Source organism: Juglans microcarpa x Juglans regia, chromosome 3S, assembly GCF_004785595.1.
Source record: "Juglans microcarpa x Juglans regia isolate MS1-56 chromosome 3S, Jm3101_v1.0, whole genome shotgun sequence".
Classification (NCBI taxonomy): Eukaryota; Viridiplantae; Streptophyta; class Magnoliopsida; order Fagales; family Juglandaceae; genus Juglans; species Juglans microcarpa x Juglans regia.
Window position 1 is genome coordinate 19,536,263 of NC_054599.1, and position 72,089 is coordinate 19,608,351.

The 72,089-nt window shown below is 34.1% G+C and overlaps 6 protein-coding genes across 10 annotated transcripts in view; 4 read left to right on the plus strand and 2 right to left on the minus strand.

The window, feature by feature from the left end:
• The window catches only part of LOC121258856 (casparian strip membrane protein 1-like), a 1,063-nt gene extending 450 nt beyond the window's left edge, over positions 1-613 (plus strand). The window contains exons 2-3 of the mRNA XM_041160383.1: positions 21-147; positions 323-613. Coding sequence (XP_041016317.1) covers positions 21-147; positions 323-514 — 319 coding nt within the window. The 3' untranslated portion in view covers positions 515-613. The remainder of the gene's footprint in view (positions 1-20; positions 148-322) is intronic.
• A 293-nt stretch (positions 614-906) lies between these two features.
• On the minus strand, positions 907-2,267 carry LOC121258855 (photosynthetic NDH subunit of lumenal location 2, chloroplastic). Its single transcript, XM_041160382.1, has 2 exons — positions 1,608-2,267; positions 907-1,293 (listed from the first exon to the last, which is right to left on the minus strand). Exons 1-2 carry the CDS (start codon positions 2,250-2,252, stop codon positions 1,195-1,197), a joined length of 744 nt encoding a protein of 247 aa, XP_041016316.1. The 5' UTR covers positions 2,253-2,267; the 3' UTR covers positions 907-1,194.
• A 7,454-nt stretch (positions 2,268-9,721) lies between these two features.
• LOC121258036 lies at positions 9,722-10,708 on the plus strand. 2 transcript variants are annotated; one of them, XR_005939316.1, is made up of 2 exons: positions 9,722-9,814; positions 9,916-10,708. XR_005939316.1 is itself a non-coding variant. In XM_041159365.1 (2 exons), the coding sequence occupies exons 1-2, from the start codon at positions 9,761-9,763 to the stop codon at positions 10,534-10,536; spliced, it is 420 nt and encodes a 139-aa protein (XP_041015299.1). In that variant the 5' UTR covers positions 9,729-9,760; the 3' UTR covers positions 10,537-10,708. The 2 variants fall into 2 exon arrangements, 1 of the variants encoding a protein (XP_041015299.1); XM_041159365.1 differs by having other exon boundaries at positions 9,729-9,814; positions 10,171-10,708.
• Positions 10,709-15,093: 4,385 nt separating this feature from the next.
• On the minus strand, positions 15,094-16,320 carry LOC121258420 (NAC domain-containing protein 2-like). Of its 2 annotated transcripts, none has more exons than XM_041159930.1 (3): positions 15,994-16,320; positions 15,606-15,886; positions 15,094-15,474 (listed from the first exon to the last, which is right to left on the minus strand). In XM_041159930.1, exons 1-3 carry the CDS (start codon positions 16,160-16,162, stop codon positions 15,406-15,408), a joined length of 519 nt encoding a protein of 172 aa, XP_041015864.1. In that variant the 5' UTR covers positions 16,163-16,320; the 3' UTR covers positions 15,094-15,405. The 2 variants fall into 2 exon arrangements, with proteins under 2 accessions (XP_041015864.1, XP_041015863.1); XM_041159929.1 differs by having other exon boundaries at positions 15,094-15,497; positions 15,994-16,319.
• Positions 16,321-21,515: 5,195 nt separating this feature from the next.
• LOC121257183 (protein SHORT ROOT IN SALT MEDIUM 1) lies at positions 21,516-38,181 on the plus strand. Of its 3 annotated transcripts, none has more exons than XM_041158101.1 (21): positions 21,516-21,648; positions 21,867-21,981; positions 22,318-22,512; positions 23,370-23,660; positions 23,783-23,880; positions 24,125-24,787; positions 24,872-24,917; positions 25,715-25,807; positions 25,893-25,948; positions 26,317-26,428; positions 31,038-31,249; positions 31,334-31,397; positions 34,371-34,544; positions 35,294-35,324; positions 35,412-36,520; positions 36,640-36,714; positions 36,821-36,895; positions 36,981-37,535; positions 37,649-37,690; positions 37,775-37,837; positions 37,942-38,181. In XM_041158101.1, exons 2-21 carry the CDS (start codon positions 21,910-21,912, stop codon positions 38,029-38,031), a joined length of 4,116 nt encoding a protein of 1,371 aa, XP_041014035.1. In that variant the 5' UTR covers positions 21,516-21,648; positions 21,867-21,909; the 3' UTR covers positions 38,032-38,181. The 3 variants fall into 3 exon arrangements, with proteins under 3 accessions (XP_041014035.1, XP_041014036.1, XP_041014037.1); XM_041158102.1 differs by having other exon boundaries at positions 21,523-21,648; positions 21,907-21,981; XM_041158103.1 differs by having other exon boundaries at positions 21,576-21,675.
• A 23,982-nt stretch (positions 38,182-62,163) lies between these two features.
• LOC121257065 (transcription factor MYB106-like) lies at positions 62,164-64,299 on the plus strand. The gene is made up of 3 exons (XM_041157934.1): positions 62,164-62,390; positions 62,546-62,675; positions 63,234-64,299. Exons 1-3 carry the CDS (start codon positions 62,258-62,260, stop codon positions 64,132-64,134), a joined length of 1,164 nt encoding a protein of 387 aa, XP_041013868.1. The 5' UTR covers positions 62,164-62,257; the 3' UTR covers positions 64,135-64,299.
• The last annotated feature ends 7,790 nt before the right edge of the window (positions 64,300-72,089 follow it).

The following is a 72,089-nucleotide window of genomic DNA, read 5'->3' on the forward strand; positions in this document are numbered from 1 at the left end:
ATATATATGAAATGAAACAGGTTCTTTGTGATCGCGAATTCGATTGTCTGTGCTTATCTTGGACTTTCTCTTCACATGTCTATCTTCCACATCATCAGAAGTAGTGCAGCAATAAATAGTAGGATCATCTTGGTCATCTTTGACACGGTACAGTACTTAACCTAAAGAAGCACGTTTTCAATTAATTAGTTGCTTAATTAGAACTGAAAAAAGGAATTAAAAAAAGGGTAAATTTAAAAAATATATATCTCCAACTATGGCCCATTAATCCAGCTTAAAGACTTTTTCTAATTTTTTTATTAATGTTCTTAAATTTGAGAAGGTAATGATGGCTCTTCTCACTGCTGGAACCTCTGCAGCGGCAGCAATTGTATACTTGGCACACAACGGGAATGCAAGTGCCAATTGGTTTGCGTTTTGCCAACATTTCAACTCCTTCTGTGAGCGCACTTCTGGATCTTTGATTGGATCTTTTGGTGGAATGCTTGTATTTATGCTGCGCGCTAATCATTAGCTCAGCTGTGGCAATATCTCGACGCTAGTTAATTAGCTAACTAATGATGATCAGAATTTTACAATCAGAAATCCATGCATGCACGTATGTGTATTTAGTTTTACTAGGGCTTGTGCTGTGCTATTAATCCCAAAGTACGTACAAGGTCATGTGTTTATATTGTATAATAATGAGATTATGATTTTTTATAATTTTCTGTTTTAAACACTTTTTTTCAATTTGAAGAGATATAGACATAATATGTAGATTCTACAATATATAATATTGTAAAGATCCTTATACATGTATAATTATGTAGTTGTTCGTCGCCCGGCACCATGCGTGTCAAGTTCTTATTGGCAATGTGTTCGAGAGGTGTATATATGTATCTTATATAAATTACAACAATTCCATTCAAGATAACATGACTTTCATCTGTCATATATATTCCTTCATTAACATGATCAGGCATTATACATTTTTTTTAAAAAAATCAACAAAGATTGCTAATTAGCTAGAGCTCAGCACAACTTCTCTAACAAGTTGAAGATCTTAATTTCATGGCCTCGTATTGATTCGAAATCTTTGGTGAGAATGGCGCCCTGCATGCATGCTCCTGGTGTTAAAGCAATATCGATCGATCTAGACAAATTCTCGCAGTACAGCTGATCCAAATATGATGCAAATCCTTTTAATTTGTACTACGCTAACAATGCCACAAGAGCATCTATTGATTTTAATGTCTTCTCATAGTATAGGTACGATTCGTATACTTTTGGAGTTCGAACATAGTAGTCAAGCTGCAAAAAGGAAAAAAACAGCAGTGCATCATGTGGAGATCAAGATATATATTAAGAATATCACATACAACAACAAAGACATGATCATGATCATGATGTATGCCAAAAAAATCTCTCTTGTTCTATGTAAACTAAATTAAGTTCAGATTTTACCAATTTAACGCAATTAAAATAATGTTATTTATATTTATAATTTTATTTACATAACCATAAAATTCTAAAATTTGAAATTCGAAATCTAAATTAGAAAAGAAAACACTGATAAAATGAGAATGTCACTTTATCAACCAATCTAAATGTGACAAATAAATTACCTCCATCATGTTATCCACCAACTCGTTCGCAGTTTTGACATAATCCTGTCTCCGACCTTCGGGCAACGTATTCATTGCATTTTTGAGATCCTGAGAAAGGTAGGCCTGCTTTAGGCGAATGTAGAATATTATGTACCTCCATGCCATAGTCTCCAACATGTACCTAATGCTATGCAAACCCTCTGCAGTCTGCCTAATCCGCGCCACCGCGTCCTCCGGCGACAGTCCCGGCTCAAAGAAGCGTTCTTTTATGAATGACCGCGTGCCCCAGTTCTGTGCCAGTGCCGGCGGGGTGCCATGCTGCAGGCCGAGCACTGCCATGGAAGTGGCGAATAACGTGGTGACGATTTGTCGTCTGTGAGTGGCATTTTCTTCACTCGGAAACGAGGCAGCTCGGACTGCTGAGACTGAGCTCTTTTTACTGTGATTATGGTAATTATGGTGTTTGGAGAATTGAGCATGGGGAGGATTGCTGGTGTTGGTGAAGGTGGACATGGTTTTTCTGGATAAATGTGAAGGCAATTCAAACTGATATGGGCAGTGTGGTTGTGAGGAGGCAGTGGAGTACTGAATTAGTCTCTTGTTGTGGACTTTTGGGCAGGTGTTGTGGCTGACCTTGCTGCCCGTTAATCCAACATGGACCATAGCTTCGTGCCACGTGGAAGTTATCTTGTTCTAGGGTGAGTTTTTGGACTTTTCAGTTTAGGGACAATAATGGTTGGAATTCATTAACTATGTGGGTTTTGTTTTTTATTCGGCATTTTCAGTGCAGAGTCTGGGTTTTGGTCAATTGGGTCTAAAACGAAGGATGGAGTCTTTTCATCCCGAGCCCGACCCATAAACAAACGTCGTATATCCATTTACATATCTTACTCTTGCCGATTTATTTATAAGAAATATTATTTTTATATTACGATTTTATAAAAATAAATTTATAAAATAATATGATTTGATATGATATATGAAATCTGATATATAATAAAACGTTATTTACAATCAAACATACCATGATATATCATGATACGTCATGTTGTAAAAAAGTGGTTAAATCATGTAGGTAAGTGGTGTGGCCTGTAAATTAGCAATGAAATAGCTGTAGTTTGGCATCAATCTTTGTAGGATAAAGGATAGGTGAGGATAATAAAATGTCTCTCTCTGTCATTAACCGTAATTATTGAAATATCCAGAGCAAACAAGTGAACAACCCTGGAATTGCACATGGAATACAGGGAACAAAAAGTCCAATATACGACCAATTAACTAAATTGGATCTGCTGAGAAGGAAAACAAAATATATATATATATATATATCAGAAACAATAAAAGGCTAGTTCCCAAAATCTTTTTCTTCAATAGAAAACGAAAAATAACAAACAAAAGAAGGAAAACATACATTAAGTTGCCGACGAACAATGATGGGAATGCAGGAGGACGCACTAAAACAATTAGCTGCTTTTGCTACATTTTTTTTCTCAGCGATGGTCATCAGTCGGTAAAAAAATTGATTACACCTTTGATTTCTATTCTTCGCGTCGACTTACAGCTTGGTTTAAGAAAAGAATTACATCTACAACCTTCAGCTAGTGGGTACTCCATGTTGCTTGGGTCGTACACATTAGACAAACACCCAAAGAGACATTTATGTGAATGGCTTGCAGCTGTTAAATTTCCAGATTGTTTTGTCTCGAACATTTTTAGATGTGTTTCAGTTAGTGATGGAAAGATATCAGGAATGAAAAGTTATGACTGCCACGTTTTCATGCAAAGATTACTTCCAATTGCAATTGGTGGGTTTTTATGACCTGATATACGGCTTGCATTGACCGAGTTTAGTTCCTTCTTCAAGGCTTTGTGGACACGGACATTGACTTTGGAAGTATTGAAGCAACTACAAGCCGACATTGCAATCATCCTCTACAAGCTTGAAATGATTTTCCCACCTGTCTTCTTTGATATAATGGTATATCTCGCTATTTATTTACCCCGCGAGGCTTTCCTTGCTGGGTCAATTCAATATAGGTGGATGTATTCCTTTGAATGTTATTTGGAAAAATTCAAGCGCTATGTCAGAAACAAGGCTCGCTCGGAAGGCTTAATTGCTGAAACCTATGTTCATGTTGAATGCTTGACCTTTTGTTCCTTGTATATCCATGATATTGAGACCATATATAATCGGGAGGAACGAAACAAGGATATAGATAAGGACACAGAATCTGGTCACTTCTCTGTTTTTTCACAAAAAATACGTTCGTGCGGCTCCCCTACCTCCATTCGATTGGAGTCGGATCTACTTATAAAGGCAAAGTGGTATGTGCTAAATAATTGTGCAGAGATCAGTCAGTACCTAGAGTAAGTCTTTGATTTTTTCCATTACATACAAATTATAAATATTGTTGAACTTAAACATTTATTAACACCAGTTTACTTTTACTTTTTATGGATTTCTAGTGAGCATTATATAAAGATGAAAAAAATTTCCCCAGAAACAGCAGACTGTAGCCATCAAAGGGAATTTCATCCTTGGTTTCGCACATGAGTAAGTTCCCTAGCGAAACCTCTGTGCCCATGTAATTAGTTATCACAAATATGGTAACTATAACAATTCTAAACTTTTCCATACATGTGTTGAACAGATTCAAGAGTTGCGTTCATCAAATCTTGATGATGTCTCTGATGACATATATGCACTAGCTTGTGGACCAGACTCATGGGTTAGGTCATTTTCTGCTTGCATCATGAATGGTACCAGATTTCACATAGTGTCTTGTGGTCAACATCGTCGCACCCAAAATAATAGGGTGGTTGTTAAAGGGGAACACCAATCTAAGTCTGTCGATTTATACGAAGTATTGAATGACATATTGCAATTACGATATATGGGTTGGCGTCATGTATATTTGTTTAGATGTGACTGGTTTGATGTCGGTGATGCAAAGATAGGAATACATGTTGGGGACCACATAACTAGTGTCAACACTTGTCGAAAATTGTATAAGGATGAGCCATTTGCCCTAGCCTGTCAGGCAGCCCAAGTGTTTTACTTTCAAGACAATAGTAAACGTGGTAATTGGTTCGTCGTACAAATGGTGACTAGTAGAAACATGTACGATGTTCCAATTATACCAACAAAACATGATGATGAGGATGACGAGGAGAATCTGAATTTTGCTGCTTTTCAAGAGAACGAACCATCATATGTGGTTCTAGAACCTGAAAACGATGATAATGGCATTAGGACTCCATTGCATAGGATTGATGTAGAACCAATTGATGTTGCTGCTAATACACTTTTCCAAGATGCGATATCCCTTCCTGATGATAAAGACTTCATTGATGACAAGTTAAATGAAAATGACGATTACCAAAGTGGTAGTAGTGAAGATCTTGTGACGGATAGTTGGACTTCATCTGCCAATGGTACACATTAATGGTATAAGTTTACCCACCCTTTGTTTACTATTTATTATATTCATTTAACATTTTACTTATGAGTTATATATGATGTAATTACATTTCTTACTTAACTATATTTTCACCTGCATATTCACAGGGTAACTGAGGTTACCTGTGATGTTGGAATAGCTCAAACATGCAAAAGTGGTATCTCCTATAGCATTGCCATTTCTACAAGTTTTATTTATTTTTTCAAACTAGTTCTATTATTTATTTACCACATTATATAGTGGGGTGCATGCAGTCATTTTATCAAAACTTAACATGCGTGTGTATTTCAGTTTAGTTACTTACTTAGGACTTATATAGATAGTTAAGTAAAGACATGATTTGTGCATTTCCGAATAAATTCCTTCAAATAAGTAGCTAGAACATCACCTACGGCTTCCAGTCCATGGCTATTGTAAATTCAAATGTTGTAATATTAAGGACCCTCTATGAAAGCAATAGGATTGGTCTCATTACCAAAACTGATTCCATGTTTTATATTGCATTTGTTAATTGGCATTTAACATGGTCAGGCCATTCTATGTTTTAGTGAATCTATTTTTAACTAAACCGAATAGTAAACTTCATATCTTCTTGGTGTATGTATTGCAATGGAGATGATGGATATTTTGTTGAGCTAAGACCAAGATCCTTGAGCTCAAACATGCCTTATAAATCAAAAGAAGCCTATAGATGAGCAGAATGATGTGGAAAACACTATGGATGAGCAGCATGCCTTGTTTTTGGGTTTGTGGTATTGGATTTGTAGAAAACTGTCTTGAAAGATCAGACTAGTAGTAGTTGGAAAGATATGATGTTTTATAACTTGTTTTCAATCCAAACACTTGATTGGTTGAAGATGAGAGAATGTATTCTTTTAGAAGTTATTTCATTTTATTTGTAGCTTCTTAATTTGGGTTGAAGTATAAGTTAAGATGTTGAAGATGAGATTATGTATGATGATTTAGAAGTTTATATTGGCAGCTCTCATTTTATTTGAAATGGTTTAGTGGGGTTGAAGTGTACTGCTTGATAGGTTGAATATCAGATAATGTATTATGAATTGAAGTTATTCACAGCTTTCATTTTATTTGGGGGCCCAACAAATTTGGATTTGGCTAGTAAGTTAAGATATTGAAGATGAGATTATGTATGATGATGTTAAAGTTTATATTGGCAGCTTTAATTTGATTTGTTATGGTTTAATGGGATTTCATCACTTGCTTGAGATCAGGTTGAAGATGAGATATTGTATTATGAATTGAACATTTATAATAGCATGTATAATGAGCAGATGTGCCATGGGGTAATTTTCGGCTTTCTGATCCTGCTATATGTATATAACATGTATATATATAACTTAAACATTTATATACATATAGATATTATATATATATAATATATATACCTTGTACTCTCGTGGGTTTAAATGTTGTCTGTCTCTTTTTAGAGTGCTTTCTTAGCTGCAGCTAAATACTTTACGTTGTCTGTCTCTTCTGGCTTCTTTTAAGTTGCTGTCTTTTTTTTTTTGCCTTTTTCTTATGATGAAACCCATAATTATAAGTTGCAACTTCTTTCCCAGTACCATTAATTTTCTAACCTACTAGTATCTACAATAAATTGATTTTCTAACCTACTAGTATCCAGATTAGATGTTTGCACAAATTCGGCCTAGCCTGTGTTTTTTGCGTGCACATGATCTCCATAGTAAATGCATGCATTTAGGAAATTAACTTGCTTAGAGAGGAAAACACAAAAAAACAAAAAAATCGCCGAGAAAATATAATAATTTAAAAAAAAAAGGCATGCATTTAGGAGGGGTATATATATTCGATGTAATGACTGAATTTCATGATATTAACCTGAGTTATTTCACATTTTTCTTACCAATTTTCTTCCAATATTCTAAATAATTACTCAGGAATATTGAATTCAAATACAATACAATTGAATTTAATAATCAAGCAATTAAATAGGCTTTCATTTAGATATCAGAAGAACTGCTGTAGTAAACAGGAATTCCTTTACTATATAGTCATTTAATATGATTATACAACCTTTGTTTGATGAGTATATTAATTTAATACATGAATATATGCATGTTACACGTGTTCTAAAAAAAAATCCATACAAAGCACCTTTGACAAATGATACACGGTACCAGTATATGATTGCTTTTGTTATTATTAGTAATAACAAAAGTAGTATTCACACACATATATATAGAATATATATATTTATAAAAGGGTGAATGTGCCTACATATCTTACAAAAGTTAGCTAATTGTAAGGGCCACTACAAAAAGGCATGCATACACGTGTATTCCCCACCACTGCCAAGTGTTCTGCAACAAGGTTCTAACAAGGGCTTTCTAGACTTGTTACACCAGTAAGTACAAATGTCCATGCTGGTGTCAAGTATTGGAGTCAGTATAGTGATCCACCAGATCCCACAGTAACGTACATCACGACCATACTTTCCCAGATAGAACCAGCTGCACCTGCGTGGGAGAAGGTTCAAGCTAGGCAGAAATTTCATGACTGCTTTGATGCAATGAAAGTCATTAGGAGAAAGAGGCCCTCTTACTTGTAATGCTGAATATTTCTGTTGCACACTGCCTCTTGCTGAACCAATTCATGACTGCTGAATATTTCTGCTGCACACCTCTAGCTGAACCAGTTGACTGCTGAATAATATTTCTGCTTCACACCTCTTGCTCCTCCGTCAGAATTTAGCTCTAAGGGTGTATATTCTCAAGGTTAACCATCCTGTCAAAAACATCAACTTGGTAGGGCTTTTTATAGTTGAATGGTTTTCCACAACTTCAGATAATACATTTCCAACAACGTTTATACTAGTAGGATGTTGTTAAAGCTATGGTAAACTGTTGCTTATTGTTGTTAAACTATAAACATTTCCAACAACGTTTAACTATGGTAAACGTTTATTGTTAAAGTCCAGGCTGTTGTTAAACTATGGTAAAAATTTATTGTCGTTTATAATAGCAACATTTCCAGTAACGTTTATTGTTGTTAAACTATGGTATACTGTTGTTTAACCTCTCAACTTCATCATTAAGAGTTTATATGAGCTTATTGGAGGAACCAAATTATGTGCATGCAGTTATAATGATTCAATCAATGAGAGGGGGAAGGCAAGGAATAGCTACTGGACCAGGGAGATCACGGGTTTTTCCTCCAACAGGATGACACCCACAGCTTGAACCAATAGCCTGGACTTTGAGGGATGAAGTTGCCGTGGACTCTGATGACTCCACTCAACCTCCAGATGAAGTACCTTCATCTTTTCCACCCTGTACTCCTACAGAGGTGAATGCAACAGTTGAGGGTAAGTTTCCATCTTTGCCACATCCTATTTCCTATTCATGATAAACACCTTATGATAGGATTTATACATGGTGGTCTCATTATATGTGTTGTTGGGTTAGTACAAAACACTAGTACACGTGGTAGGGGTGTAGTGAAGGGGACAGAGTTTGAGAGGATAAAAAAGTATAGGAACATACCACTTGAGATAAAAGATGGCAAGATAGACCCATCATGCAACAATAGAATAGTATACACAACAAGTGTGACGTGGATCGTGAAACACTATGCTGAAATGAGGCATGTTAGCTGGAGTGTTATGGATGAAAAGGAGAAAGAGGAACTTATTGAACGTGTTCGAATATGGTGATCTCCAACTTATTGAACTTATTGATATACATTTTTCAGTACTAGTTGAATAAGTAGTTAACAAGCTAAATATATATTAGCTTATCAAACACAATATGCAGTTTTCATGTGTGAACAATTTCATGGGAATTGAAATATAAACAATGCACTGAATTTTAAAACACAAACTATGAATGTTACAAGCTAATCTAAATATATATTAGCCTGTAAAACACAATCTGCCTATGTTGTTAGTACTCTGTGTACAATGTTAGCTTCTTGATGATTCTTGCAGCTTGCGTGAGTAAATTCACATAATATTAGAAAGACAGTAAATCTAAAATTCATGGGGATTGAATTTTTAACAATGCATTGAATTTTAATAGACAATCTGAATGTTACAAGCTAATCTAAAAATATATATTAGCTTCTAAAACATATTCAATGTGTTGCATCATCAGTAAAACTAATTCAATGTGTTGCATCATCAGTTTGAGTACATGCATTGGGTTTCTAAAACAACCAGTATTGAATTAGTTTTCTGTATATATAATGGCCCATGGGTTTTTTAACACAATGGCATTGATCATAGGCTGACTTTATCTTGGATTAGACCAAGAAAAATCATCGTCGGACAGTCACAAGTTAGCTATCTCATGCATATAACGCGTTTCATTACAAGCTACACAAAAAATACTTGAGTTATGCATCACATGAGGAGGCAGTAGCTAATGGAAGTGCGTTGGTAGAGAAGCCAGTATGGGAGTGGTTATGCAATCGGTGGGCGAGTGATGACTTCAAGGTAAGCATGTGTGGTTGTTTTTCTTCTAGAATTCACATGTCAAAAGGTAATATCAGTGGCTATTTAAATAAGAAAATGAAATTGTTTATCTATAATATTTCCCACATCCTTAGCAATAAAATAAGTTCCATTAATTGTTGTTGATGGCAATTGACGTAGGGTTGAAAAAAGCCATTAAATTTTCTGTTTTGTTGCAAAAAATGTCCAGCCAAAACAAAGAAAATAGGTGTAAGCAAATGGTCAACCACACAAGCGGAAGGACTTCGTTTGTTGTACTAATGGAAAGAAAGGTATTGAGATTATATGATATCCAGTTTTTACTTTTTATGAAAATTAAATTTTATTTGCCAAACTATGCTAATGTGGTTGGTATGCCTATATGTTCATGTAGAAGGACAATAATCTAATTGATTTCTACAAAGATGTGCATTGGTCGAATAAAAAAGATAGATTTATCACACAAACTACAGAAGACAATTATGTGAGTAAATCCTTGTTTATTCATAAGTAGCTGGTTGATTCATTATATTTTTAACTGTTTAGTGTATGAAAAGTTCATTGTCTAGTGTTAGCACATAAGTATGGAACTTAGTGGACAATCTTTATGGTTGTATTATGTTCATGGTTTAAGTTGTTTTGGCCACAGAATCAGATGGTTCAATTGATGAATGCCAAAGACCCAGACGCTCTCACAGATGACGCAATAGCAACCATATTTAGGGTGGTATTGGGACATAGGTCAAGGTATAATAGATGGCTAGGCCACTATGTTATGCCCGAATCTACTAAAGTGGTTGGAGTATCAAATGAGAAGTATGAACGGCTTGCTGAGGAGAATGACGCAAATAGGAAAAATGTAGAGTATTACCAAAATCGAGTTGAAGAGATTGAAGGTGGTTTCAGGATGATGAAGGAGCATATGCGGGATTATGAGCAACGTGTAAACATGAGAATGTCAGACGTGGAGATGGAATTAGAGTCTCAGAGAGAGACTCAAACTGCAGTTCCTTAGCTGACATTTCTGCATGCCAACAGTTACCAATTTTGTATTTTGACCTACACTTTTGCTGCACTTTTGATGAAGGGGTGTTGGGGATGCTGATAATATAGTAATACTTTTGAAAATTGATTAATTATATTCTGATCTTGGTGCAGAGGGTCAAGGATGGGAGGTAAATTGGTTTCTTGCTCTATATTGACTGGATGTTACTAAATTATTTGATGATGTTTGGAGAGGTCATCTATGACAGATTCAGTGACCTTTCTAGATGATTACCATGTAAAGTGACAACTGTTACGTGGGTGTGTTGTCATGTTGATAGAATGCTAAAATGGTATCATGTAAATCAATTTGCATTGTTAAAACTGCCATAGATTACTCAATTTGCAGTTTTAACAATACAAACAGATTTAACTAATTGTCATGAATCAAATGGACTTTGCTGGATATTAACAGGATATTGCCTGTAATTTAAAACATCTTGAAATAGAAAATCTGTCTGCAATGTTTTCCAGTTTAATCGTTACTTAAGTTGGTTTTTGGGAGGTTTAATTAGAACAAACCATGATTTACGTACTGCATGCTAAAAGCAATGACTCATATATTGACAGTAAATGGTACTTAATACTATGGGTGGTAGCTAAATTGGGCAGCAAATAAATTTCAGTTATACCATACTGACTTGTGAAGAGGTTTTTAGGCATACACAAAATGCTTATAGTATGAGGAATTGTGTTATTGCAAAGCATAAAGGGTGACTAGTGCAATAGCAGGATATGGTGAAATATAGATGGAATAATTATATATGAAAGGCATATATATGCATGAACTTACTGTTGTTATATATACATGACAGGGTTCTTGTAAAGGCAAGGCAGAAATTACAATGATATTTCTGCATGGCAAGATGGTACTGCTACCAAGAAGTACATGGCCCTATGAAGAGTAAGGTAAACAAAATAAATATCCATCAAATTCCATCGAAAAAGGCTTATGAAAAACGACATTCAATCATTGGGATCGAGTATACTGACATGCATGCAGTATATGAATTGCTTATCAGAACAATTGATATTAAAACCACACTCATCTCCACCAGGCAATGAAGGAAAAATGACACTTTTCCTAGTGATGGAGCAGTAATTTTGTAAAGTGTTTTAGGCTGCCCAACACACAATAAACAACAAAATTTGTTTCTGTTTGGCAATTGAAAGTATATGGAATGAAGATGTGATTTTAATAACTTAAAATCTTAACCATGGCTGCATTTTTTTTAGATGAGTTAACTGCCATGTTGTTGTGTATTGGAACAGGTGATCAATAATTTACATCCAAGGGCAGTGGTGATTTGGATGTGTGTCCCAAGACCCCAAAGAACTTTAAGTTTAAATTTTCCTCTATATGTGGGGTATGTACTTGTACATGTAGAGATATATAGTAGGACTGCTGGTATGTTGAAATAGCTAGTATGGATCAGAATTATGAGATCACTGCTAAACTAAGTTATGGACAAAGTTGAATGAAAGAGTAATCTCTAGTTGAGATATTTGACATACTGCTTTCAGCAAGAATGTAAACGATTAAAGTCTTCAATTGCAAGCATGTGGTAGAACCTATAATTGCATGGTTGATTAATTTAGGCCTGTATATATATATATATATATATATATATATATATATATATATATATATAGATAGATATTTATATATATAGATATATAGGCAATCTCCTCTCTGTGTCTGATATACACACACTGAAATATATATATATATATAGGCCTACATGTTGGGATATATATCATGTTCAAAACCAGATTCAAGCCTATAAATATATATATATATATATATATGTGGGTGCAAAACCAGATGAGCACCATTTTTGAAGTGGACTATATACATGTGCTTGTGTGTGAAAATTAACCATAAATATATTGTGCAAACCCAATGTGAGAAAACAGGCATGATTAGTTAGAGTGTCAAACCAGAGTGAATGTACATGCATGTAAGTTCACGCTGGTTTGACATGTTTCCATAGATTAGCCATAGCCCTAGCTCTGCTTATGATCAATGACCAAGCATGACTACAGTAATAGTTCCACAGATTAGCAAAAAATGTATTAGAATTAAATTAGGTCAATTTGCCCTTGAGAGTTCAATAATAATATATGATTGTCCTGCCTCAAGAATTGTAAAAATGTAGAACCAAATTTGCTAAAAATATGCGAGGGAATAAATTTTTGGAGGAAAAATTTTCGCCATAAAATTCTTACCAAGCGCCGATTATAACTTGGGGTGCAAATCGATCTTTCAATTCTGCTGCGGCGACATGGGTGGACGCCGTAAATTAATTTCTTTGGTGTCGACTCGAGAGTAATCCATGGCGAGTATTCAGCTGCGGGTTAGTGTGTTGGGCGAATCTGAGATCGCGGTGGTTTGGGAGAATGCTGTAAAAAACCTTAACCAGTCTCACCAAAATCATGTAAGTGCGGCGATAATTTTATTGCCGCTAGTTTCTTCGGCGCATCTAAAACCGTCAAACTTAAAAACCTCATCTCAACCACCAGAATGCTCGCAGGAAGAAAGTGGAGTTATCGGTGATTTCGTTGATTTCAAAAGTTTACTTTTGCGGCAGTTACCGATATTGCCTTTCTCGGCAAGAAGATCGACGGGAAGATGCGAAATTTTTCGACGGATCGGTTGTGGCGAAAAACATAGTAGATGTCACGCTCGCTTACTGACGTTTGGCCTGCGATGTAAAAATTGTGGCTTAAAGAGTTTTGCCATGGTTTTGCCTACTTTTGAGGCGTATAATGGTCGCCGCAAAAAAATGTAAATTGTTGTAGTGATGACATTGGCCGACAGCAGGGAGAATCAGAACACTGCTGAGGGATGAGACAAGGAAAAATTAAAAGAAAAAAAAAACTTAACTGACATAACATAATATCACGTCAATTTGTAAGATCTCTTTATAGCTTGAGTAATTTTCATATTATAAATCCCATTTAAGATATCAAGTTCACCAAAGAATTTGACTAAATGAGTGATCTATGATTAAACAAATTAAAGAAAGATGGTATTTTTCTAGTGTTAATTTAACTAACTGATCAAAATGGTTAAGAGCCAGTGGGAATGCTTCCAATTGAGTGGGTGGGGGCAGGCTATTTCGTGGGGATATATCTGGCTGTCCATACCAAGTCAGATGACGGTAATGGGAATGACACTTTAGGTGAGAATTGTCAATCCGCGGTAGGTTTTGGATGGGTAGGATACGTAGGAATACGATTAAAAAATCAAGAAATGATAGTTACAATTTTGAATATGGAAATGTCGAATAGTTATTTAAAAAAAAAAAAATAAATACATGACCTAAATAAAAAAAATTAATTTTTTAATAATAAATCTCACTCTTTTTTAACGTAACTGCACAATATTTAAATACTATACGATTATATATAACATTACTTTTAAAAAAACCTCATTCAATATTATATAATGATTAGCCCCCAAACTTATTCATACATGGATTCCATCTTGCTGATGCAATAGCATTGATAAGTATAATGAATTTAATGTATTTTATTAGGGTCTGAAATGAGGTTTTGGCCCCATGCATGCATGCAAGCATGCACGCGCGCGCGCGCCCAACTCGAAACCACATCATGCATCCATGACTGACCAATTAAGTTGCTTTCCACACCGTTTTTTTGACCATCCTTGTCAAGGTTTTGCATTCCTCTTTTTGGATAACATCTACTACCCAACATAGAAAAATAATTGAGGAAGTGGGATTGAAGAGATATCCATTAACTTGTCAAAAGTATTCGGTGCCAATCCATCATGTCTGAATTTAACTATAATGAAAAGGACAATATTATTTGACCATACGCACAAGGAAACTTTTAGCTGATAATTCCATGCATCGTTTCAATGAGTTATTTTGTCTTCTTCAATGTTTTCCAAATTAGCATATGCACATTTCCACGAAAATTTAAAACGCGATTTGAATAATTTTAAAAAACTAACCCTATTTTGCACGGTCCAAACTTATTAGAGTGTGCCGTATATAATTTTTGAAAGAGTGTGAATCCCACACGATAATTTAGAGTCGATTTGAATAGTAAGATGATATTATTTTAGATAAATTAAATTACTTATTATTATATTTTATGTAAAAATTTATAAAATTTATAATAATGAGATAAGATATCCAAACGAGTCATTAATGTTGTTTTTGTCATTTAACCGTCTAATTAAGTTTAGAAAATTGAAAAATATCTCAATTGTCCGTTTTGAACTAGTTTTCATGTTAATATTAGTTCTAAATCAACCAAAACTATGACTTGCCAAACAATCTCTAACAATTGATATTAATGACTTGTAATAATAATTAAAAAATGATTAAAAAATCTTGCAAGGTTCATCCTATTTATCGATAAAGTAGATATTATATCTTATCCAAATTGGGAAACACTGAATTCCATTTGTAGTTATAGGAAAAGATTATGTGAACGACAATTTTTTTTGAGTATTTGATACCCGTTATTGTATGAAACGGTAATTTGGTAACCGTATTTTTTATTTCATTAGCGGCCAAAGCCGCGAATATCATACACCGGATTCAATACCATTGGCTGGCTAAAGATGTTCCCTGAATCCATATATTGGTATGGTGTTTCACCGAGCTGGGGTTTCTCAGCATTATTGTCAGTTCCGGCATTGCCAATGGCGTTTTGGAAATCAAAGGTCGTGTTGTATGAATTGTCACACAAAAGTTGGGAAATTGAGCCCAAGTATTCCATATCCAATAGGTGATTAATGGAACAGGTCCTCGGAAACCTTGACATGTTTTGCTCACTAGCATCATTGCCCATTAATGTGACATCAGTTTGAGCAACATGGGTGTCCACTGTCTGCTCCAAAGCCTTCGTCATATGTCTCTTCTTGTAGATCCTGCATAAGACCCAATCATCCAACTGAAATAAACAAACACAGAAGATGGTTAAATTAACCCAGGTACACGACCAAACGTCTTGAAAAGTTGGAAACCTATGTAACAGCAGCAAAAAGGCTAATTTGCTTACTCTCATGGATCCCATATGCTTGTTGGGTTGTTTACGGGAATCGTTCAAGCGATATTCATGCATAATCCAGTCTGTCTTCACACCCTTTGGCGGCCTACCCTTGTAAAACACCAGAGCTTTCTTCACCCCGACGTACTGAGACCCACTGTAGATAGCCTTGTCCGTGCCGGTGGCTTTCCAGTACCCAGACACGGTTGCTCGATTTGGCCGCACCCCATTTGGGTACTTCCGATCACGCGGGCTAAAGAAGTACCATTCATTTTCTCCGAACTCTGTTTTCTCTGCATTGCACGAAGTTAACCAATCAGTTTAAAAAGGTAAAAAATCGGAGAGTCAGTCGAGCATTTAAACAAGATCTGGGAACCGAGTTACAATCCACAGTACTAACCGGGCAATTGCCATGGATCAAACTTGTAAATATCGACCTCCGGGATGATCGATACAGGGCATGGCCTTGATTTTGCTTGGTTACGAAGGTAAAACACGATCAGTTCCTCATCAGTTGGGTGGAACCTAAAACCAGGAGGAAGGCCAGAGCCATTATGTTTGCCCTCCATTGATCTTACTTTTCTCTAAACAAATGAATACAAGAAACAGGATAAAATAAATTTCAAAACTTGGAACTGTCGTTTCCTATGATTTTCTCGGCATACAAGGATAGGGAAGCCGAGGAAAAGAAAGGGGTTTTGAAACAAATTCCCAAGTGTTTGAAATGTTTAAAGATGGAGGGCTACCCCTTTTATCGGCAAAGTTTTTTGTCGTTTCTGTGCCGACCCAAGAGTTGGATTGGTTGTTAGATTGACTTCCAATCCATACCTCGTATAGAAGTTATTCTCCATACTCGCACGATTAAGCAAAAAGCAGACATCATCGGATTTTTGTCCTTTGTTGCCCACACTTCTAATTGGAAGCCTATCCGGATAGGGTTTGTTCAATTGGAATATTTATCTTTTTTATGCCATGCCAATGCATAGATTAGTCTCGTGTAATAGGTTTTTTTTTTTTTTTTTAAGAAAAATCTCTATTATTAATAAAAGAGATTTAATAAAAATAAATTTATAAATTGACATGATAAATATGATACATATAATTGAAAAAATTATTTTATTATAAAAATTATTCTAACTACAAAGTGATTATATAAAAATAATCTTACAAATTAATGTGACTTGATATAGTTTATCAGATTGTAAAATTATTTTTATTGTAAAATAGATCTAAAAAATTACATAAAATTACGTCAGTTTGTTAGATTATTTTTATATAAAATCTTTGTGCTCTAGCACTTTTCAAAAAATAATATTTTTTTATATACCATCTATCTTGAGAATAATCTTTTTAGACCTCACGCAAAGTGGTGTGAAATCTTTTGAAGCTTTTGAAATTGCATCACTCTTTTCATAAATTAATATTTAGATAGTGAGTTGAGAATTTTTAATTTTAGATGAAAGTTTAAAATATTATTTTTTAATATTATTATTATTTTTAAATTTGAAGAAGTTAAATTGAAATTTAAAAAAATTGAATTATTTATTATATTTTATATAAAAATTTAAAAAAATTATAATGATGAGAAAAAAATTATATATTTCATCCCATTTGCCAAACCTACCAATCGCTCCAAATTCTATAAATGCTAGAAAATGTCAACTCCATTTTTCAGATGCCAAGGAAAAAAAAAAAAATCCATCTCCCAAGGTTGGAAATCACGAGTAAAATATAAATTAAAAAAAAAAACAACTTAATAAGCTATCCAATTAAAAAATTGTAATGTTCTTGTTCTATTCAATTAAAAAATGGATATAGCTATTGATCAATAACTTCTACGTTAAGACTTGCTTAAAATATATCGCGCGTGCTCAATAAAAATATCATATGTGCAATCGTCTAAAGTTGCATCACAAAAATAAAAATTGAATGTTATTTTTAATATAAATTCTGTTATATTAGTGAAGTATGTAAAGAGTACATAAAAATAATTACATATAAAATTTTTGTATTAAAAAAATGAGTTCTTTTATATTAAAAAAAATGATATATCCAATCACATTAATAGAATACGTAAAAAATACGTAAAAATAATTACATATATAATTTTTGTTTTACAAAAATTAAAAAAGAAAACAACATATACTTGTACAAAGTATTTATACTTTCACTATGCCCCACCAATCTCAAAAACAGCAAGAACACGTCTGTGTTCAAATATATTTGAATGAATACTTCTACTCTCGCACACACAAAAATAAAATACAACTAAAAAAAAATCAAAAGTATCATAAGACTTTTGATACACAAACGTGCCCATAAAATTTACAAAGACTATTGCTCAAAGCAATAATTTACTCAAATTTGAGCAATAGTCTTTGTAAATTTTAAATTCATAATTCATACATTGTATATGTTTTTATATATGTTTTACTAACGTTTAAGTACCTAATTCAATGAATCGGGCCTCAAAATTATGATCTAATATAAAGTATTCAACGATAATATTATTAAGTAAACAGTACACGTGAAAATTAAAATAAAAAAATAATATTTATAATTTTAGAATATGTAAGTCTCGTATATTTAATTTGAAAAAAATAAATAAATTTAATATCTATATAAAAAAGATTATTTTTTAATAATAAATTCAATTTTTTTAATAAAAATATATGAGGTCAAAAACTTACTCAAATAAAAAATGAGATAAGTAAGTAAATGAGAAGAATATGGTGAATATTGTACGTTATCGTGTTCATGTCCGGCTGTACAAATTTGAAGTCATATGGGAAAGAGTCCTCGTGGATAAGACAATAGACAAAAGGTGAAATCAATTGATTGGGTGAAAGGAGAGTGCGCAATTTTCAAATACTCGAGGTCGAGTGGGAGTTCCTTCTTTCTCGCTTTCTCCGCCTTTATAAGGGGCTAGGACGGGAAGTAGTATCAGTCCAAAGATGTCGGCATCAAGGAGATGACGCGTGTCCTTCCAAATAAAAAGTTGGACCAGGATAAGGTTGAGGGAAGCTTTGACGAAGGTTCTTTGTGGTTCTTATCTTGCCACGTCATAGCCATGCTCTTATTGGAGCAAATCAAGCCCGACAACGGTTTTTTGGAAAGTATTGATTTTAGTAGCACGTGTTACGGCCTCGTCCTTGGGATTAAGATCAGATTTACCACGTGGCGTGTTCGAACTGTTTGGGTTTTGTCTTTTTTTTTTTCTTTTCTTTTTGTTCAACTGGAATTTATTTGGCGAAGCCAAGGAAGTTATACGGTCGTTTATGAGTAATGTTAAGTTGTATTACGCAAGTGTATAATTATTTTGTAAAATAATAGAATTTATATTTAAAAAAATAATTTTTTTATATAAATTTTATATTTATTTATTTTTTTCACTTACACACAACTATGATTTATCTAAAATTTATGATTAAGGATTGACATTTTTATTTCCTCTATTCACAACATTAATGATAAAAATTATTTTTCATTTATTCTCGATTTCAACACAAATTTATTGAGTTTGATGGGTGTTTTGGATCTTTTGAGAAGGCATGTTATCAGCAAAAGAAGGGGTAGATAGAAATAGAATTAGAGAAGCCTAAGAAACTATAATTCATTATTAAAGATGTAAAATAAATTGGCAAATAACACTAGAACAAGTTGTTTTGTAGTCTGACGAAAGTATCTTGTTTAAGTAAATTTCGCTTATTAGAATGATGTTGCACGAAATCTAACTATGTGTGGTGAAATCATGTTTCATATGTATCTAATTAGTCCTTGATTTTGACAACGTTTTTTGTTTTTTTTAACGTTGCATAATTTCTTACTATGATTTAGTATTTTTGTAACCATATCATGTAACACTCCAACCCTAGAATGACAAAGTGGTTGGAAAAATTTATATTGTGCAATTACTATTTAGGGGTGGGCAAAAATTCCGTTGGCTTTGACTCTGGTCAACGTTCACTTTGATTTCGACTCTGGTGAAGTTGAAAAAATGGAAATTCGAAGTTACTCTGAAAATTTTGGTTGGAGTCGAAGTCGGGGTCGATACAGACTTCGACATCCAAATTTCAACTTCGATATTTATACTTAATATATTTAATATTGTGATATATGTAATAGGCAATTGAGTGGCCTAATAATACATGCATGCGTTTTGCCTTCTTGCTGACCCACAGTTGAGACCCCTTGCGTATGAGATTTTGCAAATTTTTTTAAGAAACTCTTAAACGACGGCATTTACACTTCATTATTCATCTATACCTCTCGGTTAAAACCCTATGCCGTTTTCTCTCTTCCTCTATTTTTATCTCGTCCTCAGCCAATAGTAGCTATTGAGCCTCGCATATTCTCTTTCTTTGAGTCTCTCATGCTTGTCTTCATAAAGTTTTGTGAGAAAAATTTGAAACAATGGCTAGTGGTGGAATTGCATCAAGACCGGGAGGCATCATGAAGTTTCTTAACCCTAAACTTTAGCCCCGCCCTACCGATATCCACTTTGCCCCCTTGTGGGGTGTCTTCGGCGCCACCTCTGCTCTTTGGCTAGTCCAACCGTTCAACTGGTTGAAGAAGAAATTTCTGGAGAAACCTTAGGGCGAAGGACAGTGATTTTGGTGCAGAATCTTACTGGAACTTTGTACAATAATTCTTCTGAGTTAGGCGAGCAAACGGGGTGGATTCCATATGAATAATGTTTTTGTCCATGTTGCTTGTTTGTACCTTTCACATCTAAATACCATGTTGAAAAAAAATCAAAGTAAGAAACTAAGATGAAAAGAAGATTAAAACTGTAATAGCATATATGAAAATTCTTGGATGTTGTTGAAAGTTGTTTGAGTGCTGGGAAAGTGGTAAAAAAATGGGAAAAGAAAAACCTAAATTCGAGCAGCCCTTTGACCTTCGACTCCATCAACTCTGATCGGAGTTGGAGTCCTCTCCTAATCGGAGTTGGAGTCCATCCCTATTGTCATCGTCTATCTTTATCAACTAGCTCTCCAATTTCCATATCTACTTTCAGAATTTACTAGTCTGCCTTCTTGAATATTTTTAGGGTTTCGCTCTTTCAATTCTAAAGAATACACTCTCGCGTCATAGGCCTCCATTTCGGAATCAGGATCTCCCTTTTCCTTTGACCAACGGGTTCTCGAACCAACCTATCCTTAAAAATATAATCTACGCTTGTGGTCTTGAAAATTATATCTTTTGAAAATTCAACACTCTAATGGTATTTAGATTACTCCCACCTGCTTGGCATGTTACTAGGTCTTGGGTTTGAACTTGAAAATGGATTCGCTAAGCTGCATAAGAATTTATTGAATTTTTTAGTGGGACTGAAGTGAAGTTTAAAGTCTTATTTGAGAAACTTATTTCTTATGATTTCCTTTACAAATATCACTTAAACATAAACACTTTTCAATTTTAAATATTTAATTTTTTCATCTAATCATTATAATTTTTCATAACTTTCAACAAAACACAAAAATAATACAACTTTTTCAAATTTAAAAACAAAAATAATATTAAAAATGATATTCTATTTTAATTTTATAATATTTTTATTTAAAATTTTCTCTATATTTTTTTCAAAATCTAATAAAATATCTGATTCAAATCATTTTATCACTATTTACAAATTATTTTATTATTCATAAAATTTTTATCTCATTTCATTATCCGAAAATCATCCAACCTATCGTTCAAATCTAATTCGAAGAAGCACTACGACTTTCACCGTCTACGCCCCTTGTTTAGTTCTACCTCCCATTATTCTCTCTTACCTCTTTTTTTTTTTTTTTGGAAATAAAACCCTAGTATGACCATAACACCATGTATTAGCCTGGCCCAAAGGTGGGCCGTTAAGAAGTCGAAGACCCAATTATAAAGCTCCTCAGAAGCCCACTCATCGGTCAAGCCCATAATATCGCGGGTTACATACATATGATATGATGTCGAGGTTTTCCCGTCTTTCGAGTCATCTTGGAGTCGGAGTCATCGTTCTGTAGGGTTTTCGACTGCGAGCACACGAAGGTTTCTTTCGTAACTCCAATTTACGGTTTGTCTTCTCTTCGTGTTGCGTACGGTATATCCTCCGAGTTGCCTCTCAAATTTTGGAATGTTAACGCAAAAGTACATGTTCCTAATATTCCCAAAAACTGTTCCACAACCTCAGATTTTTTTTTTTTAATTTTAATTTATTTAGATTAGATTCATTGAAATCGGATAGTATGTTATCTAACTTCGTTATGGTGATATATATATTTTTCAATGCAGATTATTTTATTCTTACTGTATGTGCCTCTGTTTGTGAAAGAACATGTACTCCGGTAGAGGTAGCAATGCGTACGGGCAGCAATCATACGCCGGCCAATCCGCATACGGCGCAAATGTAAGCTTTTTATTTATTTCTTATCTGGGTGAAGATTTAAACCTTAATTTTGTTTGGAACTTTTTTGCGCTCTGTCACTGGGTTTGATTTAAACTGTATAGAATGCGTAGTCTCTCATATTATATAGATTACAGCGTTTCTCTTATGGGTTTGCTATTTAACTGCCTCGAAAACAAATGTTGGCACATATATATATATATCTTCTTATGCTTAAACTTCTAGGAGTTTTCGTGTCAAATGTGCGTCCGTCATGTGCCTAGTCTCTGTTGAAGTGCGGAGTTGAACCTTGTTGACATATTGGGGGTCTCATTTTTCTTCATCCATTGTATTCTGTAGTTGGGACCTGCTTATTCCACCAGTTCTCTAGGAGGCCCTGATGGGAGCTCTCAGGCTGCTCGGCATTCATCAATGTTAGGCGGTTCTCTGGAAGCTGATGTTGGTGGGTATAGAACTCATCCTCCAGCTGCAGCTCACTATGGGGGACAGTATAGCTCTGTGTATGGATTGGCTGTTTTGAGTAGTGCTCAACAGGTCGGGTTTAATTGTGAATTATCTCATCTCCGCTCAAGTAGACCTCATCCTAACCATTTGACTTACTGTTGCTCTGTGCCGGTCTAACCATCGTATTTTCTTGGAGTGTCTAATTTGGTTTTTGTTTTTCTTGTTAAGTAAAAAGATTATCTTAATAGGAATAGGCATAGCCCAAGTACACATGAAGTATACAAAGGAAATACCTACTACACTCTAGAAAACAGAAAAACTAGCGTTAACACCTAGTTAAGAGGGAGGAATTGAAACAAGAAAATCATGATAATCTAGCCCATTGAAGTCAATAGCTTTAGCCCATAGGAATAAAGTATTAACAAATAAACAATCTAATCTCTACCAGTGAGCGCTCCCTATCTTCAAAATTTCGATCATTTGTTCCTTCCATATGCACCATCGAATACAAATAGGAATCATTGTCCCTTCCCTAATTTGTTTTATTTACCTGTCTTATGACCTTGATTCCCAATTTAATCTTGCTAGCATGAATGGTCAGTGTAATAAAACAATAATATCTGTCTTATGACCTTGATCCCCCATATGCTTGAATTTGTCTCTTTTGATCTGGTATGGGGGACCTGTTTGCCACGTTTGTCTATCTCCGGTCAAGTATTCTACCAAGCCATTGACTGTACATGGGTGGTACTCTTAGGAAGATATGTTTTCATTGTCTGAACCTAACCATGAGTTAGATCTTTGATTTCATGTGTCCATTCAGCTTTCCACAATCGTTTGTGAGCTGTTTGGCAGTTCTCTGATCCAAGTCTTGGCTCTTATTTGCTGTTAAAACTTTGAGTGAATCATGTGATGTATAAATACATGCAGAGTCTCTCTTTGTATAGGTTCCTGCATTGAATGCAAAAGGTGCTGGACCATCAGCTTTGGAGGGTCGTGGTAGCTATGCATCGGCAATAACCGGTTCACCTAAATTTGTGTCAAGTGACTATGTGCAATCCTCGGGCCATGGTTATGGTCACAAGGGTGATCAGTTGTATGCAGACAAGATTCCAGATTATCCTGTACCAGATAGACATCAATATGGTGAACGACATAGTGCTTATATAGGAAAGGACTTACAAAGTGAACAAACTGGACGATATGCTGATTCTATTGGCTTTAGTAATCAAAATCAGGTATTGCATTTTTGTCATTCTGAGCAATTTTGTTATTTTCTATTTGATGAAGTTTGCTTTGATATTTTTGTGGTTTCTTTATTTATGATGGCAATCTTTGTCTTTGTTATCAAATTCAACAGAATGACATGTACGATCGCATTGATAAGGCATTGCTTCGACAAGAGCAATTGTTAAAATCTCAATCACTGCAATCTGCTTCTCTGGATGGGAGTGCCAGGTACTTCTAGCTTCTGTTCGTTAGATGCTGACTGTATGATGTTTTTGAAGGAATGCTTGTTTTTTCATAGCAACTACTATCACTTATGAAGTATTTCCTTTTCCCAATGATGAAGGCGAAGGTCATCTTTGACTTTTGAGTTTTCTTAATGAAGTGGGTTTAATACCATTGGTATCGTCTATACACTGTTATATAGATGGTAATATATTCCTTACAACTCTGAGTAGCAACAAATTTCTGGCAGACAAGCAGATTATCTTGCAGCAAGGGTTACTACCAGCCGTCATCCCACCCAAGATGCTATCTCTTATGGAGGAAGAATGGATGCTGATCCTCGCACTTTATCGATGCTTAGTGCTTCTTCTTATAGTGGACAACGAGCTCCATCAATAGTAGGCGAAGCTTCACTTAGAAATATGGATGATCTCGTGTATGCACAAAGTTCTTCGAATCCTGGGTATGGAGTGAGCCTACCTCCCGGTAGGGACTATGCCATTGGAAAGGGGCTTCATGGCGCATCTGCCGAATTGGATTATCCAAGCAGCACATTGTCACGGAGTCGTCAAATAAGGATTGAAGATCACAAGGATGACAAGGCTCGTTATCTTCGAGAGTTTGAGCTAAGGGAGGAGGAGCGGCGTAGGGAGCGTTTGCGTGTGCGAGAGAGAGACAGACAAAGGGAGAGGGAACTTGAGCGGGAACGTGAACGAGGACAAGAAAGAGTTCGTGAAAGACAACGTATCTTGGAACGACGGGAAGAGGAGGGAGAGCGAGGGCGCAAACGTGGACTTGAAACCAGGCGTGATCGCATTCCCCCAAGAAAATCTAGGGACCGACATGATTCATCTGTGGCAAAGGAGGCAAAATCTTTGCGACAAGATTCCCGACATCACGATACTTTCAATAGGTGGATCTTGATGTTTGATATTGCATCTTCTGCTTGTGCATCTTGCAGCCCTTGTAACTAACTTGGTGTTCTCTTATGCTGAAGGCATCATTCACCGGTTAAAGAAAAAAGGAGAGAATATATTTGCAAGGTAAAGAAACCAAAAAAGAGCTTAAGAAATTCAATGATAATCAGAATATTCTCTTCAAGGATCTGCTGTTTTTCCCCTGGGTATGGAGTTGAGAGCTTCTTAGGATTCAGTTTTTGCTTCTGATCATTTCTCTTAGTTGTGGCTTTGTGCTTTTCATATCGATTTCTCGTCTTTGGCTCTGGTTGCAGCTTTTACTTCTGGGTTTTTCTGTCTTGATCACTCCTAGTATTGACATAAACAGTTCTGGGTTGCAGCTTTTACTTCTGGGGTTTTCTGTCTTGATCACTCCTAGTATTGACATAAACATGAGGCCCTTCTATTTCTTTGAATTGTCCTCCCTTTGGTATTTTGGCTCTGGTTGGGCATATTCATTACTGAGATTTCTGTTTTCTCTTTCTCATCAGTATCTGTACCCACCGTCATCATTACAATATATCTTCTCTCTCAAATCTTCTCGTCTTCTGTTTGGTACATCATATTGGTTTCATTATCCTTTCGGAGAAACCATTGGTAACCTTTGGATTTTCTAGGATTCACGACATTTACCTTTTTTGGATCTACTAGACTTGTGAATAGGGTTCATTTTGTTTTCAACGGATGGTGGTTATTTATCAATCACGGTTGCAAGTTTGGAAGTATGCTGTTTTTATGCAGGGATGTGAATTGAGTTTTAGGGCTCGAGACAAAACTTTGTGAAATTTTGGATTCTTTATTTGTTGCTTGCTGCAATGTCTATCTTCAAACCTGACATGTGGATGGATTTCATTACTTTGGCAATCTGTGTTATCTACTTGCAGGTTTACTCATCCAGTTTGGTTGATGTGGAGAGGGATTTTTTATCAATCGATAAGAGATATCCTAGACTCTTTGTGTCTGCAGAATTTTCCAAGGTCAGTCTTACATAATTTATTTTCAAGGAGATATCAAGTTTACATGGTTAAATACCTGCTTTAATGTGGCATTTTAATTGTTTAGGCTGTTGTGAACTGGCCAAAGGAGAACCTTAAACTTCCCATCCACACACCTGTCAGGTGCTACTCTTTGATGCTGTTATTTTAATGGTTTTTCAAAGTTTGTCTTATCAGGATATGCATTTATGTCTTCAACTTTTTTGGTGAAATAACAAATTTTATGAAATAATTTTTGTGGAAAAAAACACATGATTCATTCTTCTTAGACTCTGGTCCAGTTGCTGGAGGGAAAAAATGTAGAAGAAAGGAAACTAAATCCAGATCTCAGAACTGTAGTACTCCAACTAGTTTTGTGATTTCTGACATCCTATGTTTTGCTGCTTCTACTTAAAACCAAATGGCTTGTCATCATTTTTCATTATTTTTTCAAAGAGTGGAGAGAAAAGGAGAAGCAATTTTTTTTTTTAATAAATTGTTGAATGGAGCAGTTTTGAGCATGATGTTTTGGAAGAAGAGAGGGCAAAAGGACTGAAGGTGTCATCTGCTGAGCTTTTGGTTGAAGAACCTGCTAAATCTGGAAGTACAGTGTGGAATGCGAAGGTAATTCATTTTTATATTTAAAATTGTAAAATTATGTAATCATGCATCGTGGTGGAGCAATGTTCTCATGTGCTGCTAAGATTCTTCCTAGATTTTGAAATCATTTGTAAATATGAATTTTAATAGAAGCGTAGACCTGAGAAATGCCATCTAAGTTATTTCTTTTTGTAACTAAAGATACTATATTTTATTAAAGAGCGGTCGGGGCGCAGTCCAAGTATACTGGAGGTATGCATTGGAGAAACACCTAGTTTTAGGAAGAGAAGATTAGCAATAATTAATGAACTCTACAAATAAGTTATCATTGTGGGCAATTGTCCACTCATATAAAGACCTAAGCATATAAGTAGTTAACTCTGGCACCGATCTCTTGTTTGATATATATCGGCACCTTTAACTTTTTAGGCATTGCAGATTTGTCTCTACCTGCTGGAGTTTGAAAAAAGTATGTATCTAAATCATAAGACAACCAGATAGTTTGGCGTTTTATGATTAGGTTTAAATTATGTGTTGCTACACAGTATAATTCTCTGCAGAAGGAGAACATCTACTTGCTGGAGATTGAAAAAGAGTCTCTAAATTAGAAGAAAAATATGTGATTGTGTTTTATGATTAAGAGTTTAAAGCATTGCTGCACATTATGTTTATCTGGAGAACGTCAAGCTGACATTTCTTAATTAGGCTTTCGCAAGTTCTCCCCCTTTTTGCAAAGATTTTGCGTGAATCTTAAGAGCATTCACATTGGAGTCTGTAAAATATATAGGATTGTAAAATTTAACTGAGATGGGCTAAAAAGTATGGGCATTGGTTTATCTATCCATTGGTTAAATTTAACTTTAGCTAAAAATCTATATAAATTTGATGGATTCTGTTGCTTGGCTAACCATTAAAATATTTTACTTTTTCTCTCCATTTTTTGCAAACTTCAGTTGGTTGCTTGGTTAAAACATTGCAATATTGTTGCTTGGATATTGTTGTTTTTGTATGAACTAAATTATCTTGGAACACTGATGGTTATATTGTAATGATATGGAATTTATTTTGTATGTTGATTAAGCATTTTTTTTAAAAGTAAGAAGAAATTTGATTCGAAACTAATGTATAGGTGAAGCCCATGTACACAAGAAGTATACAAAAGACAACACCTAAATGCACCTAATCATTGACTTCATTTTATTTTAGAACAACATTAGATAAAAATGATTGTTAGATAAATGTTAGATAGAATAATAAATGATTGTTGAATTTTGAAAATATGAATGTTGAATAAAATAAAATAAAATAAAATAAAATAATAATTATAAAAAAAATATTTTAATAGTTTAGCCAAACTTATAACTAATCCAATGCTAACATGCCGCCTTTAGCTAAATTTAAGTGGAAATATACCCAATCCAATGCCCATGCTCTAAGGATGTTTGCCCAACTTTTGAATGGAAGATTTAGAAACGAGGGTACTAGAATTCTATGGTCTTAAGTAATACATGTAGAGCTCTCATGTGTAGATAAGAAAAAGGACAAAATCTTATTTGCTCTTTAAATGACAGTTTTTTTTTTTTTTTATCAATAAATAAGAATTTTATTTAAATAGGCATAGCCAAGTACAAGGGACATATACAAGAGCAACACCTATGCATGAGTGCCTAAAGATAGAAGGAAATCATGTACGTTCATGCCATTAAAGTCTATTACAATCGACCAATAGAATGAAGTATTAAGTAAAAATGTTCTAAGCTTGTACATTGTCCATTCACAATCTTTAAAACTCCAACCATTCCTCACAAGCTCATGGCTACGTCACAATGCAATAATAGGTGATCCAGGAACTGACCAATTTTCTTACACGTATAACACCAAATCCAACACAATAATTCGGCGTTTCCTTAGATTATCTAAGGTGAGAATCTTCCTTGATGAAGTTGTCCATACAAAAAAAAGAAGGTTTTAAGGGTGCCTAAGGCCGTGTTTGGTTGGCAAGCATACCTCAACCCATCCCAAACCAATCATTGATGGGACCTTACCTTTTCAACTTCCCATAAAAAAGTTAAATCCATCTCAACCTACTTCATACATTCAAACACAAATTTCAACATATTTACATTCAAACACATCTCAATGGAACCCACAAAACACTACTATTCACAGATCAATTCAGATCATCTTAGATCACCTCAACATCCAAACGTAGCTTAGTCTTCCATATGTTCTTCCATGGGATGGACTTGTAGAGTGTGTCATAAGGGACTTATAGTACAACTGTACAGTAAATCTCCCCTTCTTGGACAATGACCATAAGATCCTATCATCTCCTCCATTCACTCTACAATTATACACAAGATTGAAGAAATCTGTAAATGTGTCAATTTTTCAATTTTGGGCAGCTCTTAAGGAAAATGATATTCCATTGAGGAGAGCCACTAGATAGATCCATAACCTTTGCTATTGAAGCCTCCTGTCTTCGTGCAATGCCGTATATTGCTAGGTATGCTCCTTCAGGATTTGATCTCCACACCATAAATCATTTCAGAATTTAATTCTGGAACCATCCCCAACTCCAAAGCATGTGTATCGATTGAAGTTTGTTCAACCTCTTCTTATGTGTTTCCAAAGCCTCACCCCATGTGATCCGCTCATCTCATTCGAGCACCAGCCTCCCCATAATCCACCATGCTTTAGATCTATGATTACCCTCCACAAAGCTCTCATCTCTTCTTGGTATCTCCACAACCACTTACTTAATAAGGCCTTATTGAAAAACAACAAAGTTCTAAATTCCCAACCCACCTTTGCGTATTGGAGTACAAGTCATATTCCAATTCACCCAATGAAACTTGAATTCTTCATCCATTTGCCCCCATAGGAAGTCTTGTTACAATTTCTCTAACCGGTGAGCCAACTTGCATGGTAGTGGAAATAATGATACAAAGTAAGTGGGCAGGTTGGATAGAATACTTTTTTATCAACGTAACTCTACCACTTCTAGACAAATATATCCTCTTCCAACTAGCCAGTCTACACCATTTTTTCCAACTCCCCATCCCAGATAGACTTCGACTTAAAGGAAACACCCAAGGGAAGACCGAGATTCTTCATTGGCAAAGTGGAGACTTTGCACCCTAAAATACTGGCCAAGCTCAAAACACTTGAAACATTTCCAATTGGAACTAAGGCGAGATTCATTTTCAAGCCTGATGCCGCTTCAAGGCAAAGTAAGAGAGCCGCAAAGCTTGAATGTTATTATGGCTAGCATCACAAAAGACGAGTATCATCCGCAAATAAGAGGTGAGTCATGTCAAGAGTGCTGGTTCTTTCTTCCCCTACTACAAATCCAAATAGAAATCCACATTCCACGAGACTTGTGATCATTTTACTAAAAGTTTCTATTATGAAAACAAAAAGTAATGGAAGAACTTCATGCTTTGACCCAATCCTCTTTTAAATGTTAATTTACTGGATGAACTTCATGCATTGACCCGAGGGTATTGATTTTTCAGTTCATTTAGCGCGTTTTTGGCTGAAATTCTTTCAAACTTACTGGACAATTGGAGTGTATTAACTAATAAAAAAACAATTGGAGTGTATTGATGTGACACATGTTAAGTTTTACATGTTCAAATTCCATAAGTGTGGGAGACTTCATAGAAAGAGCGATGAGGCTATGGGGGTGCCCTCATCATAGCACAAGTTGAAAGGGGGTCATAACGACCATGGAGCTTTTGTGAGATGTTGGTTCTTTGAAGTTTAGTTTGTCCTTCTCTTTTGCTTTGTTTTCCTTGTTAATTACTTTAGGACTTGGGCTAAAGTCCTAATAAAATTACTATAAAATTGTCACTCATGCATTTAGGCATTTTTACTATTTTTTGTATTACTAACCTATTAAAAAAAATATTTTTTGTACTAACTTGTCTAGCTTGTAAAGACAACCTTGCCTCTAATGTATAGTATCTCAAATCTAGTGCACATGATAGAGGAGAGACTGCTCTGCATTCTAAGTGTATCTCATCACATTCTTAATTTTGATGAAGTTGTCTACTTAACCCAAAAAGGAAACAAATTCCAGTTAAGCTATGTACAACTGTGTAACCCTACCCCATCATGATATGATCTGGCTTAAGCCATGTATGCATACCAGTTGCCAGTCTGCGAAGGTTTATATTATTGTCTTTGTGCTATTTTGTTGCAATAGTCATAGCCAGGGAGGGATGGAGTGTCACCTCTCTTTATATATTGGAGAGTTTTTAATTTATTTAAGGCCTCGTTTGGTTACACAAAACATCTCATCTAATCATTACAACTTTTCCAAACTCCCATACAAAATACAATAAACAATTCAACTTTTTCAAATCTCAAAACAAAAATAATATTAAAAAATTATATCCTAACAATATTTTATTCAACTTTTAACTTTTATCTCATCTCATCTATCTCATCTCATATGTGTAACCAAACGAGGCCTGATTCATGTGAAGGTATTGATACTCTTGAAAATGTATTTATTATGATAGAACCATTATTTAGGCGCTTATATAGTTTTATTATTTTAGAAGTTCTGTGGGATTGTAAAATTTTGTTATGCTAGAGTAAAATTTCATTGTTCTTCATGGTTCAGATGATTTTGATGAGTGGACTTAGCAAGAATGCTATGGAGGAGCTGTCATCTGAAAAAAGTTCTGATGATCGCATACCCCACATTTGCAATATCATCAGGTTTGGTGTGCTTAGAAGGGACCAGTCTTGGATGGCAATTGGTGGTCCATGGGATTCTGTTGACGGTAGTGACCCATCAGTTGATGACACCTCTTTAATTCGAACAGTCCTTAGGTTTGTGCTCTCTTATTTATTGCATAGGCATATCAAGAAATGTTGCCTTTTTTCGGCTGAACTGAAGCTCTTTTCATTTTGCAGATATGCAAAAAATATTACTCAACTTGATTTGCAGAACTGCTGCAATTGGAATCGGTTTCTTGAGGTAGAGTTTGCTTTTGATGATTCTTACATTTGTTTGATCTCCAGTTGGATTTGCTGGTAGTGGTGAACCTAGTACTCGTGCCTTTATACTATATTTTGTTATGCTTTTGGAGTAATTTGGGGCTGACATTGGAAGGAACTCTTTGCATGACTTCTGCTTTACATATGAGCCATTTTCCTTTTTCAAAATCTTAGCCAAATGAATCAGGAGATGGTTTGGTTGTCATAATTACATGCTAAGCCTATTTCTATTTATGTTCCAGCAGCATGAAGCCTATTTGTGACTGCAGTGTATCTAAAACTCAAACATGATATTTGGAAATATTCTTATTTCCTTGTGTTCTGGTTATGTTGTTAGACCTGTATGTCGTACCTAATAACATATTGTTATTGCTTTCATTTTCACCTATTGTGATTGAATGTAATGTTTGGTGTTAGCCCCTTTGTTTCATTAAATAGGTTTTATTAGATGCTATCCTTTTAATCATTGGAAGCTAGCTTCTTCCCACTCCTTTCATTTTTAATGCATGGTTGGTTTTCACATTTCTTTTCATTTTTGTTGTGCTCTTTAAGTATTTTACTTTGTCCCCCTCATTTTAAATTTTTGCATCAGAATCTTATTACTTACAAGAAAACTGCCCTCTGACTTTCTTTTATCGATTGTTAATCATGCTTAGGTGTTAACTTTTGTATACCCCCTGTGTACTTGGGCTATGCCTATTCTCATTAATATAATCTGTTACTTGTATAAAAAAAATCATGCTTAGGTGTCTCTCTTGTATAGGATCCGTGGACATGGGCTATGGCTATTGCAGTCAACAAAATTTCTTGCTATTGCTATTGCTATTGCTATTGCAGTCAATAAAAAAATATGGCTTCTTTTGCCTATGAAACACTTGGGCCTTCCACTTGGGGCCTCTTTCAAGGCTAAGGCTATATGGGATGGGGTTGTTGAAAAAATTGAGAGGAGATTGGCTGGATGGAAAAAGTCGTATTTGTCAAAAGGTGGAAGAACCTCACTTATTAAGAGTACACTTTCTAACCTTCACACACTTTTTTCTCTCTTTTTCCTTTGCCAGCAAGTTTGGCTAATCGAATTGAGTAGATTTTCCAAGCCTTCTTGTGGGTGGAATTGGAGAGGATACTAAGTTCCACTGGCCTCATTTGGATAGTGAGATGAGATGAGATGATTTGTGAATAGTAGTGAATAGGAGTGAAATTGTTTGAGTTGAGATGTTTTATGGGGTTTTGGAAAATGAGAGAGAAAAAGATGAATAAAAATATTATAAAGTTAAAATATTATTAGAATATAATTTTTTTTAAATTTTATTTTTGTTTTGGGATTTGAAAAAATTGAATTATTTTTTGTGTTTTGTTTGGAAGTTTGGAAAAATTATAATGATTAGGTAATGATTAGATGCAAAAGTTAAAAATTTGAAATTGAAAAGTGTTTGTATTTGTGGTGTTTAGATATTGAGATAAGATGGAATGAGATGAGATAGGAGGGTTTTGCTATCCAAACCCAGCCTTAGTCAAGTGGAATAAGGTATGTACACTGATCTCTAGTGGAGGGTTGGGAATTCGTAATTTGAGAATATTTAATAAGGCACTCCTTGGGAAGTGGTTATGAAGGTATCATAAAGAAGGGGAATCATACTGGAAGATTGTTATTGAGTTGAAGTATGGGAGTTTGCGAGGGGGTTGGTGTTCAAACAAAGTGAGAAGTGGCCCATGGGAATGGTGTTGGTTTGTGGTAGAACTGGATGGGAGGATTTTACTTGGTTTATTAAATTTGAGGTTGGTGGTGAGAGGATCAGCTTTTGGCATGACTTGTGTTGTGGTGATTTAGCTTTTAAGACCACTTTTTCCTCTCTTTTTAGGCTGGCCCTTAATCAGGAGGCTTTGGTGTCCAAGTTGCTATATTGTTCCAGTGGGTTCCCTTTGTGGAATGTGTATTTCAGTAGAGCTGTTCATGATTGGGAAATTGGAACTATTTCTGATTTTTATAGCTTATTGTATTCCTTGCAAATTTTTAATTATGAGGTGGACAGAATGCAGTGGATGAAGACTGGGAATCGGAAATATTCTGTGCGGTCATTGTACAAGGCTTTGTCAAGCCAAAATCATATTTTGTTCCCTTGGAAGCCTATTTGGAAAAGTAAGGTGCCACATAAGATTGCCTTCTTTGGGTGGACGACAGCTCTTGGGAAAGTTTTGACATTGGATAATTTGAGAAAGAACGGTCTTGTCGTAATGGAATGGTGTTATATGTGTAAGAAGAATGGAGAATCGATGGACCATCTTTTACTTCATCGTGAGGTGGCAAGCATGTTGTGGGCGGAGATCTTCTAGAGCGGGCATTGCTTGGGTAATGCCCAAGAGGGTGGTTGATTTATTTGCATGTTGGTAAAGATGCAGGGCCAATTCACACATTGAGGATGTTTGGAGGATGATTCCTTTATGTATCATGTTGTGCTTATGGACTGAAAGGAATGGTCGAAGTTTTGAAAAGAGTATTCTCTGGATGAGCTAAGAAGTTTTTTCTTCTATACATTATTTCTTTGGGCATCCTCGTGTGTACTACTTGATGCCTATCGAAAAAAAAACTAGAAAAACTGCCCCGTTATTATATTTTTCTAGATCACATATCAGGACTTACAAGTTCAGAATCTTACCTTGGTGAGGTTCGATGCCATAAAAACATTAATTTTACTGTACAAGTTCAGAATCTTTTTGTTGCTGGCCCAGAAACGGTAGAGAATAAAAGATTATTATTATTGTTATTAGTTTTTTTTTTTTATGAAGAGGTGAGACAAATGGCAATATATTCTGTTCTTGGTGTCTTTTGATTTCCTCGGTGGTATTTAGATATTCTATATCTTTGACTAATAAAAATAGATATTCTATATCTTCTGTTACTTGCACATGCTTCTTAGATCAAGAGTTAATGCTTTATTTATCTTGGCAAATGCAGATACACTATGACAGAGTTGGAAAGGATGGACTGTTTAGCCACAAGGAAGTTACTGTACTGTTTGTTCCAGATTTGTCTGAATGTCTCCCTTCATTGGAAGCATGGAGAGACCAATGGTTTGCTCACAAGAAGGATGTTGCAGAGAGAGAGCGGCAAGTTGCTTTGAAAAAAGAGGTCCGTGGTTATATTGTTTGGAAGTACGGTTTTGTTGGTTGTTATGCTGAAGTTATTCATTAAGAAAATATAGTTCATACACACACAGGAACGGAAACTTAAAATATGTGGCTGCAGATATGTAAATTATTATAGACGTGCACAGATATCTGTTCTGTGATTTGAGTGCAGGTCAAGATACAGCTTTGGAAAGCATTGGTATTCATGCACTGTGTATGATGCATGAAAATTGTTTCAATTCTAGTGACAGATTTTGGGGTGCAAAAAAGTTTCAAGTCTGTAGCATTAGATGGATCTGTAAATAAACATTGAGAACTTGATATTTTTCATGATACGGAACTCTCAACTTTCTTATCCCATTAAGAGATTGTTGCGTTTTGATTAAAAAACGTGTATGTTGAATTATGTCTGGAGTTAAACATTCTTGGACTCTCTCTTGTATATTACCCATGTATTTGGGCTATGCCTTTCCTTATTGATAAAATTATTAATTACTTCCAAAAAAAAAATTATTGGACTCACCTCATCAAAGTCATGTTACCAATCACCTTGGGGTCGTCTTTTTTTCACCTTTCTTATAGAGCAGCATTAGTGTTCAACTTCTGGAAATCGTTTCTTTTCTTGGGAAAGTCTTATTCTGTAGAGCATATTTGCTTCTGTTGCACACTTGCACATCTCCGTCTCCTGTGGGAAATCTTTGAATTTGTTGACTTTGACTTTTTCACTAAGATAATGCTATATTTTTCCAGTGGTCTAGGGAGAAGAAAGATGGGCTCAAAGGTAACTTTTAGCTGTTGTGCATGGTCTGTATTTATATTTCGTTCGATTGCCATCATGGTCATTTTTTCCCTTTTGGATTATAATTAGATAAGCAAAAGGACTCCACAAAAGATGTAAAACAGGTAGACAAATCGGGCAAAGAGAAAGAGTCTGCACCCTCGGGACAATCAGAAGATGTTAACAAAAAGGAGAAAGATGTCAATGATGTGAAAGCAATAACAGCTGAAGAAAAGGCTGATGGAAATGACAAGAGACTTGAGAAAAAAGGTGGGGCTGAAACAGGTGAGGAAAACAAGACTGTGGTAAAGAATGAACGGGGCAAATCTGTTGGTGCTCAGAAAAGTGGCAGTGTGAAATCTGGGAAGAAGAAGATTATAAAGAAGATTGTCAAACAGAAGGTTGTTGATAAGACAGCTGGTAACAGTGCCAGCAATCAAAATGACAAGCTGGATGAGAAGGAAAATGGAAAGAACACAAACTCTGAGATTCCTGATCTACAGGATGCAAACTCTGGGGCTAAAACTTTTGTTAAAAAGAAGGTGATGAGAAAGATTCCAGTGGGAAAAACAGCACAGAATGAAGATATGCAAGATAAACAAAATGATAATTTAGATCCGAGCCGTGCTGCAGTTGTGGAAGGTACCAGTGTAAAAAAAACTGTGAAGAGAAAAATAATTAAGAGGGTGGCTAAAAGAAAGGTTTCTGTTTTGCAATCCAGTGACGCAGTTGCTGACAATAAGAAAGATGCTGGCGGAGATGAGATAAAGGTAGTTTGTGTAGTAGATGAAACAGAAATTATGGAGGGGCAAGCTGCTAATACAGAAAACCAGGTCAGTGAGATCAAAAGATCTGGAAAGAAAACGGTTAAGCAGAATAATGATGTGGTTGATTCAAGCAAAACAGAAATAAATGCCAACAAAGATGGAAAAAGAGCAGGTGAGAAAAGTGAACAGGGGGCTAAACTGGAGACTGAGGCTGACGAGCCGAAAGCTTCACAGAATGCTAACCATAGTGGCAAGGGGGGAAAATCAAAAGATGGAGAAGAATCCAAAGATGGGCAAGAGAAAAAAGACAATGATGGAAAAGATTTGTCTAGAAGCAAATCAAATAAAGAATTGAAAGACAAGAGGAAGCCTGAAGAACCTCCTCGACACCCTGGATTGATTTTACAGACAAAACGGAGCAAGGATTCCAAAGTAAGTTGATGATAGCCTATACAGTATTCTGTTATACATTTAATGAGATATATTATAATATTCAACCTAATCAAATAGATATATGTACCCTTTGCCTAATTATGGATCTTCTATTACAGCTTCGTTCAGTTTCACTTTCACTGGATTCACTCTTGGATTACACTGACAAGGACATTGATGAAGCATCATTTGAGGTTTGTCTAAATATTTGTTGTTCTCACAGCCAAGTTTGATGCAGCTCCTTGGAGCAAAGATTATAGGTGGTTACTCCCTACTAACTGTGTTTTGGCTTTCTTGCAGTTGTCTTTATTTGCTGAATCGTTGTATGAAATGCTTCAGTATCAGATGGGTTGTCAGCTTCTAACATTTCTCGAGGTTGGTTTAGACTGTCAATCAACTTGATGCTACTTGATTCCTTTACTAGGTTATCTCCAGTTATGTGTACTCTCAATTTGTGCAGAAACTACGTGTAAAATTCCTAAGAAAAAGAAATCAACGTAAGAGGCAACAGAATGAAGTTCATGAGATGGAAAGGGACAAAAAATCACCCGCAAAGCGATTGAAGACTAATGAGCACCCTGTGAAAGACCTATTTATTAAGCCTGAAATATCTAGTCCAGCTGATATAGATGATGACAAAACTAAGGCCGAGGAGGATGAGTCTGTTGATCTTGTTTATGAGCTGAAGATGGAAGATGAAACAGATGGTGATGAAGATCCAGAGGAAGATCCTGAAGAATATGAAGAAACAGAAGAGTCAAGTATGCAACGTGACTCATATAATGCAAATAAAAAAGAAGAGGGAAAGACTGATGTGAATGCTGAGCCTGAAAAGGTGTCAGGAATAGAAAAAGATGAAGCAGAGGAATCTTTTAAGGTGAAACCGAAAGCTGCAGAGACTAATCCCAAGTCTGACGAGGAAATGTGTAAAAAGAGAGAGGCAACAGTGGATACGGGAGAGAGAGGAGAAACTTCTGCCGTCAAGGAGGTTTCTGTTGACAAAGAACTATTGCAGGTCTGTTTTTGGGAACTTCTTGCTTCCTTTCATTTTTTTCTCTGAAATTATTTAGCATGTCAGTTAAACTCTGTCCATCATTTTGTTAACGTTATTTTTCAAATCTGAAGCAGGCTTTTAGATTTTTCGACCGGAATCGAGTTGGCTACATTAGGGTAAAAATTCATCTTGTTCCCTTGTTCTCTCTTTTGTAAACGATGTCGTGATTTTGTTTGTAAGGAGATTCTGCCGTGTTTCAGGTTGAAGATATGAGATTGATCATCCACAACTTGGGGAAGTTCCTTTCGCACAGGGATGTCAAGGTGAGAGAGTCCGTATTCAATGGTCGTTTATCCTGCTTTTATATTTTGTTGTGTACCCTTTTTTTTTCTTCGCTTCATATTTGCCAATGTTTCTCCCATATCAGGAGCTTGTGCAAAGTGCATTGTTAGAGAGCAACACTGCTAGGGATGACCGCATTCTCTACAATAAGCTAGTTCGGATGTCTGGCATTTGAGATTTTGGAAAGGTCTTTGAATTCTCTTCATATTTCTTGAAAACGAACTTGCCTTCTTATGGCTTTTGAAAGGGAATATAATCATTTACTATACTAGATTTCGTAGAGTTGATTATGTGAAGTGCAAGGCAGTTGTGGGTTTCTATTACAGCCTGTGATGTTCTTTATTTATCACCCATCCCATGCATTTATTTCTTTCTATTCAATCACCATTTGAAAACTTGCAAATCAGGCATTTGTATCCATGTTCCTAGCCATGGGCGTTGGGTCTGGTTTCATTGCCTTGTTATATTATGCACGGATAGGGTGCTATACCATAGCTCAGCTCGACTCGACTCGACTTTATTAGTCGAGATCTCTCTGTGGGAGGAGCTGGTGGAGATGCATGCAGTTTCCGGGCAGAGTGAGCAGTCTTGGGGTTTGAATCACCCCCAAGCTGTTGACACCTGTAAGTTTTTATAAATATAATCTCTCTCTCTCTCTCTCTCTCTCTCTCTATATATATATATATATATATAACCTATGCCTTTTTTCAATGGCGGCTCAGCAGCCAGGTGTAAACGGGCACTTTTGAATAATTCATCGGGTTACATTGGTCTAAACGGGCACGATCTTGCTTCCTTTGGGGCTGGACCTTCCACTTAGGGTTTTAATAAGTTTGGTTTGGTATGTTTTTAGAGTTTAGAACGAACCAAAATATGTGCCTGCCTATACAACCTTTGCAGTAGTGTACATTTTGGTAAAATTCACTAAATATCCAATTAATCACTTCGTCTGATACGAGTTGGAGGAAAGTTATATGGACACGCCTATGTTGAAATACAAAGTAAATTTTAGTGAATAGAGAGAGATTGGTAAGTGTTTGAGAAGATTTCAACTTATTCCCGCCAGTATTTGAGCTGGCCCTCCTGTTAAGTGCAGTGGTGGATCTAGAAACTTGATTCGGGAGGGGGCGGGGGAGCTATTTATTATTAAAATGTTAAAAAATATTTTTATATATTTTTTCTTTTGAGTTTGGGCACAGTGCATGCGAGGAGGTACAAAGTCCCATGGTATTAAAAACTCCCTTTTATGAGGCGATCGAGGTCGCCAATTTGGATATCCAAATAGTTGGGCCTCAGCAGCCCATTTACAAACAACACAAGTGTATAGCTGCATGGTCTGCAAATAGCATCGCTAGAATATTGGATATCTCACATGCAGGGCTGTTCACCAACCCAAGCCCGACCCGAAAAACCCAATTTCTGACCCAGCTCGAATTTTTCCCATGCCGAGCACCTGTTAACCCATTGCCCGTTAACCGATTTCCCCAATTTTTGTTTTTGTTTTTGCGGAGATTTCTCCCAATAACCTAGTTTCAAATCCAGTTCCAAATCACAATCAAACCCACGCGATAATCATCTTAAAATCGAAATCGGATGGAACAACCTAGGAGAAAAACATAGAAGAAAATGTTGGATGGAAAAACACAGGAGAAAAAATTGAATGGAAAAACCTAGAAGAAAAACACAGTAGAAAAACATAGAGCAAAAAGTCGGATGGAAAACCCAGAAGAAAAACACAGAAGAAAAAATTGGATGGAAAAACCCATAAGAAAAACATAGAAGAAAAACCTAGAAATGAAATCAGAAAAAAAAACACTGAAGAAAAAAAAACACTGAACATTGCTTTCAGATGTCCTTCGATTCTCCATAGAAAATAGTTTCACACGAAACTCCCAAAATACCTTTCAAATCATTGAGCCCGATGTTGTTTGCATAGCTCCAACAAATATATTTGTTTAAATATTTCAAAATATTCAAGAATCATCGTGAAAGTCAAATCTTAGGTTTTCATTTCTAAAGCTAGCAACGAGGAAAACTTTGAATCGAATTGATTTGTGCGCACCTTTAGGCTTTATGAATACGATGCCGCGGTATGTAGATGAATAAGAAGACGAAAATGAGATGGTTTGAGAAAGAGAGAGAGAGATCGAAAATGAGCTGAAAATCAGAAATCCAAATAAGTTAAAATCGGGTAACGGGTAATACCCGTTTCCGATTTTAATCGTAAACGGGTCGGGTTTTCAGACCGGGCTAATTTGGAAAAACGGGTTGGGTTAGGTTTACGGGGTTTTTGTTTGGCCCTACAGTCACATGCATTCATGTGGCCATGCCAGTCATATGATGACCCATTAATTTTTAAAAGAAATTATTAGCTAGAAACTCCAATGATCTGTCAGAAGCCATGATCCTTCTCTCCATATAATCCCTTTTTCACTTCTGATCGATCATGATGATCTATTTGTCATTTTTTTTTTTGCTTCTATTTATTTATTTGTATTTAAAACATCAGAAATCTTATTTACTCTCATATTACTCTTGCTTTATATATATATATATATATATATATATATATATATATATTCACGTCCATTAAAGCTTGTCTCAATGTTGGTGGGAAATTCATTTGAGAGCTAAGTGCTCATGATTTTCCTACACATTTTTGAAATATAAAAACAACTAACTACTAGGTCTTGCTAGGGATCATGCATGTTACAGAAATCTTAATTGCAATAAGCTGGAACACATTTATTATTTCAAACAGATTAAAGTAGTATATATTAATTGCAATATATCATCATGCAGATCATGATATATATGCTCCAATTTGAACTTATAATAACGTACATATTAATTATATATCATGATGATCATATATTTGCTAGGGATATTCATGATGCATGCATGTTACTGATCTGATTGTGGTGCTAGCTAGCTTATGCAAGTATGTAATGCGTGCTAATTAAACGTGGCTAGCTGTGGTGCAGGTATTTGGCTTCATGGAAATTAGGTTGGCCAACTGTTTGATATATTGTTGCAGGGCATTAGGCTCCCTTTAATTGCAGCATAATGATGCCAAAATTGATGCATATAACTACTACTTCTACTACTAGTAGTTGGCTTTAAATAATTGCAATATTATTGTTAATTAACTTCTACTACTACAAACTGAAAACTGTTTATTTGTTTCTAGTTATTTCTTACGAAAATGACTATTTCCTATAAAAATGAATATATTCTTGTCACAAATAATAATTTTCGTCGTAAATAACTCGGCATAAATACTCACTTTTCTCGCATGTGGTGTTCCCAGCTCCTAGCTAGCTTTTGATCAGTTCGAACTAGTAACTTAAATTTGCTCCACCCAATTTGTTTGCAGCAGTAGTGTAATTCCATTAAATGGTTCGTAACTAGCTGCGTATAACTGTCATAGCCTAATTTATACCATCCTAAATGTGCGAAGCTGGATGCTGAAAACCATAAAACTTATGGAACCTACATTACAGGATATATTTATGATTTTCCATGTTACGTACAGATCGTTGATGCATGTTAATTCCAATTGATGACATGATAAAAGCTACCTGATATTTTTTAAGAAGCTGATGACTTCTGATATCCACCAATCATAATTTGATATATATATATATATATATATATATACACGTCACATTAAAAAATTTTGTAAGGATGATGGTTAATCAAACGATGGTGAATATCGTTTTTCTTAATTAATTATTGGGGTGAACTATGGAGTAATAGTATAGAATTAAGGTTTGAACTGTGGACTTCCACTCTAATATCATCATATTAAATGGCTTGACTCACAATTTACCCAAAAAATTTAAGTTAGTGAAAAGAAGTAAATTTAATTAGGGAGAGCACTTAACTATGTGATGCAAGAAGTAATTTCTTCTAGTGTATAGACATGCAAGAATGAATTAGATCGATCTATAAAGATTAAAGGCTCTCGTTCTGCTCAGTCGACAAATGTAAAGTCATGAGGTCACTACCTTAAAAAATTTTTTTTTTTAAACGTTTAAGATTTTTTTTTTGCCCTTATCGTTACCCGCCTCGTGCTACACCTTCGGTGGGTGTACTGCTCTTTAAAATTACCATTGATCCCCGACCCCGGTAATGCATGTTCTCGGTCGACGGAGATCAGCTCGACAAGCATCGATCAGAGCTTACACATGACCAATAAAGATTCGTGTTAGAGCTGTCTTATAGCTAAGGTCAGTGAATGATAAATAGGATCATTAATTCATTGAATTGTCCACAAAATTATAACTCCAGTACTTGGTAGCTAGCCAGAGAGAGGTCAAATTAAGTACCTCTCGGCCAACCAAAACCAAGCATGCATGCAAAGATATAATATGGATCATGTGAGAAATAAGTGATGTTGATTGATTGAATTGGATTGGATAGTAAGTAGTTGAGATGAAATAAATTGAGATTGATTGTGAATAGAGATGATTTGTGAACAATAAAAAAATAGTTTGATTAGTTAAAATGTTTTATGAAGTTTTAGAAAAGGAGAGAGAATAATTAAATAAGAATATTATAAAATTAAAATATTATTAAAATATAATTATTTTAATATTATTTTTATTTTAAAATTTAAAAAAATTGAATTATTTTTTGTATTTTATTTAAAAATTTTGATAAAATTATAATAATTAAATAATGATTAAATAAAAAATTTAAAAACTTTAAATTAAAAAATATTTATATTTATAATATTAAAATAAAATAAAATAAAATGAGATAAAATAAAATATCACTCAATCCAAATCATGCCTCAAGAGAATTTGAAGGCATCTATCATTTAAATCATAATGTCCACGTGATGGAATCCAACATGAGATGCTATATAATATATATATAAACTGACGACATTTTACTGTGGGCAGTAAATTAAAAGGACATGATGGCCAGAAAGTAGAAACAATTGCTGTATTTACGAGTAAAGGAAGAGAACCAAAATAATTTCCTCAGCGATCGAGCTGGACGGTGTGTATGTGAAAGAAGCAACGCCGTACGTACACGCCCAAAATTAGGCTCGTTTAAATATAAAAATTATTTCATTTTATTTTATTTAATTATTATAATTTTATAAAATTTTAAATAAAATTTAATTTTTTAAATATTTTATTTAATTAATTTAAAATTAACTAATTTTATATTATCCTATTTTACCTTATCCAACTATTCAAACGATTAAAACTTTTTCAGTGCTCCGTACGTTCTGACTCATCTTATTTATTAATGAGATAATTGACTTGTGACGTACGACATGACCCGTAAGTCGTAGGAGGATATAATACATTGACTTGTCATTATAAAGCTTTTCTCTTTCTTTGTTTGTTTTAAATAGCATTGAGTAAACTGAATATATATATAGGAAAAAGCAGTTTGCCCATCAAATGTCACCGCTCAATTTGACCGGAATTTTATTTTTTATTTTTTTATTTAATAATTAAGAAAATAATTTTAAATATATTAATATATATATTTTTAATTTTAAAAAATATTAAAAAAATATGAAAAAAAATTACAAAATATAATATTAATCAAGTATAGCGGACTACTCTAGGTTATTAGAGTAGTCCGACTCATATATATAAGAATAAATCTTCACAACCTCCTCACACTCCATATTTTTTTTAATTTTTATTATTTTTTTCTTTTATTAAATATTTATTATATAAATAATGAATAGAAAATTTGAAATAATTTTAAAAAAAAAATTAAAAAAAATATTAAAAAAATTAAAAAAATTAAAAATTAAAAAAAAATATGGAGTGTTAAGTGTGATGGAGGTTGTATAGCAAAACTCTATATATAATAGGGTAGTATTAGATATATTTTTACTTATATTTTTATTTATAATTTTACTTATAAGATTTATTTTATTATTATAATTTTTTTAATTTATAATTTAGAGTTTATAATTTTCAACATATTATTAACTGACATGTATAAATTGTAAAAAAAATTATTACTCTTCAGTGAAATTCATTTTTTACAAAAAGTTTATATAAAATATATCTATTTAAGACTTGTACCTAATATTATACATATATTATATATATATATATATATGTACCTAATATTATACATATATTATATATATATATATATGTACCTAATATTATACATATATATATATATATATTTATATAATCAGGCTACTGGGATGGTTCCAACCCATAATTGCAATTGTAGATTATTATTTTTTTTTTCAAATATTTTTTTAATTACATCTTTAAACATTTTAAGTATATATATATATATATATATATATATATATATATATATAAATTCAATAGTATTCACTTCCGTGACTATAGGTTCAAGAAGTATTTTTCATATATATATATATATATAGAGGAGATAAATAGATTAAAATCTTAGATCCAAATCCCCGCTAGCCGGGTGTGACATGAATCACATCTATTAATTATTAAATAATGATACACATATAATATATTTTTACAACATATTTCAAAATAATATTGTAAAATAAGGAGATTTTTATAAAATTATATTATTTTTATAAGTAAAAATACTCTTAATTTAAAACATAATTATGTAAAATATTGTAAAAGGTATGGTAAATAATTTTCCATAATTATTAATGAAAATTATTTATCCTACTTATTCACTTTTCTTCATTTTTTTAAAAAAATTCCAAGCAAATTGGAGATCGAAACCATGCTCGCAGGAATCATTTCTTCCATGCCTCTTACGAACTCTACGTATGGTCACCATCGATATACACACCTTCATAGTACTCATCGATGGGGTGAACTGTTATTATTCGCTTCGAAGCTTGAGCACATTTGCTTGCTAGAGGCGATATTTTTGTTCCCCGTAGTGCTCGCCAGGAAGGCAAACACTTTTGCTTTCTCATGGATGAGAAGTTTCCCTTTCTTCTTTGCTCCGTCGGACTAAAGACCTTCGTGCTTCTTTATGATGCTAACCAAGGAGGCGAGTATTATTGCTTTTCACACTCTTCCTGCAGTGCTCGCCTAGGAACAAGAACTGTTACTAATCATGGTGCTCACCTCAAGTGCGAGCAGTTGTTACTTGCCCTAGAGTGCTATTTTTCTTTGCTCATCCTAGTGCGAGCAAAGACTCTTCGGTGCAAACACTCTTTGATCCCCCGAGGTGCGAGTACTCTTTGCTCAGCCTCGGGTTCAATGACTCTTTACACGCCCTGGGGTATGAGCACATTTTGTTAGCCTTGGGGCTTGAGCACTCTTTATTTGCCTTGGGTGCGAGCGCTCTTTCTTCGCTCTTGGGTATGAGCACATTTTGTTTGTCTTGGGTTCGAGTACTCTTTGCTCATCCCGGGGCACCAACACATCTTGCTTGCCTTTGAGTTTGAGCACTCGTTGCTCACCCTATGGTACAAGCAAACTTTGTTTGCCTTAGGGTTCAGACACTCTTTTCTCTCCTTGGAGTACGAGCACATCTTGCTTCGTCCTCGAAGGTGAGCACTTACCTTTTGTGATGTTTTGAAAACATCATTTTTTTTTTTTTAAATTTCAAATAATTTGTATAGAGAAAACCGCACATGTGCCTTGTAGGTGACCTCCTACAGTTATATTAAAAAGAGTAGGTTACATAGTTTTTGTTATTATTATTTTATCAATTAACTTCGACTTACTATGTACTCAACACCAAGTCAAAGTCCTGATTTTCTTTTGTCATGGTAAAAGCCAAGGCGTATTACTTGGTTGGGATAAATACTTAGAGTCAGGCTATTGTGCCACCTAGAATAGCCCATTCAACTTGACCGATAGGTAAAATGTGTATTTTTATTTTTTTCTCATTTTTTAATATATTTAAATGTTTTTAAAAAATAAAAAAAATATATCAATACACTTAAAATCACTTCTTTAATTAAGTAAAAAATAATAATAATTTAACCAGCGGTCAACTAGGACGGTCAAACCAAGTGGGCAAAGAAGCTTTTCCCAAATACTTATAGTTAATAATTCTAAATGACTCTAATATTTACTAGGTTTAGATTCTTTTAAGTATAAATTACTTATATATATTCGCGTGCGCACACACAATATACATATATATATATATATATATCGTTAGTTTTTTTTTTTTTTTTGTAGTTGCAAATGATATCAAAAGTGTATAAAATTTGAACCTTATCACTCTCTTATACATACTCAACTCGGCACGGATTATGTGAATAGTGAATGGTATATAAAATAGTGAATGGTCTTATCAATACACAAATGTATAACTCCTCAGGAATTTCAGTTGCGCTCATATTAATCATTGTCGGAATTGGGTTAAAGCTTTCCCCAGCCCCTTCTCATCAATGGACTCCTGACGTATACGAATGAGTGCGGTTTGTTCGATAAATTCCTGCTTCACCTTAATTGTTATTTGAACAAGTAAAAGTTATGTCTTGATCCGAGTGGGTATAGAATTTCTCTTCTACATGTCCATGGAGTTTTGTAGAAGAGAAGGGGGGAACACACACAGAGGGGGCGTAACTGTATATAAATTATCACTCAATACTCACGTAACCCCCACTCTAATTTTTCACTTCACTTGATACACTTAGTCTAGACTCTAACGGCTAACTTTTCACTTCACCTGACACCATTGAGTCTACAATGCTCAAACACGGAAACACCATCACTCTAGCTCTAGACTTAGTGATCTGACATGCTATAAGTACTAACTGAACACAATTTTAATTTGAACAATTTTGACAATGACGATTACACAGGCTACACAGCCTTTGGCGTGAGATTATTCTGAAGATTAAAATTTACACGGTTACTCAATCCATTAATCCATCACTGATTCCTCTCTCTTTCTCTACTACACAACGTTTCTTTAAGTTTTCTTTTCATTCTCGACAACACTAACGCTAGAGCCAAAGCACAGCTGAGCAGACCAAAGTTTCTGGTTGATTTTCTCCTGAAGCAATCTCCACCAACAACACTAGATTTACAATTCTGGATATGTTAATCTAAACATATATAGTGTACTGATGTACATTATTATTATTTACTTGCAAGAACAACTCTATTTTATTTCCTTTAATCTTCGTTGTTAATGTTCTAAATCCATGGATCTAGAAATTTATGAATCATGAAAATAAGCCTGACTACCCGAGCGAGCATTTTCTGCCATGAAACTTATAAAAACTAAATTGCGTACTCGAGTGAAGGATAAGTTTCTTGCAGATCATTTGCTAATTTATATTGAGAAAGAAATTGTTTAGAATTTCACTTCAGAGATGATAATAGATGAATTTTATTCCATGAAAGATCGTCGTTGAGCGTAATTTGAAGGGGAAATCCTAATTTGATATTTCATTTTCTATTCTTTTTGTATTGGTCTCTAGCAAACTACGAAAATCCTAAGGAAAATTATCTTATAAGATGATTTATAAACATTTATTTTTTGTATACAATTTTATTACGAATGATTATTATTTTTTATATAGTCACGTGTAAAAAATACATATTACTTATACTCACACATACCACACACTTTGTCATCACACCCTCAAACACCAACTCCTAATTCCGCCCTTTATGTATACATATATATATATATATATATATAGCTTTAGGGGTGGGTTCCGACTTTGAATATGATAGAGTTGGAATGCCCAACTCTGACCTCTGATATGACCAAAAGTTGGAGGACAAGTTGAGTTGATCTAACTCCGACTCTGAATCAGAGTGGATTCCAACTCCAATCGAAGTTGCTGGAGTCAGAGTTGGAGCTTCAGAGCACAACTCGGAGCTAGGTTTTTTATTTTTATTTTTTTATCACTTTTCCAACATCCAAACAATACAAAACATACGGAAAAAAAAAACAAATAAACAACATAAAAAAATTACTGGATTTTTTCGTATCAAAGAAGAGATCAAGGGATGGATCAAAAAGACTTTCTGAGCATCCAAACAACATCAAGGGACCGATCGAAAAGGAAGCTTTGTGGTAGAGATGAAATATAGACTGGGTGGAGATGAGATCAAAAAGAAAGTTTCATGGAAGAGAGAAAATGAAGTTGTTGTAGAAATGAAAAAAAAAATCATTTCTCTTGATCAAGGCTTTCCCTTGATCTCGTCTCTTGGGAGGCTTTGTTGCAATGAAGCTGCTGTCGAGAGTGTCTTTAAAGACAGAAACGGTGAGACTCCGACGATTGGTAGAAGAAGAAGAAAGAAGAGAAAGAGATTAAGTTCTAAGTAGGATGAAATGAGGGGCTAGGGTTAGTGAAAAGAAAGGATGAATACATATGAAGAGAAAAAGGGCATCATTTTAAAGACTCATAAAAAAGAAGAAGGGAATTCGGTCTTGTGGATTGTGGTTGTGGGGGCTTGAATGCATATCTAGGGTTTAAAAGTGTATATCCCAACTCTTAGGCTACTCAGTTGTCTATCACATATATTACAATATAAAAATATATTAACTATATTAATTAGAGTCGAATTTGGTACTCCGAACTCTTGTTCGACTTTAACTATTTTTCACCCTCCAACTCAAACTTCAATTTTGAATTTCGAATATTTCGACTCCGTCAAAGTTGGAGTCAGAGCATGTGTTGGCCGGAATGAGAGTTGCCAGAAGTTTTGTCCACCCCTATATAATATAGAAGTGAGAAGTTCTTAGGGTTTATAATGGTTCGAACGAGCTCCAACCAAGGGTCTTGATCATTAACGACTTTTTTTACATATTAATTATAACATAGATTTGACTTGCCTTTTCGTTAGCACAACATTAAAAAAAAAAAATGCATGCATTTCTTATTTTCTCTTCAGACTTTTATTTTTAAAGGAAACAAAATTCATTTCATTTAATGAACCGAAATTATAGTTGTGACTTATCAATACAGAAAAAACCCGGACTATAAGCCAACCTACGCGTATGCTCTGGGACACCCCGGCACACAAATTCCTTTGTAACGAATATTGTCTTAACTTCTAAAACTCTATCCTAACAGAGAAAGTACTCTGTAAAAATATAACTCCATGACCCTTCTTCTAAAGAAGAGAAGCATTCACCCCCTCCATCCTCCTAGGAAGGAGTATGAGACTCTGCTGCTATGGACACAAAGTCTACTAGCCTATTTCTTTTTTATTAATTACAAAAAATAAAAACTACAAAAAGAAACATATTAAAAAAATATAGAAACACAAAAAACACATCAAAACTCTCTGTCACCGCCGCCCGCCACGAGCACCAGCGTGAGTCAAGACTGCATGCCCACCGTAAGCATCAGCTTCACGAGCCCAGACAGCACGAGCACCCAGCTCTCGCACGGACACCAGCCTCCATTGAGCAGGCGGCTCCTACGCACGAGCACCGGCCACACAACCAAAGACCATAGCATCGCCCACTCCTCTCGACCAGCTTTTGCCCTAGATTGCGTCCAATCCAGGCGGCTCAACACCTCACTCTAGTCAAAGAGAAAAGAAGAAGAGGAACAAAAGCTATGTACGGGAAAAATAATGGAAAAACACTAAGAAAAAGCCGCAAAAACGGAGGTACAACACTCAAAGAGTCGGCAATGGCGCGTGAAAGACACACGCCACTCTGGAAGGAAGGTTGATAGTCTATCTTGGAAGTCTTGGAGTCAGAAGTCCCAGAAAAGCTGAGTGTTGCATCAGCAGAAGGCTCCTCAATGTATCGTGAAGACCACGCGCCTACGAGCTCCGAGGCTTTAACCCACGCGTGTGGGCTACGCTCCACTCCGTTTGGTGCCACGTTCGATGGTCTTGAAGATCGGTGGCTGGACAGCATCCAGGTGAGGTGCATGTTGGCTAATGGATATTGAAAGGTCTCGAACGATGATTTTCCCTTATTTGGCCTGAAAAACACAAAAATAAAACCAAAATATTACATAGGAAAAGAAATCGGACAGAAGAGAAAGGAGGGGGGAAGGAAGGAGGGAGGAGGGAAGGAGCCAAAGCTCCCACTCCCTCTAGCCGGATCTGGCATTTGAGGTAGTTTAGAGAAAGGGAGAGGGTTTTGGGGTTTAATGAGAAATTCTTTAGACTGTTTCTTAATAACCCTGGAAAGTAAAGTCCTGAATATACTTTATGTGAATGCATGCATGCATGCATATAATAGAAGGACCGTACTGTGTTGCACGTGGGTTAACGCTGAACTATACCGCTAGTTCATCCTGATTTGTTTTTTAATATTAAAAAAACACAAAATTTTTAATGGCACCTTTATTAAACATTTAAAAATAAAAAAATAAGATAAAATACATTAGCGATCAAATCCAGAATGCATTCCAAGGACAAACTTGCATTTTCCATAATAAAAAGGGGTAAACCAAACTATAATTAATTAGCTGTGCAACTTTATTTATTTGGGTTAACCGCACCGTAATTGTCAATACATGATAACATACTTATCAGCTGTAAAAAACTATAATTTATACCACTAAGGGCGATGGCTCAACATACGGTCCTTAAATTATTCTTAAGTGGCTTGGCAAACACTAATTCCTATGTTTAAATTTGAATATAGATTTGCCTTCGATTATTAATATTAGCCACCTAAGAATTTATTAAATTCCTTAATGAAGCTGAGCTCTAAACTATGACTCAAACTTAGTTTGCACTACCTGTAACCAATGAGAGATTGAATATTCTAATCGAAGTTGTTCTAGAGATCAAGAACGTACATACGGATGCATGACACTCGATCATGATGATAGAGGACAAGTTGATGCAGGAAATTCGAGTATGATAATGTAGATTTGATAGATTTTACGTTGATAGCACTAGACTATCTCGAAAAGCCAGATTAGTATAAATATGGCAGGAAACGGAAAGACTTTCTCGGATAAGGATAATATTGCATACGTATCAGCATTTTGGCTATTACTTTAGTTACGAGTATCAAAATTGCGCATAAGACTAGGGGTATTATTGGTCCAGTCCGGTCTGGAAGGGTAACGAACCAAAAATCTCGGTCCATGAACATTTTTTTCTCTTTTTTCTTTTCTTTGACAAAAAAATTAATGCAAAAAATTAATTAAATTAGTGATATTAAAATTAAGTGATCTTTTTAATACTTTATATATAGTTAATGAATATTAAATAATTTCATTGTATATATGGTCAATTGTGATCCCTTCGATGAAAATTACATAATTAACTTATACAACTAATATATAAAATAATATATTATATATATAAAAAAATATTTAAATATACATACATACACATTCGGTTGGTGATCTTGATCCGATCTAATCCAACAAACCACACCCCGAGACCTGACCGAACCATTCGGTTTGGTCAGTTTTTTGGGTATGGACCAATAGTCTTACAACCCTACATAAGACTGCAATTCAGATAGCTCTTTTTGGCGCCCACGTCGTGATCACCACGCTACGCCGGTCCATGTTTCAACCTCGAAATTAACCATTTTCCATTTAAATCGTTAATTTAAGTTACTTTTGATCTTTTATGGAAGAGAAGTGTTACAGACACAAAATGATTACACAAAAGTAAACCTAAAATTGACTTACATTCATGTGATCTATTGATTTATTTTATAATAAAAGTAACTTTACAATTAGATGTACTGCATCAAGTCATATTAGTTTGTGCGTTTATTTTTGTATAATCCTTTTATAACTAAAGTATTTCTAAAAAATATCTTAGTTTCACTTTTAGAGACCAGATTTTGATTCCAATTTGACCAAATTTTTGGTAAGTGTTTTATCTTTTATGAAAATATTTTATTATGTATTTTATTTAAGGATGTCCATTGCTGTTTGAGCCCTTCTTGTAGGCTTTAGAACTTGATTTCAAAATTTAAACAATAAATTTTATGCTTAGAGTTTTCTCTTTGTTTTGCATCTTTTATCATATTGAATTCCTAATTATATTCATTGACTAGCCATCAAAATAATTATAATTATGTCCGACGTTTGAAATATTTAGGGTTAATTGTAAAATCAATATTTCAATTTTTAGATTTCTACAAATTGATACTTAGGTTTTCAACTTTTACAAGGTCCATACCCAAACTTTAAGATACTCACAATTAGGCGTACATGCAACAATCTCCAAAATTAAGGAGAAATTTGCATGTAGCATTAGCATGCCACATGTCGGTCTTTAATTCATACTGTTTCATTAAACAGATATCTGATATATCAGTATCGATGCACGAACTCGCTTGAAAGAAGATTTTTTCTAATTCAAGTATTAAAGATGAGTCTTGCTAGGTACAAGCGGTTTGATATACTAAACCGTGTACCAATGCTGAAAATAAAAGAAGGAAAATTTTGAGAGAAGAAGAAGGTCTTCTGTCTCACGAAAATCATTTCCGTCTCAATTCATACCGTTTCATTAAATAGATACCTTACATGTCAGCATCGATGCGCGGTTTGATGTGCGAACTCGCTTATAAGAAGACTTTTCCATTAAAAATTTGGAGAACTCGACCACTTTTTAATTTGAGATTGATTTGTCCGTATAAACTCGAATGACTGTATATTTCTTATTTTTCACAATGTTAACTATAACTTTACAATGAGAATATCTCAAATATTTAAAACATAAAAGAAAATCATGTTCCTAATACAATATACGATGCCTGGTTCTTGAATCTTTATATATATAAATAATATAAACACATATTTATGATAACCCAAAATCTATTAGTCAAAATTTGTAGCTAAACTTGTAAATAATATTATTAAACTATTGAGGTCTAAGGTGAAATTTAAGTGAGTTATTAGTAATTATAATAATAAATTATTATATGAAATATTTTCAAAATTTTCAATAAATGAGATTTTATTTAAAATATTTAAATAATTTTTTTTGAATTTATAATTAATACAACAACTTAAAATTAGATCTTAATGCAAATCTGGTGCCTCAATTAAGTAAGATCTTAAAAAATTTATTTACAAATATAAATAATTCATTGTATTAAATATTAAATTTAGTATTATGAGGCCTTGCACACATTGAAAAATATTAGATGGTGGATTGATTAGATGGTGGATTGATCAGTTTTATGAGGCTTATATAAAATGAGTTTAGATGTGTTTAAATGTTAAGATGAATTAATATATATTTATAAAAAGTTAAAAAAGATTGATAATCTTGCATTTAAAGAGGTATTGAGTTAAAAATAATTGTAGATCTTAAGTATAAAGAGGTTTTAAATTAAGATAAATTTAAAAATTTAAGAGTTAAATATTTAGATATTAGATTTATTTTAAAATTAAATTCAACTAAATTCATTTCAATTCAATTCAACTTCCAAACACACCTTAAACAATGACCTTATCAATAAGACGCATCACTCACAACGTATTCGAAATCAAAGAGGTGACGTCATAGAAATGGTTATTAAATATTCAAAATTTTAAAACTAAAATAATTGTATTCAAAATCAATTTAATTAATATTTCACCAACTTATCCACTGGTACTTAAAAACTTTCTTCCCCAACTAGCGCCGCGTGGAAATTAGTACTTACGGAAGAAGTTCGTTCAGGCAGTACGCTGCTGCAATTTATGATCAACTCTACTTATTTATTTATTTATTTATTTTGAAGGCAATAATTACTAATTTGTTTGATAAGTATATAGGAATAACCATTCACCAACAATACAAACTTCGAGGTGACTTTTAACTCTGATTGATATAATCGGGTGGAGCATTTATTGCCTGCTAAGAATTTTGAAGAAATCTTTAGTTTTTCCCAAAATATTCTTATATGTTTTATCTGAACCATATGCATTTTTTTGGAAACATTTCTCCTGTTTTTTTACTTCAAAGAGTAGAAATAAGAAAATGCACGCGGTTAGCGTAAAGTTTCTTGATCAAATGGTATCATAAAAGTTGTTCATTAAAGAGTAATATTACCTATAATAGATAATAGTAAAATATGTAAGTACTGTATAATTATTTTAAAAAAAATTAAGATATATTATTAAAAAATTAATTTTTTTTTTCATATAGATCCTATATTTATTTATTTTTTTTAAAGTCACGACTGTAATTATTATTTATCTTTATTTAAATTATATATCATCTAAATTAAACAAGGTAACTTTAAGCTTCTATATATGGTTTGGACTTGGTGATGATCATCTTATATTGCAGGGAAGGAAATTAATTGATCTTGACATCAAGCGGATACAAATGCAATGTGTGGTTGGTGGAATTTTTGACACACCTTTAATTTTATTTATGTTAAATTAATTGAATTGTTCTACTCATTATTTATATATTATATACTTATTATGAAAAAAAAAAAAGAGTGAAAACATGTGTAGTGTGCGGAATACAAAATAGAATTATTCGAAATTATTAGCTGATTAGGTTTAAAGATCCAACCTATTTAATTATATGAATTGAGTCGTGATTGACTCATATATGATCCGAACTCGATTGTGACACGTGGCATGTAAGATAAATAATTTTTATGACCTACAAACCTCACACGAACTTAACATGAAATGATAGATGATAGATTATTGTTAAAGAATTTGATTCGTTTAATCAAATATCAAGTTAAAATTTAAAATTATTTAAATTCAATACAATAATTATTAAGTAGTTTTAAAATATAAATGACATGGTACTCTTATTTTATTATAATATCCTACCTAATTAAAATTATATTTTTAATTGCGATAAGATCTTATAACCTAATAATTAGATTGTAGATATTTTTCTTGATTATTGTTGGGGGTGACCTCAACATTATTCATCGCGAAGAGAAGTTCAGTCCTGTCTAGCTAGAGAAAATGTATAACTTTAACATTTAAATATAATAATATTTTTTATTATATTTAAAACTATCTAATCAAAAGTAAGAGTCAAAATAAAGTTTAAAATAATATTATTTTATTACGTAATTGTAGATGTCAACAAGGGCAGATATTTAAAATCTATTATAATTGGAGCGAGCAGTTCTGTTTTTCAAAAAAAAAAAAAAAAACTAAGAATATCGCGATAAATATTAGAAAGAACAATGATTTATATAGTTTTTGTGAAAATCATCAGTAAAAAAACGGATTTTACCATTAAATTGTATAAAAAAATAATAAAAATTTTCCTGGTGAAAAAGACATCTTCTACAAAGATTTGCATGAAAGTTGTACAATGAAATTTTTAATAATAGATCCTACTCTTTTTCAAAACGATTACGCGACGTTTATATATATATTTTATAATTATATATAGAATTACTTTTAAAATTTATACCGAAAAGTAATCGTCTTGCTTTATCATGCCTGTAGAAGTTATGGGAATACGATGGTATAATTACATTACTCAAAATATTCCTGGACTTGTACTCGATCATTCTTGCCATGTTTCCTTTCCAGTTTCAACTTTATTAGGGATGGATTTATGCTGTTCTGTCACAAATAATTTATCATCACTCATATTCAACCTAGCTTAATATGCTTTACTAGGTCAAATATCCCCCCTAAGGGAACTACGGTGAGTCTTGATTTATTAGGGCCCATGAGCTCAAATGGCCATAAACCAATTCAACAACCACAAAAATCGCATCTGCTAAAACACATAAACTCGAAATTCGAATCTAATCCTAATTAATAGGAATTTAACGATGGAACGGACAACGTGAAGAATTATGTCTCGTTTAGTTACGTAGTTCAGATGAGATAAGATAAAATATTTTGTTAAAAATTAAATATAATATTATTTTTGTGTTAGAATTTGAAAAAGTTAAATTGTTTAATATAATTTTATATAAAAATTTAAAAAAGTTATAATGATTATATGAGATGAGATAGTTTGATTTTGTGTAACCAAACCAGCCTTAATAGCGCTCCTAGCCCGTCCAGCACGATACTCGCCTACACAAGTGAAATCAAGGCCCTAACAACCTGCATTACATCGAGGTCCAAAGGGAGTTATACCAAGGGACAAGTCTTACCATAGAGAAACAATCGACCCATATAAATAAGAATCGAGGTACATTATTAAAACTCATTAGATAACAAAACAACACACATTTTTGCTATCGCTAATTTAGGCATCGGAGGTGTCCTTCATCGCACCGAACTACTTTTTTGTTCTCTGGTTGCAAGTTGTGAAGGACTCTTTGTGGGAAATACGACACACGTCCACAACAGTTGGAGCCATCTGTGTGATCTCAGGGGATTCAACGTGCTTTTTGTTTGCTTGCAAAAACACGTTCTCAAGCAACCTGCGATTAAGAAACAATAGCAACAAACAAACATGCGAACATCAAGATGAAGGAAAGATTCGCAGAAGTGGAGGAAAGACTGAGGAGGATGACTCTAGAGATTGAGAGTATCTAACACGAAAATGAAGCTCTTAGATGAAGAAGTGCAGAAAACGCTGCACCAAGCCACAACGAGAGAAAGGAGGCAGACTCAAAAAGTAGGGGCATATCGAATTTTGCCGATGAAGAGAAGAGAAAAATGCATAACTTACGCAACCTCACTGATAAATACGAGGAGATGGCCAAGAGGATAGACACATCCTCATCTGTCCACCACCAACTCAATAGCACGAACCTGCCCTACAACGTAGAGATAATGATGGTTCCACTCCCACCCAAATTCAAAGTTTTGCAAATTAAACTGTACATTGAATCTAAGGATCCTGTCTAATAATTGGAGACGTTCAAAACCCATATAACCCTTGAAGGTTTTTCCAAAGAAATCGTGCGTTGAGCTCTTCCCTTAACCTTAAAGGGAGAACAAGAGGGTGGGTTGGAGCATTACAGCCGAGCTTTACAGATAATTTTGAGGAGCTAGGTAGGCAATTCTTGACTCCATTCATGGTCAGTAGACAAAGAAGGTGGCCAGTTGCATACCTTTTGACTGTTAAGCAGCGGAAGGACAAGTGTTTGAAGGCATATCTCGGAAGGTTCAACAAGAGCGCATGACGGCATATGATCAAGATGAAAAGATCACATTGACAACACTCTTAGGAGGCATTTGCCCAGAAACTCTTTCACGTCAGAATTGGCGAAAACCCGAACAACATTACGAGAATTTATGGGTAGGGTAAATCACTTTTTTAGTGCTGAGGATACTCTTAAGGCCTTGATTGCCCCAAGAAAGTATAAATTGGAGCAAGTAGAGAGTAGATCAAAATGAGCAAATGTAGGAAAAGCTCAAGAGAAGGCAAGGAAAGGCCTATATGATAAGAGGAGGAATGGAGGCATGCCCTCCAAGAATCAGAATTTGAGGTCGATGCACTTAAGTTTGGATGTGTATACAAGGAGCAAAGAACCAAAAGATGATCGCCTTATCCTTCGGCGACAAAGACTACTAAGGCGTCCAATACCCACATGACGATGCACTAGTAGTGACGTATCTAGTGGCCAATTACATTACCCAGAGAATCCTAATCGACAACGGAAGTTCGGCTGACGTCTACTTTTGGGATGCTTTTACAAAGGTGGAAACTGACCCAAGTCGACTACGCCCTTCACCCATGCCACTAAAAGGCTTCTCAGGGAAAACAATCTAACCTATAGATGCCACTGCACTACCCGTATCCGTTGACTGCAGGGATAGAGCGTTGCATAGTCACCACTCTGACGACTTTCTAGTGGTTAAGGCCCATTCCTCGTACAATGCGATCATCGGGTGCCCGACCCTAAACAACTTGAAGGCCATTAGTTCCACCTACCACTTGAAGAAGATGTTCCCAATGTTGGTGGGTGGAGGGGAAGTACATGGTGAACATGCGTTGGCGCGTGAATACTATGTATAGGAGCTCAAGAGCGGGGGAAAGGACGTGCGTGCAGCAAAACGTTCAAGATTCAACAAAGCATCACCGTCACTGCCACTTCCACCTGAACTCATTGAACATGGGCTCGAAACATGGGATGAGCAAAGCCTAAGGCGAGTCAAGGCTAATGAACCTTTATTGCTCATAACCCTAGACCCAAACTAACCTAAAGCAACCAGAAGGAACCAAAATGGGATTCGAAGTAAGGCAGCAACTAAAGTAATTTTTGATCGACACAAGGACATGTTCGCTTGGAACCATGAAGATATGCCCAGAATCAACAATGGAGTCATAAAAAATTTCCTCTGTGTAAACCTTAAGGCCGAAAAAATTTGGAAGAAACAAAGGAGCTTTGTTATAGAAAAGTACGCTGCAATAGCAAAAGCTATGGAACGACTCTTGGCTATGGGGTTCATCAGGGAAGCTCAATACCAAGAATGGCTCCCTAACGTGGTCTTGGTAAAAAAGTCAATGGCAAGTGGAGAATGTGCATTAATTTCACCAATTTAAACAAAAGTTATCCTTTGGGACAACTTCTTATTGCCATGTATCGACCTAGTAGTTGACTCTACGACGGGCCACTGAATGTTGAGTTTCATGTATGATTATTCTAGGTATAATCAAATTTGGATGAGCCAAAAAGATTAGGAGAAGACTTCCTTCATAACAAATCGTCAGCAATATTGCTACCAAGTGACGCCTTTTGGGATGAAGAATGTCGGAGCCACGTATCAAAGGCTGGTGAACCGCATGTTCAAACACCAAATCGGCCATAATATGGAAGTCTACATGGATGATCTACTCATCAAGAGCAAGGAACCCAAGCACCACATAGTGGACCTGCGAGAAGCTTTCGTCGTTCTATATCAGTAGAATATGAAGCTCAACCTGACAAAATGTGTCTTTGGTGTGGATTTGGGAAAATTCCTAGGCTTCATGGTCTCAAAAAAGGTAATAGAGGCGAATCTTGAAAAGATTAGGGCGATTATCGACATGAAGCCGCTCAGAATATATAGGAAATGCAAAAGTTAACCGGCCAGATAGAAGTAGTTAACAGATTTGTGTCCAATTCAATAGATAAGTACTTACACTTCTTCAAAGTGCTGCGGAAGGCATAGTCCTAGAATGACAAATATGACCAGGCATTAGGGCAACTGAAGGAGTTCCTATCTAACCTACCCTTTTTGAGTCAAGATGGACAAGGGGAAATCTTGTACTTGTAGTTTTCGGTCTCCCTGGAGGCCATCTTAGCAGCTTTGGTGAAGGAAGATAAAAACACCTAAAGATTGATATATTATACAAGCCGAACCTTCAGAGGAGGTGAGACCCATTAACCGCGAATGGACGTGTTGGCATTCGCACTAATAACAGTCGCCTGTAGATTGAAGCCCTATTTTCAGGCCCATCTGATCAAAGTACTAATAGAGGCTCCCTTGAAGAAAGTACTGAGTAAATGTCTCTGTGGTCGAGGACCACCTTCCCTAGGAGCTGACTGTGGCTGAGGAACTTGAGGTTGAGGAGTTTTGATTGTGGCCGAGGAGTTTGAAAATGGCCGAGGAAAGGTCTTTATGGGTGTGTTCCATGCCCATGTAACAGGAGGGGCCAGTGGTGCACAATATGCCGTGAAGGTTACCCGTTGGAAAGACTTGCACGAGATTGTACCTATGTTTTGTCGGGGTGAGTAAAGACTTGCTTGCTCACGGCGGGATGGTTACCCGCCTGTGCTCGTTTCCTTATGTTGGTGAATTGCTCGGTGCTGATGAGTTGCCTATGAAGTTCCACGGCAAGGGGTGCAAGGCTAGACGACATGATGGTTGCCAGCCAGGAGATGCTGCACATTCTGCCCCCCGTGATCAGAGGGTTTATGTCGGCCCTGGGTTTATCACTTGCCTGACCATAGTCATGGCGAGATGGTTGCCTGTCTGCGAGGTGGGGAAGAGGCTTCTCTTTCTTGGCCATGAGGGTGGTGGACCACAAAGAACGCCGACGTGCCTGGTGGTGGCTGCCGATGTCTCTACAAGCTCACGATTAGGCTAAGTTTCATGGGTAGCATTGGTGTGGAGCAACTCCGTCATCGGTGAAGGATAGGAATGAAGGCAAGTAAGGGCATCCATCACAGGGACCTCTATTTTGGTAGGTTGCTTTCCCACTAGCTTCTTGGCTTTCGGTCGGCAACTGACCAACGGTGAGGCGCCTGTCGACTCTGTCTGGCCATTTATTTGGGTGTCTAGACCTGGGCCGCACCGTGCACGGCGGTAACGAGCAATGAGCCCTGCACGTGAAACAGTGGGGCCTGCACCCTTTACGTTTATTGTGCATGCCATGCACTCGCCCAACTTGCTCCTTTTCTTTTGTTGTAATAGTACGTACTAAAATATATTCTAGAGTTCAACACTTTACAGGGCAATGGATAACCAGAGATGTCAATCAAATTGACAACCATGCATTATTTGATAATTTCATAGACCAATAAGGCAAATAATAAAGTAGGTCGTTTTGTGATTTCAGGAGTACTGAAAACTAAAGACTTTCATCCCAGTTTCTTTGGCATAATAAAAACAAATTATACTTGTCACTGAGAGTAATATAAAAAAGATAATAGATGAAATGTAAATGAGGTCGTATATGCTTTTGTATGAGATGCTCTTGCAAGCCATAGATTTATCATTTTTCCTATTTCCAGTGTAGAGAATAAGATTATTTCACAGACGATGCCAATTGTAAATGACAAAAATGGCTCAACAGTCCGAAATGTGAGAAAGTGTCATTCCCGGCCTATGGAAATGGCCTGCATCTTGATGAAGCGGTCTGAAGCCCACGATGGGGTTTTGGGACGTCGATACTTATGCCCGTACGTACATCCATAACAATAAATAGAGAAAGAGTATATAAAATATAAACAGAGAATGAGATACATATATTTACATGATTCGGCACAAGGCCTATGTTCACGGATCGTTTATAAGGTAAATTCATTATGATATGAATATTTTATAACTTCTCATGATATCTTATTTCTCTTTATATTGTGAAGTTTGAAGACCTTTTTAACCTGAAAAAGATAATATTTCTAGACCTTCTTGTAATAAGATTTAAGAGAATAATGCCTTCCCTTCCATTATATTGGGAAGAGAGGTGATAAATAACAGTTTTATGTCACCTCACTCTTTGCACGCCTGACCCTCCATTCTTGTGCTCTGCTGCTCTCCCATGTCTATGTATTAGACCTGTATATTTACCCCCATCACTATGTTTTATGTATTCCTTATTTCGAGAAAAGTTAGATATAATTACTTTCAACCAGAATTCCCAACAAATACGGCTAGCACGTGTCACCACCAGATTCCAATGGGCCCAGTACTAGCAATGTTAGGTTTTTGTCATTTCGGAGATAGCAGAGCTGTCAGTTTGGATACGTAAAAGGGCTGTTTCCGACCAGCTAATATCTATTAACATCTATTAAACCATTTGGGCCCACGTCTTAAGTGGTAATTATCCACTCTCCTACCCAACCATTACTATACTATTTACCATTATGTTTTGTGTTTTTTTTCCTATTTCTGCGGTCCTGTGGATTACCTTTTATCCCTTTTTTTCTCCTCTGAAAAGTTCTGGGAACACTTGATAACTTCCGCAGCAAATATGCTTTAAAGTAGAACCCACAAAAAAATGGACATGATTTACCATTTCATAGTAGTTCAAACATGAATTGGGTTTAGCTCATGTTTGGTAACAGAGAAAATGCATGGAATGCTGATTTTGAGAGAAAATATTACATCCCAACCTACTGATTGAAGGGAAATTAGCTGGAACACTGATTTTACAAGCACGCACCGACTGGGTATACTAACGATTGATCTATTGACTTTTCTTTAATCTTTTTATGTGATATTTTCTTCTATTTGTTCCAGATAAATACTTTGGTTATAAAAATATTTAAAATTATAAATAAATTCACAAACTAACTTTATTATTTTTTTTTGAATTTGAATTCATAGATGAATTGAGATAGTTTGTGAATAATAAAATAAAAATTAAATTATTTATTATATTTTATGTAAAATTTATAAAAATTATTTTAAAATTTAAAAAAGTTGAATAATTTATTATATTTTATATAAAAATTTGATAAATTTATAATGCGAGTCAACGTGAATTTTAAATACATTCGAGGCCAGAAGGAAGGCAAACCGAAGTTAAAAAGAAAGACGCCAAAAATAAAAATAAATAAATAAATAGAACATCAAGGTCAAAAACGGAAGGAAAACAATTAGAAGAAAAGTTGCCGTTACTCCTGCCATTGACTTGACTTCTCTATATAGAGAAAATATATATTGTCCATATATATATATATATATATATGGAAATATGTATGCATCAGCTACAGCCGTGTGCTCATGTGCTGCGGTAAAATAAAAAAGAAATAATAATAATAATGCGAAGTGTGTTGCGAGTTATAGGCTGATGTATAATAAGCCTATATATATATATATCTCACTGGCCTATGTGCTTCACCACCGCAGGATCTATTCCAACATTTCCCATTAGCATCTCTCTCTCTCTCTCTCTCGACTTTGAGGCCTGAAGTGCTTTTACTTGATTAGCATCCATAGAATGGGAAGGTCTCCATGCTGTGAGAAGGTGGGGCTGAAGAAAGGGCCATGGACACCAGAGGAAGACCAGAAGCTTTTGGCTTACATTGGAGAACACGGCCATGGAAGCTGGCGAGCCTTGCCTGCAAAGGCTGGTATATAAATTAATGTTTTACAATAAAAGCAGGATCCCTTACGTGAATAATATGATGGAATATATATATTATATAGCTTAATTATTTATAATTGCTGAGTTCAAATTATTTTTTTCTTTATTCTAATTAATTCGTTCTGGGTATGGTTTTTTTAGGACTCCAGAGATGTGGGAAGAGCTGTAGATTGAGATGGACTAACTATCTCAGACCAGATATTAAAAGAGGAAAGTTCAGCTTGCAGGAAGAACAAACCATCATTCAGCTCCACGCACTCCTTGGGAACAGGTAATCTTTCAAATTAAGCTGAGAAGCCAGCCAGCTTGCCGTTCCTACCGTTTGAAAACATTATCATCAATTAACTGATGATCCAGTAATTGGCATTCACCTCCCAGGATCTGATCTATTTTGCTCTTCAACTTTTTCACCTTCATATATCTCATGTGCATGTGAGATTACTGTTCAGAAATAGATTGATTAAAGAGGAAAGGCATTTAATGAAACCCAAATTCCTAGTTACAGTTTGCACGCGACACACCAAATACTGGAGTCTATATATCAGTTCACTAATTTCCATGCTTCTACAGAAAATATGATTATCTTGATCATCGCGCGTGCATATAAACATATATATATATATATATATATTTATATATTCTTTTATCATTCTTTCATCCGCCATGAAAACTGAAAGAGTAATACTTATCTTCGTTCTAAAGTTTGTCATTTCTAATCATATTTCTATCAATCACTTAAATAACACATTACTCAAACTGAAATAGTAACTATATATATATATATATATATATATGTTCAATTATTGACAAGAGTTTGTTTCCCTTTCAGATGGTCGGCAATAGCAACTCACTTGCCCAAGAGAACCGACAACGAGATCAAGAACTACTGGAACACACATCTGAAGAAAAGACTAACCAAGATGGGCATCGATCCCGTTACCCACAAGCCCAAAAGCAATGCCCTCAGCTCCGGCAGTGGCCACTCCAAAGATTCAGCCAACTTAAGCCACATGGCTCAGTGGGAGAGTGCAAGGCTTGAAGCCGAAGCCAGACTGGTAAGGGAGTCCAAGCTTGTGTCCAACCCTATTCAACAGCAGCTCAGCTCCACTACTGTTCTGGCTGTTCAGAACATCAGCACAACCCTAGCTCAGCAACCCGTAGTACTATCTCCATGCCTTGACGTCCTCAAAGCATGGCAGGGTTTTTGGTCAAATTCAACGAGTACCGGCATATTCCCAGTCGCCGGCAACAACGACCTAGAGTTCCCGACACCAACTACGTTGAACTTCTCGGAGAACGGATTCCCCGATATCCAAAGTACTGTTGAGCTAAATGAAAACCAAGCACTTGAATTCGCCAAAAGCTCAGTTACTGCATGCGGAGTTGGGATTATCAAAGAAGTCTGTACTCAAATGCCGGCACTCAAAGAAAGATTGGATCACACAACGGCGTTGCAGGAGGTGAGTTATAGTACGGAAAGTGCATGGTTTTCGGAGTCTTATAGGGCAGTGAATGAGAATATTATGCCTCTCTCAAATATTATGGATGATTTCAAGGGTATCTTGGGTTGTAACTGTGACGACCAGAATTCGTTGATGGCCGGAGACAAACTGGAAAATGGAGATAAAAACTGCAGCGGTAACTTTGAGGAGTGCAATTATAAGCATTACTGGAACAGCGTACTCAATTTGGTGAATGCTTCGTCGTCTAGTGGTTCTCCCGTGTTCTGAAAAATGCGAAAAAAAAGAAAAATGAAAAAAGATTGTCGATCCAGCCAATTAGCTGGTAGCTGCAGGCTTTTTTTTTTTTTTTTGTTTTTGCTTTTGTAGACTAATTATTAGGTGTCAAACGGCTTCATGATGTAATAATAAACTAAACACTTTAAAATTAGAAGTCACTTAATTTATAATCAGCTTGCCAAATTCCCTTTTTTTTTTTTTTTAATTTAGAAATAATGTTTATATAGGAGGCTGGCGAGACATTTTTTTATGATCTGCAGGTAGCATGGGCATAATCTGTACGATTTGGTTTGATTTTATACATTTTTTAAAAATAAATCGGTATACATTAGTTTTGAAAATATAATAATTGATACCGGACCGATTCATTACTGAACTGGAACTTTCAACTTTTCTAATTTCGATTCGGTCCTGAATGATTTTATGGATTATTTATGTTAATAATAATATGATATTTACGTATACTAAGCTATTAGTCTATTATATTATAGTATAAATATATTATTTTATAATAATTAACACATACTAGTATAGTATTGAATTTAACTATAGTACGTCTATATAAGTTCTAGACTTTATATGAGTATATATAATCAAATGTGTAAAAATATATTTACAAAAAAAATATATATATTATAATTTATTATGTCAAAAATATATTTATCATAGATATATATATATATATATATCAAAACTAAGTTTATATTAATAATTTAATATTAGTATTTATGTTTAAGATTACAATTTTATGTTATATTCATTATATATTATAAGATTAAAATTTATATGTTATATAAAAAACTATAAGATTAATTTTATGTTATATCACATGTTATATTAATTAGTAATTTAGCATGTTATATATATATATATATATATATATATAATAAAATTTTAAAAATTATAAATATATATACCGGTCTGGTTTGGTTTAAACTGATTTTTTAAATATGAAAATCGATATCGTATCAGTTTAGGACCGATTTCAGTTCTTAAGAATCAGTACAGCACCGGATCCAACCCACCAATTTGGCCCAATCCGGTCTGACTTAACTGATTTTTCCCTTTTTTTTTCTTTTACACCCCTAGCAGGACAGGAGGCCGGACTTACAGATGTTCTTCCGACTAATGAATTGCTTAGTTTTTGTGTGTAATGCACGAGGTGGCTGGCTTGGCCGTATTGAGTCTATCGGATTAAGAATTAATTCTTACTGTAAATTAATCAACGAAATTAAAGATTTAAATTAAGAAGATATGTCCAACAAAAAAAAACTATAAAAATAAGATTTATTGATAAAATTCGAAAATTGCTCTTAAAACCGATAAGTCGGCCTCAAATAATTATAAAATAAGATATTTTGATAATTTTGTCTAAAAAGATAAAATCTCAATTATTTTGTAAAAATAAAATGCAAGATAAAATAAAATAATAGTAAAAAGACTGACCAAAATCAAAATAAAAATCATCTATAAAAATAACAATAGAATATTTCTATAAAAGAGAGAAAAAAAAACGATTGGTACAAAAAAAGAACTCTTGATCTTTTACAACTACTTTAGTACTTCGAAATAAGCTATTTTAAATGAGAAATGACAGAATATTGATAAATTGTGTACATATTTTGTGCCGTATTTTTTAAAATCTTTTTTTACTTAACAGTTAAAAAAGTATTGTTTTAATAATTTTATGATTTTCTTATTTTTATAAATATTTAAAAGGATTTAAAATATAATTAAAAAAAAACTATTTACACTGTCGATACTCATTCTATGCCGAATTTTACGTGGGAGTATCAGTACTCATTTTAAATTCATTTAACAAACTGCGGTAAACGTGCTCCGAATAAAAGGGGGCCTCTCAGAAACGTGCAAGAAGACGACACGAGGTATCGGGGATTCGGGGAGCGATGAACGTTCGTTCGTACATGCTTTTATAGCTAGAGCTAGCTAGATTCAGTTACTCCTTTTCCTTGCTACAGGAAAATTTGCCGTACGTACAGAAAAATTGAATAATGATAGCTATAGCCTATATATCCTATTACTATTCATTTCCAATCTAATTTATATTTGATTTTTTTTAATTTTTTATTTTATTTAATGATTAAAAAAGTAAGTATTAATAAAATTATATATTTTTTAATTTTTTTTAGTGATTAAAAATATTAAGAAAATACTTAAAAAAATTGATAAAAAATAAAAAAAACTTGAAATACATTTAGATAATAAATAAGTAGTAATTAAATAGTAACCTATCACTATCATATATATATATATATATGTATATGTATATGAATGCAAAAGTTTTTGTTGTATATGTATATGAATGCAAAAGTTTTTGTGCAAGGATGTATTCGCTGTTGAAAGTGTTAGGCACGTTTAGACTGAGATATGATATCAATTCATTTTATCTTATTTTAAAAATTTTTTAAAATTTTTAAATAAAATATAATAAACAATTTAATTTTTTTAAATTTTAAAATGATATTAATATTAAAAAATAATATTCTAACAATATTTTATTCAACTCATCTAAAATCATTTCATCTTATCTCGCTCATCTCTCAATCCAAACAGGACCTTACTGTATTTTTTATGTGATAAATATAAATTTTAAGATGCCTATTAATTAGAACAACTAGTATAACAAATATAAAAATAATCATAAATCTATTCAACAAATTTTGCATATGATTATAATTATGCTTGAAAAAATAAAGGAAATAGAAAATATAAAATTATTAATGGAGCACATAACAAATCAAATGTTTAAAACTTATTATATTTAAATCATAGTAGGACGTGTATTGCTCCACTCGATATAAAACGAATTAGATATGTACATAATAATAATAATAATATTATTCTTATAAATAAAAAAAAATTAATTGGTTTAGGAAACTACGGGATATAATTTTTATTGGAATGATAAAATGTAAATATAGACTATTCATTTGAAATTTAAAATTTTATAATAATTTTTTAAAATGAAAATAATATTAATTTAAAAAATGTTATTCAGTATGAATCATAACATGAGAAATAATATGAAGACTCCTAACATACCATTGATGCGAATACCCACCATCTCAGTGAAAAAGTATAATCTAACAATAAGTGGTGTGTTACACACTCTGAGTGAGTTATTGATAATTATAATACAATAAATTATAAATTATTATATGAAATATTTTTAAGATTTTAAATTATAAATAAGATTTATTTAAAATATTTAAATAAGATTTTTTGAATTTATATTTAATATAATAACTTAAAATGAGACTTCAATATATAGTTATTTAATTAATATTTCAACAACTTATCCACTGGTACTTAAAAACTTTCTTCCCCAACTCGCGCCGCGTGGAAATTACGGATGAAGTTCGTTCAGGCAGTACACTGCTGCAATTTATGATCATTATTTATTTATTTATTTATTTTGAAGGCAGTAATTGCTAATTTGTTTGATAATTATGTTATACTTTTATCTTATTTTAATCATATTAAGTGATATATAACATATTTAACACTATTAGATAATAAAGAAGTATATAATAAATAATTATTTAATGATGATAAATGTGCAACAACATACTTAATGATATGCAAGTGAGATGATAATATGATGTATAGATTTTTTTGAGAAGTATATAAGAATCACCATTCACCAATAATATAAATTTCGAGGTGATTTGTACACAATATTTTTCACAATATTTTATGCAACTATATTTTAAATGAATGCTATTTTTATAAAATATCTTATAAAAATAATATTATTTTATAAAAATATTCTTATTTTATAATATTGTTGTATAATGTATTGTATAATATGTTGTGTATATATATCATTACTCATTGGGGGAGCATTTATTTGCTCTTATTGTTGCACATTAGATATGTAACAACTATGAACTATATATAGTATTCAGAAAATTGTGATAAATATGATCGCGGTTCTTCATTCACACAATTGTTTCAATTTTAAATACAATTGTAAAGTAGTTGTAAAATAACAGTAACTTTACTATTTTCTTATAACGTGCCCTAAGAAACATCATCTGTTTAATTGGATCATGAAATTTAACGTTCCAGTCGGCGTCCATGATGTTTAGGAATCTAGATTTCTTGAAACGTGACTAAAATCACGTTTAGAATAAATAGAGATATGATGAGATTAATCTCTGTTTTATGACATTTTTGGATTTGGTTTTTTTTGCCAAGAATTTTGAAGAAATCTTTAGTTTTTTTTCCAAAATATTCTTATATATTTTATCTCAATTATATGCATTTTTTGGAAATATTTCTCCTGTTTTTTACTTCAAGAAGGACTAGAAATAAGAAAATGCACGTTAGCATAAAGTTTCTTGATCAAATAGTAGCACAAAAATTGTTCATTAAATCATATATCCATCTAAATTAAACGAGGTAACTTTAAGCCCAGTTTATATTCGCAAGTCATCTCAATTCATTTCAACTCATCTTAATTCATCTCACTACTATTCATTATTATTCATCAACTTTAACTCACAAATCTCACTACTATTCACAACCCATCTCAACTCATTTCAACTCATCTTCGAATCCAAACGATACAGCTTCTATATATAATTTGCTCTTGGTGATGATTATCTCATATTCTCATATATATATATATATATATATTGTAGGGAAGGGAATTAATTGATCTTGACACGAAGCTGATATAAATGCAATGTGGGTTATGCTATTCAGCATCGCACGTCACATTATATATATTTTAAATTTTTTATTAATTTTTAATTTTATTCTTGCTAAACTAGTTGAGTTATTCTACTCATTATTTGTATTCTACATACTTGTTATGAGAAAAAAAAATATGTGGTGTGTAAAATGCTAAATAGAATTATTCAAAATTATTAGCGGATTAGGCTGAAAGATCTAACCTATTTAATTACATGAATTGAGTTATGATTGACTCTTATATGTTCCGAACTCGATTGTGACACGTGGCATGTAAGATAAATAATTTTTATGACCTACAAACCTCTCACGAACTTATTATTTATGACCTACAAACCTCTCACGAACTTAACATGAAATAATAGATTATTGTTAAAGAATCTGATTTGTTTAATCAAATATCAAGTTAAAATTTAAAATGATTTAAATTCAATACAATAATTATTAAGTACTTTTAAAATATAAATGACGTGTTACTCTTATTTTATTATAATATTATGCCTAATTAAAATTAAATTTTTAATTGAGATAAGATCTTATAATCTAATAATTAGATTGTAGATATTTTTCTTGATTGTGGTGACCTCAACATTATTCATTGCGAAAAGAAGTTCAATCCTGATCGGAGAAAATGTGTAACGTCCCGTTTTTAGAGGTTTGGAGAGTTAGCTCTTATAATCTAAAACTATTTATCATAAATATTTATATACTCCAAATTCTCCATAAAATACAAATTCATTTATTCAAACCAAATGTATATATTCCTCCACTAGGATACCAAATAAATACCTTATTGTTTGCTTCGTTTGTTTTCAGAGATGAGATGAGATGAGTTGAGATTAAAGTTACAAAGTTGAATAAAATATTGTTAGAATATAATTTTTAATATTATTTTTATTTTGGGATTTGAAAAAGTTGAATTGTTTATTATATTTTGTGTGGAGATTTGAGAAAGTTGTAATGATGAGATGAGAGGTTTTTAAAGTTTCCAAAGTTAACTTTCATAAACATTCTTATTTAAAAGTAAAATCCTTTGGCATATCATAAACTGAACTATATATCTAACACGTTTTTATAAAATACAAAATATGTAATCAAATAAAGCTCATAATTTGAAATTATTCTAACAAAAAAAACTGACCAAAATAAAAATATCCATAAAAAGAAAAATAAAATATTTCTATGAAAGAAAAAAGAGAAATGATAGTGGAAGTTATGAGTGCGCAAGCGCCGCACAATCACTTTGAAAAAAGTGAATATATACTGGACCCATATGAAAAAAAATTAATTTTTTAATAATGAACTCCACTGTTTTTCAAAGCGACTGCACAGTGCTTGGCACTCCACGACTGCATGTAGCATTGCTCTTAAAAAAAAACACGATTGGTATAAAAAAACACGATTAGTACTTCAAAATATGCTATTTTAGATGTGAAATGATAGCTCATTTTCAAAACACGAACACCGCTGCGTTATTATTACTAGAAATAGTAATTGGTCTCAAGATAGAATCAACAACTTTCAGTCCATAAGTAAAATTCCTTAACCAAATAGCTTGGATCATAGCTCCACAACACGCCACAAATTCAGCTTGCATAGTAGAAGATGCCACCAGAGTTTGCTTAGCATTTTTTCAAGAAATAACACCCCCAACCAACATAAAAACATAACCTATGGTTGATTTCAAATCATCTTGACATCCAGTAAAATCATAATCTAAGTAGCCTACCACCTCAAGGTGATTTGAATGCTGGAATGTGAGCATGAAACCTTCAGTCTTCTTCAAATATCTCATAACTTTCTTAACTGTTTTTCATTGATCTTGCATCTCAAAATTAGTAGATAACATTTTCTGTCTCATGAAGTAATCCCAGGTCACTGTTGGCAAGCAAAATGTTATCAACATACAAAACAAGGAAAATAAAATTTCTCTCATTGTCTTGCGATATATGCACTGGTCAACTGTATTTTCAGTAAACCAAAAGAAGTTACAACTTCGTCAAACTTCAAATACTAATGTCGAGATGTTTGCTTTAGGTCATATAAGGATTTATTTAACTTACATACCAAATTTTCTTTTTCTTTTACAAAAAAAACCTTCAGGTTGTCTCATGTAAACCTCTTCATAAAGATCTCCATTCAAAAATGCTATATTTACATCCATTTGATGAAATTCCAAATCATAGTTTGCCATAAGTGCCATGATAATTCTAAAAGAATCATTGGATGAAACTGGAGAAAATGTTTCATTATAGTCATTGCCCTCTCGCTGAGTGAATCTTTTTGCAACCAATCTTGCCTTCTTTCGTTCAACATTCCCTCTTGAGTCCAATTTTTTTTTGAAAATCCACTTGTTTTCTATGGCCTTACCATTTGGAGGAAGTTCAACAAGTTTCCAAATTCTATTCTTTTTCATAGAATTCATTTCATCTTCCATAACACTTAACTATTTATCTGACTCATAGCTTGTCAAAGCTTGATTAAATGTAACAGGATCAACAATATGCCCAATATTAAAATCACTCTCCAACAAATAGATAATGTAATCATTTGGCAATATAGACCTTATTTCCCTTTGTGATCTTTTGACTTGTAGCTCAGAAACTGACTCAATAGTTGTTGGAGGAAGAAAAGAAAATTTTTCTTGATGCCTAGGTTTTTCATTAACAATTTCAATAGGCTAAGAAACAACTCTTTCCTATATAACAGGAACTGAAACTACAACTTAATTAGGTTCAACGAAAAGTTTCTTCAGTACAGAACTGTCACTATCACTAACATCATTCTCTAAAAATTTGGCAGTAATGGACTCAACAATTCTGGTGTCACAATTAGGATAATAAAACTTATATCATTTTGATCTGTCTGAGTCCCCAATAAAATAACCAGGAGTGGATTTTGGGTCTAATTTCTTTTCAAGAAGATTATAAATCCTAAACTCAGTTAGGCATCCCCAAACTCTGAAATGAGTCAAACTTAGCTTACGGCTTGTCCACAATTCAAAAGGGGTTTTTGTAACAGCTTTACTGGGAACCCTACTCAACATGTACATAGCAGTTTTCAAAGCTTCAACCTATAAATACTTTGGCAAATTTGTTCTGCTCGTCCTGTTCCTAACCATATCCTTTAAAGTCCAATTTTGTCTTTAAGAAACACCATTCTGCGTAGGTGTCCCTGGCATGGTGTATTGAGGTACTATCCCACACTCTTATAAAAATTTTACAAAA

Coding starts and splice junctions, on each gene's coding strand:
- LOC121258855 (XM_041160382.1), bottom strand. CDS start 2,252: ATGGTCCATGTTGGATTAACGGGCAGCAAGGTCAGCCACAACACCTGC. Junction 1,294..1,607: donor TGGTGGATAACATGATGGAG/GTAATTTATTTG, acceptor TCCTTTTTGCAG/CTTGACTACTATGTTCGAAC.
- LOC121258036 (XM_041159365.1), top strand. CDS start 9,761: ATGGTCAACCACACAAGCGGAAGGACTTCGTTTGTTGTACTAATGGAA. Junction 9,815..10,170: donor TTGTACTAATGGAAAGAAAG/GTATTGAGATTA, acceptor TTTTGGCCACAG/AATCAGATGGTTCAATTGAT.
- LOC121258420 (XM_041159929.1), bottom strand. CDS start 16,162: ATGGAGGGCAAACATAATGGCTCTGGCCTTCCTCCTGGTTTTAGGTTC. Junction 15,887..15,993: donor TGATCCATGGCAATTGCCCG/GTTAGTACTGTG, acceptor CGTGCAATGCAG/AGAAAACAGAGTTCGGAGAA. Junction 15,498..15,605: donor AGCATATGGGATCCATGAGA/GTAAGCAAATTA, acceptor TGTTTATTTCAG/TTGGATGATTGGGTCTTATG.
- LOC121257183 (XM_041158101.1), top strand. CDS start 21,910: ATGTACTCCGGTAGAGGTAGCAATGCGTACGGGCAGCAATCATACGCC. Junction 21,982..22,317: donor AATCCGCATACGGCGCAAAT/GTAAGCTTTTTA, acceptor TGTATTCTGTAG/TTGGGACCTGCTTATTCCAC. Junction 23,881..24,124: donor TCTCTGGATGGGAGTGCCAG/GTACTTCTAGCT, acceptor AATTTCTGGCAG/ACAAGCAGATTATCTTGCAG.
- LOC121257065 (XM_041157934.1), top strand. CDS start 62,258: ATGGGAAGGTCTCCATGCTGTGAGAAGGTGGGGCTGAAGAAAGGGCCA. Junction 62,391..62,545: donor AGCCTTGCCTGCAAAGGCTG/GTATATAAATTA, acceptor TGGTTTTTTTAG/GACTCCAGAGATGTGGGAAG. Junction 62,676..63,233: donor CACGCACTCCTTGGGAACAG/GTAATCTTTCAA, acceptor TTTCCCTTTCAG/ATGGTCGGCAATAGCAACTC.